General features: G+C 45.4%; 3 protein-coding genes and 1 pseudogene across 3 annotated transcripts; all 4 read right to left on the bottom strand.

Annotated features, from left to right (window-relative positions):
- The window catches only part of LOC123408104, a 1,447-nt pseudogene extending 1,306 nt beyond the window's left edge, over positions 1-141 (bottom strand).
- Positions 142-2,699: 2,558 nt separating this feature from the next.
- LOC123413470 (wall-associated receptor kinase 3-like) lies at positions 2,700-5,979 on the bottom strand. The gene is made up of 3 exons (XM_045106408.1): positions 4,939-5,979; positions 4,651-4,821; positions 2,700-4,477 (listed from the first exon to the last, which is right to left on the bottom strand). The coding sequence occupies exons 1-3, from the start codon at positions 5,942-5,944 to the stop codon at positions 3,285-3,287; spliced, it is 2,370 nt and encodes a 789-aa protein (XP_044962343.1). The 5' UTR covers positions 5,945-5,979; the 3' UTR covers positions 2,700-3,284.
- A 6,495-nt stretch (positions 5,980-12,474) lies between these two features.
- Positions 12,475-18,581, bottom strand: LOC123413471 (wall-associated receptor kinase 3-like). Its single transcript, XM_045106410.1, has 5 exons — positions 18,477-18,581; positions 14,408-15,316; positions 14,120-14,290; positions 12,793-13,973; positions 12,475-12,750 (listed from the first exon to the last, which is right to left on the bottom strand). The coding sequence occupies exons 1-5, from the start codon at positions 18,502-18,504 to the stop codon at positions 12,739-12,741; spliced, it is 2,301 nt and encodes a 766-aa protein (XP_044962345.1). The 5' UTR covers positions 18,505-18,581; the 3' UTR covers positions 12,475-12,738.
- A 4,904-nt stretch (positions 18,582-23,485) lies between these two features.
- LOC123408105 (wall-associated receptor kinase 2-like) lies at positions 23,486-27,508 on the bottom strand. Its single transcript, XM_045101297.1, has 4 exons — positions 27,247-27,508; positions 25,556-26,467; positions 25,260-25,430; positions 23,486-24,876 (listed from the first exon to the last, which is right to left on the bottom strand). Exons 1-4 carry the CDS (start codon positions 27,506-27,508, stop codon positions 23,690-23,692), a joined length of 2,532 nt encoding a protein of 843 aa, XP_044957232.1. The 3' UTR covers positions 23,486-23,689.
- Between the last annotated feature and the right edge of the window lie 44,581 nt (positions 27,509-72,089).

A 72,089-nucleotide genomic window follows, 5' to 3' on the forward strand; every position in this document is an offset into this window, starting at 1 on the left:
GCCGCCGTCGGACACGATCATGGAGGACCTGCTGGCGCTCGGCCACGCGCGCGCGCGCGGCGGCGGGCCGTTCCGGCTGCCGTCGGCCGGGAGGGCGGCCTCGTCGGCGTCGGTGCTCAGCAAATACGACTCGTTCGCCATGTCCTACCTGTCGGGGAGATAGCGCTCCTTAACTGCCTGTCTGCATGCATATGTGCCTGACTTGTGCTGATTTGTCATCGGGATACGTCATCGATACGACGAGCATATATAAATGATTAATAAAATATTATGGAAAACTTTATCGTTCAACCGGCGGATCTGCGCGATCCATCCACCACCTGCTCGTCAGATCCCGCCATCGCAATCGTCTTGACTTTTTTCTGAAACTGGAGCGTTGTTTCGGAAAACTACCCAGTCCATGCCTCGGCCTCGGCCCGACAACCCTCGCCGTCGCCGGCCTGCTACGGCTCGCCGCCCTCCGCCGTCGGCCTCCGGCGTCGGCCTGCCCGCGGCCTCGCGTGCCCTCCGTCGCCGCCCCTGCATCGGCTCCGCCTCGGCTCCGGCGACCTCGCCCGCCGCCTGCTTGTTGCCGCTCAGCCTCGCCGGAGCTGCCGCCGTTGCCATGGCCTTCCCCGCCCTGCTCCCGGCCCAGTCGGCGAGCTCCCGCGACCACGGGGCAGCCGCCTCGCCTCACGCGGCCAGGGCCAGCCGCCGTCGCCCACACCGCCGGAGTGCTGCGGCGTCCCAGCCCGCTCTCGGCTCCGCCGTAGCCCCTCGGCCACGCCGGCGAGCTCCCGCAACCAGGGGGCTAGACGCCTCGCCGCCCGTCGCCCCGCACCGCCGTAGCGCGGCCCCATCCCAGCCCGCTGCAAAAAATTCCTGAAACATGACCTTTGTTGCAAAAAATTCTTCCGCAACAGCACCCATGTTTTGCAGAAAGACGAACATTTTTTTTCCTGAAACAAGCAATTGTTTCTGAAACTCGACCGTTGTTTCAGGATTTAATGGATCCAAAGTTTATTTTTTGCAACAAAGCGATTGTTTCTGGAACTCGAACGTCGTTTCAGGAATTAAATCAGGAGCGGATCGGACGGCTATGGACGAGATCGAACGGCTGTGGAGGTGATGGATTTTTAGTAAATATCCACCAGTGGATTGGTAGCAGCCCCAAATATTATGCAATAAAGATTAAAAAAAACATTGTTTGGATCGAAATGCTGCTTCGTTTGTTGCCTCTGCGCCTTTTCTCAAGTCTATGAGCCCACGTATCAAAATGCTGCCTCGTTTGTTTCCAGGATGCACACAATCAAAAATAATAGAAAAAGGACCATGCCAATGACAATCAATCGTCCACAGTAGCAACACCCTAACCATCATCAAAGACATCATCCAAACTAGAAAGAAGGTTCTTCAAAAACAACGCCTTCAGAAAAGAAACAATGCACAATCGTTATTGTTGCCCGATCAAATATCATAGGAAGAAATACCACGTTCCCAAAACAATGTTGAAGATCAGTACCATGCAAAACAAATAAAAGCCAGACCTTGGATTTTTACTCTGGAAATCACGCCTCTATACACAAAGGAGCATCAACAACAAAGAAGTCCTACAATACTGTCGCCCCACTCGCCGAGGCTACTACTACAAGTCATGTACCACCAGACTCACAGAAACTTAATTATTGTTTTTTTAGAGAAAAGTATGTTTTTGGTCCCTCAAGTTCCCAAAAAGTATAGACTTGGTCCCTCAAAAAAATTTGGTATACATTTGGTCCCTCAAGTCTAAAAAACGGATAAGTTTGGTCCTAAACCAGATTTTGAGCCCGTTGATCGGGTTTGACCATCACAAACCCCCCACGTAAACAGTACTCCGAAGAAAAATAAAAAAAAAATCTGAATTTTTTTGGGGTCCAATATGCTTACATGCGCAAGGTGCGACCAAAATTTCTGGCTCTTTCAATACTCGAGGAGCGTCTGGCAAAAAAAATCTGTCTGATGAATAATAATCCAACAAAATCTTGAGGGACCAAGTCTAAACTTTTTGGAAACTTGAGGGACCAAAAACATACTTTTTTTTTAATAGATCACAATGAACAGGGCGGCCCGAGAGCTCTTGGTTCCATGGATAACAACGCAACCAGAAAGTAACAAGCTCAAGGCCAGACCATAGTAGTCTGAAGGTTCCAGCAAAAAAGAAAAGACCATACAGATCAATCTCCACATTGAAGTCAAAAACTCAAAACAGTTCTAAAAGAACAACACTAAACTAGCTTAGCAGAAGGGAACCCCATAACACGCACACTTGATTACAAGACCACAAGCCTTGATTTTTACATCACCACAAGCCTAAAGGGGATCTCGGCACCATCAGGTGTGAGCAGAACTCTTCCAAACGACTCTTCAGTTTTCTGGGCACGGAATTGACCAGTTTTCGATAGTTTTCAGGATCCTCTACCAAACCTGTTTGATGTCAATTAATTGAACGTTATCAAAAATCATGTCGTTTCTATATTTCCAGATACACCAAAGCACAGCTGAGCAAACCAAATTAATTAAAAGACATTCTTATTGGCTATCAAATATCTGGTTATAGATTCAGAAGAACCACCAGTAAGAACATCAATGAAACTAGCTATGACATGCCAGAGCTCTTCAGCAACCACACAATCAAAGGAAAGGTGCTGGACAGATTCATGCTCTTTACAACACAAACAGTATTCAGACTTTTCTAGTTTCCTGTTCTTTTTATTATCCATGGCCATGAGCTTGTTGCTTGCAAGCAGCCGTAACAAAATATGAATCCTAGGGGGAACACATAATTGCCAAACAGCAGGGATATATACTAACTACTGTATTTTTTCCTTCACACTAACACTGAATTCTCATACGGGAAACAAGGGAACTGAATTTTATGCCCCTTCACACTAACACTGCAAACTCCACACTGAAACAGACAGCAAACTCCAACAAGAAGCAGAGAGGAACAACAAGCCCCGCCGCTGCACTGTGCCTCGTCCGCGCAAAGCTAACCTCACCGCCAAAAAGAATTCTCATGCGTAGTTGAACAATATTGCAAACTTGGTAGTACCTTTATCTAATATACTCTGTCTGTAAAGAAATATAAGAGCATTTAGATCACTAAAGTAGTGATCTAAACGCTCCTATATTTCTTTAGGGAGGGGGTACAGTACAACTACATATACATTTCTGTTGGACAGTATAAATCCTGAAGCTTTAAGCCTCTAAGGGACACACTTTCTCCTGGCACTGCTGCTCAAAAGGAAGGTTCAGATGGAACTCTATCATCTGGGTGCCTCTATGCCAATTCCGGACATGTACGGCGCCGTCGAGGGTGCACCCGACGACGATGACGCGAGATCCCCAGGCATCGGAGCAGTTGTAGGTGGCATGTGCACGACCATATGTTCCGTTACCGCACGGTCCAGCACAAGCTCTTCCCTCCAGGTGCTCCGCAGAACCTTCAGCCTGTCGGCCACCTCGGTCATGGAAGGCCTCTCTTCGCCCCTGGCGCCCAAGCACATCCTCCCCAGCTCGACCACTTCCCCCAGCAGCGTCTCCGTCCCCGCACGCACGATGCTCGGGTCCAGGATGTCCTTGAGGCTGTCCTCTTTCACTGCAAGCAGGAAGGACCAGACGAGGCTCTTGCCTTCCTTGGGCCCGTCGTTGTAGATGGCTGCCTTCCCCGTGATCAGCTCCAGCAGCACAACCCCGAAACTGTAGACATCGCTCTTCTCCGTCAGTTGCCGCTCCTGCAGGTACTCAGGGTCCAGGTAACCCAGGGTGCCCTGCACCATCGTCATAAACTGGGCCACATCCTTGGGGAGTGTCCTTGATGCGCCAAAGTCGGTCACCTTCGCCATGTAGTTCTCGTCCAAGAGAATGTTCATAGACTTGACATCCCCATGCACTATAGGGTGGTTCATGGACAGATGCAGATACGCCAGTGCTTCGGCGGATTCTTGAGCAACCCTGAGACGGGTGTCCAACGACGGGGGTGGACTCCCGTAGCTATGATGGATGAACTCAAACAGAGTGCCGTTTGGAATAAATTCATAGACCAGTATGGGGACTTCCACCTCTAAGCAGCATCCCAGAAGCCTGACCACATTGCGGTGGTTGGTCTGTGAAAGAATAATAATCTCCTGCACGAATTCATCAGTTTCGGCCATGTTCATTATCTTTGAGCGTTTCACGGCCACTACCCTGTTATCCTTCAGAATGCCCTTGTAGACAGTGCCATGACCACCCCTGCCAAGTTCTCTGCTCTTGTCAAAATCGTTTGTAGCCTTCTTCAGATCTTCTTCAGTGAATATCTTCAATGTGTCGACTTGTTTTGACATAATTTGGCGATATAATATCTGACCACCATTCTGATCAAAGAATTTGTCCTTCTCTTTCGCAAGCTTCCTTTTCTGATACTCAGCACGTAGAGCAAAGATACAAACCATGAGGAAGATGATACTGAAGGATATGCCTGGAAATCATGACAGCTAATTACCATCAGTTCAACTAGCAGCAGGTGCCCACATTTTGCTAAAAAAACAGTGCAACATATTGCCCATTGCTTTGCCATATGACATGTATATAAACTGTACTTGCATTTGTATAATTGATACAAAATATTCTGATTGCAAACAATCACATTACCTAGGACCACCTTCAGAGCTTTCTTTGGGTCAGCTGGAACGCAGGGTATGTTCTTTGGATCATCGCTCCTGAATCCTGATGGGCAGAAACAGGCGTAGTTTCCAAGGGTATTTCTGCATTTACCTTGGCAAGGATACAAGGACTGGTTTGGAGGTTCACACTCGTTGATGTCTGTCATTTCAAGGAAGTAAGGAGAATGTCAACATGGATAAACAGAATATTCCATTCCATAAATAAAGCTGATAGAACAGAGAGAGTAGGTTGATTCTGCGAGACGCATATACGTACCTTGGCACCCTCCTTGTAGGTAGGGATTTCCCTCATAACCTTGAGTGCAGTTGCAGCGGTAACCAGGGCCATTGGGCACATCGACACATTTACTGTTCATGGCTTTGCAGGCATACTGTGATCCCATCTTGGTGGCTTCCGAACAACTTTCATTACCAACAACCCAATCGAGTACCAAAGGGACCCTATCTGTATATTTACTTGCGAAATTTGTAGAGCTGACATATGAATGATTGAACTTGAACCAGTCCTTCTCAGCAACAAACGAGTAGCTGCACGGGCTGAAAGGCTGGGTGCTAGAGTTGTATATTCTTAATGGTCCAGACCCGGTGTAGAAGGAGCTGATGTTTCCTGGAAAGGAGGTTTGGCAGCAACCAATGCCAACGCACTCTGTGCTACCATCCATGCTACTTGCATCAGTGCAGAATGAAAAACATGAGTTAACAATGGGGAATGAAAGCTGGTTCTCGCCCTTGGTGAATCCTAAGATGAATCCAATTGTAGCACAACCGATCGATATCAACTTGTTCTTTGTGTAGGAAAGCTTATGAAAAGGACCAAGGATTAAGCCATCGGAATCACTGCTATTGGTGCCGTCGGTGTAGTTGCATTCCCATGCTATACGTGGGTTCAGAACACGAACCTCACCAAGAATAAGATTGATCTCTAGTACCCTAACTTGGGTTGAGGCCAGATATGCCCCGGTCTCATTGCATATGACATTAAAGTGTTCTTGAAAGCAGCCTTTTCCGGTGCCAAACGGGTACGGGATGCTGACTTTACCACACTTGTCTGGGCAGTCAGGCCGCGCCATGAGGATGCTCCCAGAGGACTCAGACCCATAAGCAGTATTACTATGTTGCAGGGTTAGGGTGGCGGTGAAAAATAGTAAGAGCTTCTGTCCTGTAAGGCAACGACCAAGTAATTGATATGATTCATTTGGCCCCGCATAAAATATAATAAATTCCAAATATTTGCTTTCTTCTAGAATATGGTGTTTGGTCATTCCTCCGAACACAAATAATAGGGGATACTCCCTATAAGCCCTGATTGTTTGACATATATCAGTAGCTAGTTAGGAGTTTAGTCCACTATTGCAAACGCTTTGACCCAACAATCTTGGAATCAGATTTAGAGAGCAAAGGTATAGCCCATGTTTGAAAGTAAAACATGAACTTTGAATATCTATCTATGGTTCTCTCTGATTTCACGTCCATATTAACCACAAAAGAATTGAAGCTCAAAATTAACCTAGGGACGAAGAAAGAAAGAGTACTGAAAAACATGACAAAGTATGCATCTATGCTGGGTGTAGATAAAAAGGAAGCCGCCATTCAGTATTTACTGCAGACTCCATTTTTCTTCAGTTCTCATTCCAGAACTTGTTACGGTAAATTCCCCAAAAAATAGAACTTTTTATGGTAGCTTGTTTCTAGTGATTGTTTCAGTTTGCACATCCTTACATTTTGGGTCTTTATATGCAACTTTTCGGATGAAATATCTCTATCAGTTGCTTATCCTTTGCGATGTTAAAAACTTGAATACACAATGAATATGAACAGAATATATTTTTAATAGATATATTAGTCGCCTGTTTGTGGCTCTATACGCATAAAGCTAAATTGATACTACATTGGATGCCTGGGGGTAGCACCATCACATTCCTGATGACTGCTTGTGCTTATACACCACATTCCTGATGACATCGGAAACAAAGAATTGTGAGAAATCAGCTTCTATGTGGTAATATATTTTCCTGTCATTTGCCATCGGAAAACAGCCTATTTCTTCCACGCCGCCACTCCATGAATTTGATTCCTACATGCCATCACAGTGAAACCTCCATCCCACTTGACTTGCCCCCCTGATTTCACATGTAAGGCAGTGAAGTGAAAATCCCCTCTATGCAACTGAATGTTTTGTAGTTCCGGCAATGCAGGAGACGACAAACTATCTATATATCTTGGGTTCTTGCTTACATCTCTGCTCCTAATTCCTAATTCCTCCTAATATAATCTCCTAAGGCTTCGAGTCCACATTACATCCAAGGTACAGGACAAAGACAAACTCCAGCAACAGCCAACAGGGGGGTAGGGTTCGCCATACCTTACAGGGCATGATTGGTAGACCTGAGCACAGCACGGCGCGACTGCGGAACGCGGCTGCGGGGGAGGCGGGTAGAGTCAGATGCCCGGATCCGACGTGCCGGCGCCGGCGCCAGTAGGAGGGGACAGAACTCCGGCCACGGAAACTCGCCGGAAGGGGAGGTTCCGTACTGATGGTGGTGCGCAGATGGAGCAGGGACCTGCATCGGCGGCGACAGGCATGTCGCCGGCGAGGCGACAATGGCGGCTGGAGGTCACTTCGCACTCTCTCTTTTTTTTTTTTGAGTGGTAGGGATCACTTCGCAGCATGGGCCCGAAACTTGGTTATATGGGCCGTATTTGTAAGGCCGAGCCTTACCAGCCCGGTACGGCTTTTTCTAAGCTTGCCTAAAAAATGCCTTCTTAAGCTGAAAAGGGTAAATAATACGGTTTTTTCCTTCCGTCAGAGGCAGGACCATGCCTCTTGCGTTTTGTTTTCTGTGCGAGTGGCACAGATTTGCTATCCATGAAAGCACGAATTTACTTTCACAAGAGATACAGTCGTATCTTTTTCATATGTTTTTTTTTCACAAGAGGACGGATTTGCTTCCGCGAGATGGTGAAAGTGACATTTGCACACAGAAACAAATGTGCTTATGGTTCGGGCTTTCTATTCCGGTTTTTCATGAAAAAAAAGTTCATCAGCATTGGATCTAGTTATTAAGATCTCAACGCGAGGAATCCAACACCGAAAATGATTTAAGATTTAGATACACAGTTTGGAAGATAATTTTTTCGAATACACAAATCTATAAAAAAAAGGAAAAACTTTCAGGTTACGACAAGTGACGCACATGAAGACTTCAGTGTAACACTTGTCATAATTTGAGATAGTGAAAGTGGAGCTTGCGGAGATTGTTCCATAACTAATGATTTGCTATTTGGGTTATATTTTGACATTTTTTAGTGCTCTTTACGCCTTCATAATAAGATGTGCCGGCCTATAGACGTGTCATGACAGGCCGCCCTTTTTAAGTCACGTGTCAGGCCAATACCCGAGCTGAGGCCTTCCAGCCAGCATGTCACGACCCTTTTATAAAAAGGATGGACATGGGTCCTGTCGTGCTAGGTTTTTTAAGGTAAGTTGTGATGTGCCGACCTACATGGGCCCATATGGATCATAGGGAACATCATATTTTTCTGTATGCAAAATATTCTACTGTTACAATAAAACAAGGGAGTACCTATGGGTCATGCGACTAATAACTATTTTCGTTTTAGTCTATCTACACTCCCTTCCTCTCAAGTATATGATTCAAACCCTCATGTTCTTGTTCTTGTTTTTCTTTTCATCCAAGCGACATGGTTTGTCTTCCTCACCCAACTTATGATTTCAACCCTTCCTCCCCCAGCCTACCCCCTACCTCACGTCCGACGAGTTCCCCATCTCGAGCTCGAGCACTATCTAATCCTACCCACCTCGGGTGAGGTCATGGCTCACCCTCGTCGACGACAATTCTGCGACCTTCACGGTTTGGTTGGGGCTACGCTCCACTTTCCGGCAAAGTAATTTTTACATCCATGCAATTGATAAGTAACTAGCATTGGATAGAAATAAACGCATGTTTATTCAGCATTTTTGTCGAGACGGGGTGATCGATGTCGGCGAGGCCATCCATGAGGAGTTTCATGCGGCGGGCATACTCCGAAACGGGAAGGTCACCCTGTTTGAGATTGTGATACTGGCGGTTGAGGATCATGAAACGCGCGGCGTGATTGAAGAGGAAGTAGTCCTGGATCTTCTTCCAGATGGCGAAGGAGGTGGTGGCACCAACGACATGATCTACCATGGAGTCGGCGAGGGTGGCGTAGAGCCATAAGGCGACGTGGGCGTCGAGCTCAAGGTACTGAGCGTCGGCGTTGGGTGGAGGAGGGTGATCAAGGAGATAGGTGACGCCGTAGCGGACGAGAACCATGAGGAAGAACGACTTCCACTTGTGATAGTTGTGATCTGCAGGATTGAGGAGAAACTTGATGTGGTTGGTGATATGGTCATTGAAAATGGGATGCCGCGGTGGTGGAGGGGCCGCCGGAGGTGTGGAGGAGAAGAGGGGTGCGAAGGTGGACCGAGGGGCGACGGAGCCAGATGCCGGTGAGGAGGCGTTCGTCTGGAAGACAAAGGGGTGGGAGGCGGCGGCGACGGAAGTCGCGGAGGAGGCCGCAGAGGCGGCCGAGGTGACGGGGGCGGCCGGGGTGGTGAAGAGCAGAGGGGCCGGAGAAGAGCCGTCGGTGGTGGCGGCACCGAGCGCAGGGGAGGAAGCGGGCGCGTCCATGAGAGAGGTGCCTGGTATCTGGCATGCAGGCAGGCCATGATCCTACAATTGTGGATCTATACATCTATGGACATACATGCGTACAAGTATTCTAACAGTTGTGTCCCACTACTCAGGTTTGCATTTAGCATTTCCCCTTCTACAAGGTCGTCCAAGATAGTAGGAACAAGAAGAAAAAGATCATGACACCCCTCTCAACTCAAGTCAAGGCAAGCTTTAATTTAGGAAAGAGGAAAAATTCTCAAGACAAGGTTTGAGGCCTCGTTGCTTGTTGGCTCCCTCCCGGCCGGTGATGAAAATCGGACAGCAACGACGACGATCAGAAGCAAACACCATGGCAAAACTTTTGAAAAGGGAAAGAAACTATACATGCATATATACACAGACGAAAAGAAAACCAACATGCCAGAAAAGAGATTCTTCTCACCCGCAGTCAGCGAGCAGTCCATGATCTTGTTGGAGCCGTCGCGCGCGAGTGAGGGGCACCAGCTGGGAGATGACGAGATGAAGCAAGCAGCCTGATCCGCTCGGAAGGGGGAAAATGACTCAACTGCAGCAGGCCATCGGCTCACTCTTGTTTTCTAGTATTAGTACTAGTATGATTAACGATGCTTTTTGAGAAGACACGAGTTCCCATCATGCTATTTAAGCTCAATCAATGGTGACGCTGTTGTGACTGAATAGTCCCCTTCAGCAGGACCCCTTGCCCAGGACCCGGTTCTGCATGCGTCCAGGAGACCCGCTCTCCCCTACCCCTCCTCCTAGCTGGCTATTGATCCCTGGAAGTTTCAGATTTTTCCCCTTTTTTTTTAGGAATTTGCTGTTTATGACCACTGAATATGTTACACCTTTCTTCTCAAATAAACACAGATAGAGATAGTTAAAGTGAAACTATTTTCTACCGGTGCCAGTTTACTATATCTGATAGGTCGTTTTTGTTCATCATGGCTTGGAATGTCGCTTCTCTCGGGCGGCTCGGGTGGAAACTCTAACCACCCGCTGCAACCCCCCCTTGTCGGTGTCACGAGGTATTGTGAGGCGGATTCAATGTTATTGCATTTCATATAAGTTTCATCATGAATTAATAACTTGAATTGAAAACTTATCAATATGTGTCTAAGATGGATCTTGTTTTAGATAGTACTCCCCCTGTCCCAAAATAAGTGTCTTAAGCTTAGTATAATTTTGTATTAAAGTTAGTATAAAGTTGAGACAATTATTTTGAAACTGAGGGAGTAGTATTAAGCAGTAGGAACACTAATATACTAACGGATCATAATTCAGATCAATAGTTCAAAGGATATAAATGATACAAACTTTAAAATCCAACTAAAAATGATCGGTGGATAGATGAGTCCACGTTTAAATAAATAATAGAGTACAAAAAAGTGTTGTCCTCAAATAGTGGGTTAGTCCCAGAGAGGATTTTGGGAACACGGGTGTATTGGAGGACTTTACTTTAAACACTATAAAACTCACATTTAAAGTTTCAAAAAATCGCAAAAAGAATTCTACGTGATCATATGGATGTATATTACATATGTGTAGAATTTGATGATGAAATAAGTAAACATGTAAGATATACAAAAATGACAAAATGGTGATTTCCAAATGGTGAATAGTACATTCACTATTCATCTTTCCAAAATCACGATTTTGTCATTTTTGTATAACTCACATGGCTACTTATTTCAACTTCAAAATTTGCACATGTGTAATATACTTCCATATAAACATGTTGATTTATTTTCAGATCTTTTTAAAACTTCAAAATAGCATTTTGGAACTATTCAAAATACAAGGTTCCAATGCACTCGTCCTCCAAAGTGACTTTTTGCAGCTATAAGGGAATAACAGAGAAATAAGTGAAAGGGCCCAAATACATCATACTGTATAAGTAAAATAACATGACTGTGGTAGAAACCGCGCCACCAGAAAATCCTTTCTCAGTAGTTCAAATAATGGCCAAAGTTTAACAAAAATACAATTCCGGTTAGACAGGTAGTTACCAACCGTAGGTAGGCCTGAGGTACCTTTCGTTCTTGAAGCCTGGACTACTCTAGTTATTTGCTTGCAAGCATATGCATTTGTGGCATGTTGATTGCACTGAAACCGTTGTTGAGAAAGAAAAATATCTATGCATCAAGTTATCAGAAAGACGCCGATGACTGCACGAAAAGTATGAAAATGGTGATGGGAAAGAAGGTGATGTGCTGCATTTTCGACAGGACCGCTACCGATGTTGAGTATGACAGAAAGAAAGAAAGAAGGAAACCTCAGATTTGACACGATTCAAAGTCAAATCCTACATCATGGACACAAAATCCAACTACTCCCTCCGTTTCTAAATATAAGTCTTTTAAGCGATTTCACTAAGAGTCTACATACGAAGCAAAATGATTGAATCTATACTCTAAAGTATGTCTATATACATCCGTATGTAGTCCACTAGTGAAATCTCTATAAAGACTTATGTTTAGGAACGGAGGGAGTAGTTAGACATGCATAGTTGTAAAAATGATGCATCATTTTTTTTTTGTCGTTGTTCCATAAAAACACTTTGCTTCTATTGCCAAAATGACACGCCTTTAACCATCCCTTTGACAAAATACCCGACCTGTAGGACCCTCCAATCATATTTTCTTGCGGACGATTTTGCCCCTGCGATGGTTTGCCCTGACCCTCTGCTATCGGTCGAACTTAACCGGGATCGATCAGTGTCAGAGGCGCCTCCTCATGCACGGCTCACTCAGCATTTTTTCACTTTTTCAGGACCAACTGAACTTAACAATGTGCAGCCAGTACCTTTTATGCGTTGCCAAGATAAAAAATACAGATTTCTGAAGATAAAAAATACAGATTCCTGCCAAGATAACAATGTGGAGTATTTTCTTGCAGTAAACTTGCTGGAGTAACAGTGTTCAGTGCACAGGAGTATCTTTTCAAGCAGAGGAGTAACAGTGTTCACTTAATCAAACAGGGAGTATCTGCAGGAGCACAATTTCTAGGAGACTGCAGTATAATTGCCATCTTTGACTGCAGTTTATGATTACTCCAGTTCAAAATTATGATTACTGCAGTGCCGGCCGAGCTAACCTCGCTGCCAAAACGAATTCTAATGAGTAGTTGAACAACACTGCATGCGAATTCTCATACTGGAAAGGAACACAGAAACTGGCAAGTCAAATGTCATGGAAAACTCCACACAGGAACACACAACACGCAACAAATTCCAACTTCTACGTACATACTTGGTACCTCCAACACAGCACAGCTACCTGCACATTTCTGCTGGACGGTATAAACCCTGAAGCTCTAAGCCTCTAAGGCACACACTTTCTCCTGGCAATACTGCTCCAAAGGAAGGTTCAGATGAAACTTCATCATCTGGGCACCTCTATGCCCATTCCAGACATGAAACTTCATCATCTGGGCACCTCTATGCCCATTCCAGACATGTACGGCACCGTCGAGGGGGCACCCGAGGACGACGACGCGAGATCCCAAGGCATCGGAGCATCCACAGGTGGCATGTGCACGACCATATGCTCCGTCACGGCACGGTCCAGCACAAGCTCTTCCCTCCAGGTGCTCCGCAGGGCCTTCAGCCTGTCGGCCACCTGGGTCATGGAAGGCCTCTCTTCGCCCCTGGCGCCCAAGCACATCCTCCCCAGCTCGGCCACTTCTCTCAGCAGCGTCTCCGTCCCCACGCGCACGATGCTCGGGTCCAGGATGTCCTCGAGGGTCTCCTCCTTCATGGCGAGTAGGAAGGACCACACGAGGCTCTTGCCTTCCTTGGGCCCGTCGTTGTAGATGGCCGTCTTCCCCGTGATCAGCTCCAGCAGCACAACCCCGAAACTGTACACGTCGCTCTTCTCAGTCAGTTGCCGCTCCTGCAAGTACTCGGGGTCCAGGTAACCCAGGGTGCCCTGCACCAATGTCATGAACTGGGCCGCGTCCTTGGGGAGTGTCCTTGATGCCCCAAAGTCAGTCACCTTCGCCATGTAGTTCTCGTCCAAGAGAATGTTCATAGACTTGACATCCCCGTGCACTATAGGGTGGTTCATGGACAGATGAAGATACGCCAGTGCTTCAGCGGATTCTTGAGCGACCCTGAGACGAGTGTCCAAAGACGGAGGCGGACTCCCATAGCTACGATGGATGAACTCAAATAGAGTGCCGTTTGGAATGAATTCATAGACCAGTATGGGGACTTCTACCTCCAAGCAGCACCCCAGAAGCCTGACCACATTGCGGTGGTTGGTCTGTGAAAGAATAATAATCTCCTGCACGAATTCATCAGTTTCGGCCACATTCATTATCTTTGAGCGTTTCACGGCCACTACCCTGTTATCCTTCAGAATGCCCTTGTAGACAGTGCCATGACCACCCCTGCCAAGTTCTCTGCTCTTGTCAAAATCGTTTGTAGCCTTCTTCAGATCTTCTTCAGTGAATATCTTCAATGTGTCGACTTGTTTTGACATAATTTGGCGATACAATATTTGACCACCATTCTGATCAAAGAATTTGTCCTTCTCTTTGGCAAGCTTCCTTTTCTGATACTCAGCCCGTAGAGCAAAGATACAAACCATCAGGAATATGGTACTGAAGGATATGCCTGGAAATCATGACAGCTAATTACCATCAGTTCAACCAGATGCAGTGCAACATATAGCCCATTGCTTGGCCATATTCATGTATATAAACTGTTCTTGAACTTGTATAATTGGTTCAAAATATTATGATTGCTAACAATCTAATTACCTAAGACCACCTTCAGAGCTTTCTTCGGGTCAGCTGGAACACAGGGTATGCTCTTTGGATCATCACTCCTGAATCCTGATGGGCAGAAACAGGTGTAGTTTCCAATGGTATTGCTGCATTTACCTTGGCAAGGATACAAGGACTGGTTTGGAGGTTCACACTCGTTGATGTCTGTCATTTCAAGGAAGTGAGGAGAATGTCAACATGGATAAACAGAATATTCCATTCCATAAATAAAGCTGATAGAACAGAGAGAGTAGGTTTATTCTGCAAGACGCATATATGTACCTTGGCACCCTCCTTGTAGGTAGGGATTGCCCTCATAACCTTGAGAGCAGTTGCACCGGTAACCAGGGCCGTTGGACACATCAACACATTTACTGTTCATGTCTTTGCAGGCATACCGTGATCCCATTTTGGTGGCTTCCGAACAACTTTCATTACCAACAACCCAATCAAGTACCAAATGGACCCCATCTGTATATTTACTTGCGAAATTTGTAGATCTGACATATGAACGATCGAACTTGAACCAGTCCTCCTCAGCGACAAATGAGTAGCTGCACGGGCTGAAAGGCTGGCTTTTAGAGTTTGTAAATGTTAATGATGAAGATATGGTGCTGAAGGAGCTGATGTTTCCTGGCAAGGGAGTTTGGCAGCAACCCATGCCAACACACTTTGTGCTATCATCCACGCTATTTGCGTCAGTGCAGACTGAATAGCATGTGTTAACAATGGGGAACTCAAGCTGGTTCTTGCCCTTGGTGAGTCCTAAGATCAATCCAAGTGTAGCACAACCAATCGATATCAACTTGTTCTTGGTGTTGGAAACCTTATAAAAAGCATCAAGGCTTAAGCCATCCGAACCGTTGCCACTGGTGCCGTTGGTGTAGTTGCATTCCCATGATATGTGTGGGTTCAGAACACGAATCTCACCTATGGTAAGATTGATATCCAGTACCCTAACTTCCGATTCGGTTGAGGCCAGATACGCCCCGGTCTGATTGCATGTGACATTAAAGGGTTCTTGAAAGCAGCCTTTTCCGGTGCCAAACGGGTACGGGATGCTGATGTTGCCACACTTATCTGGGCAGCCAGGCTGTGCCATGCTGATGCCCCCAGAGGACCCTGCCCCATTAGCCGTAGTACTATGATGTAGGACTAGGGTGGCAGCAACAAGTAGTAAGAGCTTCTGACCTGTAGGCAATGACCAAGAGATGTCATAATGTCATATACATACCGATCTATGTGGGCTGGATGCATGTTATAATTAGTGATATGTCCCCCAGAAAACAAAAGATCCATAATACATCATACAAGTAGATAACAAATATTTAATTTCTTTCAAAATATGTCAAAGCCATTCCCCCACTCCAAACATCATTTAAGGAAAATCCCTTACAACTCCAATCATAGAGGACAGCTGAGTAGTCAATTAAGTTTGATCCCACAACTACAAATATTTTGACCCGGCAATATCTGAACTAGATGAAGAAAATAGAATTCATATTTTGTCATCACGAAAGAATTCATATTCAAATTTGGTATAGATAAAAAGAAACACGAATAACAATTCAGATTCCATGTTTCTTTATGTTCTCATTCTAGAAACTGTAGGGAAAGTACTACCTCTGATTTGTATTTATTTGTCATTTGGGCTTTGTATTCATCTATCATTTGGGTTTTCAGATTAGACTTTTCAGACAGAGTACCTCCAATAACTATTTATGGACAGCCATTTTAAAATCGCAAGTACATACTTGATATGGAAAAAAACATTAGAAAAATAATAATATAATCCTGTTTTGTTGCTCTATTTTTATAAAGCTAAAATGGCACAATTGGTGGGTGGAGATAGAGTCACCACATTCTTGCCCAGTACAATACATCGTTTTAAGCGATTTATATTGGATGTTTTTCCTGTTCTCCCCCTTTTCATGTTTCCGTTCTATTTTACATCTTGAATCACACTTCTTTTTTTGAGAAATAACTTTCCATATATAACAGAATAACACGCTAAGCCCTATTTCCCGCCGTCGTAAACAGCCTATTTCTCCACATCACTGCTCCGTGATCGATTCCTTACATGATATTACTCTGAAGCCCCCATCTCAGCTCAACCATTAAGCGCATAAAACAGGTTTCTCCCCCAGTTTCGCGCAAGTGTATCTGAGGTACTCCATCAGTCCCGTAATATAAGAGCGTTTTTACCTTATTTTACGGACCGAGGGAGTAGTAACTAAAACATCACTCACACAGCAAGTTGATTTTATTCTTGTTCAAGCAATGCAAAATGTACAGGTTATCTGTCTTTGTGCGCTTGTATTGTGCTCCAATTTTCTTGTAAAACAAATAGAGCTTCAGATTGGAGGAGCTACAGTTCTTCTTCAACCTCGGAGTCTGAAGCAGGTCAACGGCACAAGACGAATTCTCCGGCCAAAAACAAAAAATAAATCGCCTAGGGTTCGCCGTACCTTACAGGGAGCGTCTGGTGACCCTGAGCGTAGAACAGCGCGTCGGCCGAATACGGCCGCGGAGGAGCAGCGGGGCGGAGGAGCAGTGACGCCGGAGGAGGCGGGGCCCGAGGGTATGCAGCGTCGAATACTCGGATCCGCCGTGGCGGCGCTGGCTGCCGGAATTCTCCAGAGGCGGAGCAGAGCCCTGAGGTGTTGTGGGGCGGAGGTGGAGCCGGCCTCCCCGTCGGCGGCGCCAGGCATCTCGCCGGCGAGGCGGCAAAGAAGGGTTGGGTTGGGGGTTGTCACTTCGGTCAGGTCGGGTGGAGGTGCCGGGTGTTTAGTAGCCTTCGGGGTATATTGGTCATTTCCAAAGCTACATTTTGGAAAAGGAAAACGTTTAGAATCAACCGGCTGATGAGCCGGGTCTTATGCACGCCACGCGTCGTGGTCCACGCACCACGCGAGACATCCACATGCTGCCTCTCATTTTTTTTTTACTCTCAACCTTATCTCTTCCCCTCCTAGAGCCAGATTCATTTCTATTTCGTCTTGTACCTTCATCCCCATGCTTCGCCTCTCCTCATCACCCCCGCCCTCGTCGGACCAGCTCGCAGGGCGGCTTTTGCAGCACCCGGTGCCAAGCTCACACTCCGGTGACGGGCTTTTGCAACGACGACCGCGACGAGGGCCGACGTGGGCGCTGCAACTCCGGTGATGTTGCCTTCAAGCTATTGGGAGCATCGCCTTAGCTGCAATGGAGCAACGCCGGGCTGCAATGAAGACTCGACGGAGTTGTAATGGAGCTTCGTCGGACACGCCTTGTTGCATTGAAGCTACGCCGCAATTGCAATGAAGCTTTTCGCGGACGCGCCTATGCTGCGTTGAAGCTCCGCCGGAGTTGTAATGGAGCTTCGCCGGAGCATCGGTGCTGTGTTGGAGCTCCACCGGCTGCAATGGAGTTTTTCGAAGTTGCAATGGAGCTCGTCGGACGCTGTCGGTGCTGCATTGGAGCACCATGCGGCCTCTGTTCCATGTCGGGAATTTAATCTGACGATGAGGGCTCGTTCAATCGGACGGCTACCTAGGAGGATTACGACTGGTACAAATAGCAGCCGCCTTTGGAAAATGGTCACAACTCGTGTCCGAAAAAATATTACTTAAAGCATCTACAAAGGCAACTTGTAAATTCGTTCTATCAAATGTATGCAGACACGCCTAAACTTAGATGTACTGTTCCTTCATTTTAAAATATGTCTTTTTAAAAGATTTCAATGAAAACTACATGTGGATGTAGATAGTAGAGTGTAGATTTATTTATTTTGCTTCACATGTAATTTATATTAAAATCTGTAAAAAAGACTTATAGTATTTAGGAACGAAGAAAGTAATCGGTTAGCCCGACATAAAGTTGTTAATAATATACTCCCTTCGTCTAAAAAATAAGTGACTCAACTTTACACTAACTTTAGTATATAAATTAAATTATTTTTGAGTCATTTGTTTTAAAACGAAAGGAGTAATACTCATCTACTCTCTCCGTAAACTAATATAAGAGTGTTTAGATTACTATTTTAATTATCTAAATACTCTTATACTTCATCCGTCTTAAAATTCTTGTCTTAGCTTTTATCTAGAAATGAATGTATCTAAATATTAAAACGTGACTAGATACATTCATATCTTGATAAATTTAAAACAAGAATTCTAAGACGGATGGAGTATTAGTTTAGGGAGGGAGTAGTAGGGAAAGATTATATCTTGTAAGAAATTAGTATATCTTTGGTGAGGAAATTGGAACACAAGGTTGCATGCAACGTGCCTGGCTGGCTGGACGGGAGAAGACAGAAGAGCTCTGTAACAAGAGAAGAAAGAAGAGAAGCAAGGAAGGTGGCTCTTGTTACCGGCGATCAGTGGCCGGTCCAACTCCATGGCCGGAGCTTCCGCCGGCGGCTTCGTCGGCCTCGGACTCCACCCACCACCGGTGCCTGTGCCGGTGCGACCGCGCGTCCGAGAGAGAGAGAGAGAGAGAGAGGGACCGTGCTTATATATATGTATGTAGGAGATGAAGCGAGACTCAGTCAAGCAGTCTCTCCCCTCGATGGGACTGCTACAGATCGAAACCGCGTGCGGTGGGCAGGTGGAAGGGGGAGCTGACCGCAGTCCGCAGGTCATCGCCTGACCACTGTTTTGTACCACCACTAACATAACACTGTAAACCAGCGTTGCTCTCTCGGCTTTATTGCACAACAGCAAGTTGCCATCGCGTCATCTAAGTGAGCTCGACCAAGCCGGCGTCGTGGCAGAATCCGGTGCTCGCTTGACCGGACCCGCTCCCCGCGCGCGCGTGCCTTTCCTCCCAGTAGCTCGTATTTGACCCGCTCCTAATGATCGTTTCTCTCTCTCTCTCTCCCTTTTGATTTCTTTTTTCTGCGGTAGCATGCATGACAATCCGTCCTGCCGTAGGCAGAATATATTCGTGGACGCACTCCACGCACGTGGCAAATACTACTCCCTTCGTTCTTAAATATAAAACATTTTAAAAATCTCACTATAAACTACATGCATACGGAGTAAAATGAACGATATATATCCGTTTGCAGTTTCTAATGAAATTTCTAAAAGGTATTAATATTTAGGAACGGAGGGAGTAGTTGGTAACCATGGCGAATTTCTCTTTTATTCCGTGGCAAAACCTTTTCTTCTGGCACATGAATTCTCCTATGCTGCCATGCCAATTTCCTAAAACATGCATGTGGGTAATTTCTCTCTCTTCTACTCCCTTCGTTTCTAAATATAAGTTTTCATATGTTTCATTACAAGCTGCAAACGGATGTATATATACATATTTTAGGATGTAGAGTCATTCATTTTGCTTCATAACTAGTTCCTAGTGAAATCTTTGAAAAGACTTATATTTAGGAACGGATGGACTATATACCATGGAAATTCCTGCATGACAAATCATGACCATGTCACAAACTTATACGACCTCCTTCCGTATCATGGAAATATTCTCTGCTGCGGGATTTGTCATGTTCTACTACTAGCTTTTATAGCATGACAAACCCTGGACATATCACAAACTCCCCTGTTGCATGCAGCATGACAAATTTTTTCTACTGAGAACAATGTCAAAACATGACAATCCTTTAACAATGTTGGGAGGGGGGTGGCCCTGCCTTGATGAGAAGGGCGCATACATCATTCGTGCACGGCTGGCTACCAGCGCGAACATCACCGTTCACTCGCGAGAACCTCACAAAGCAAATAATCGTCCATACCAGACGGACTAAGGAGAACACGTTTCCTTCCTATTGCCGTTCTTTCTTCCGGCTGTCCTTTTTACCCCATGTCTAAGACGGGCTGTTCACTCCCATTCTCTTTTTTTCTCTGTAACAGAAGTTAGAGCAACTTTAAGACGCATTATCAAACATATGAAGTCATCAAACTGTCTCACTAACTATCGATGGGAATCTTGTCTCCTACTGTAAAAATATTCCATCTAAATATATAACCCCAATAAGCTTATTGCGTCAAAGTAAAAGAATGCCATAAATTTTGACCGGATGCCATAAGTTGAGACGTCATATTTGGATTTACTTCACAGTTTTGACCGAATCAACGATTTCTTAAGGAGATATCTCATTCAATTAAGTTAATCAATTCTGAATTTGATTCACGACTTTGACTGGTTCAACGATTTCTCAAATTAATTGGCAGCAACCATCTAAATCTCACGCATCCTCTCATCGCCTAGGAAAAAAAAAGCAACAACATGTGAAACTGTAGCGCCCTACATTCGGCAGTGCAAGAAACTTTCACACTGTCAAAAAGCCCACCGCCGCAACACCGCATTATAAAAAATCACCATCTTCCCCATGCACCAACCATTTTCGTTTGCTCGATTGAATCCCTCCCCGGGAAACGATTCGTTCGCACGCTCCTAGCTCCCTTCTCGGCAGATGTTCACCCACGTGTTCGGGTCCTTATTTGTAAAACATGGGCCCATGTGAAACACATCGAATATCGTACTTCCTTCCATCCCAAAACATAGTGCATACTGGATAGTGCTCCTTCTGTTCCGAATTACTAAGAAGTGGTTGTATCCAGACGTACGTATTTTAAATTTTGGATACGTCTTCATTTCTACGGCAAGTAATTAAGGATGGAGGGGTGTTCAAGAAAAAAAGGGCGTAGGGGTTATTTTTAAAGCCAATCTTTAAGCGTAGTTTTCCTCTATCAATTTCTGAAATGAACATAGAATTCTCCCAACTTTACAAGAATAGATGATGTGGCCATTAATAGCGGGTCTCACCAATAGATATTATTCCCTATTTTAGCATCTCGCCTTGTGCTCTCCGGTAGTATTTTGTTAGAACACCACATTCTACTAGTTCTTAGAAGATTTATTTATGCCAAATGGCACTGTAATCACAAATAGGAAGTCCTCTCAACCACCACGGGCAACGCAAAGAAGGAAAAAGTTGGAAAAGAAGAAGGAATTCCCCAAAGACAAGGGTTCATGTACGAGCCTGCAAGTATAAGAGAGCTAGAGTTGCGAAACTTGAAAAAGTAAGACTGCGTATGTACATTGAGCCACCGTAGGCGAAAGGGAAAGAAACAGAAGTTGTCCCCAGGCCAAATGAGAAGAGATTCTTCTTACCGGCCGCAATGAGCGACCGATCCATGATCGGAGCGCCGCTCGTCGCCGACCCTCCCTCCCTCCACCGGGGTTTCAGTTTATATATACGAGCAGTGTGTGGGCGCGCGAGGGAGAAGCAGCAAGGGAGATGGCGTTTATATATGATGAGACGAACTAGGGAGACGCAGTCTAGCAGCCTCCCCTCGGAAGGAGCAGTGATCAAAACCGTGTGTGTGCGCTTTTGGCTAATCCTTTTTTTAAGCACCGTGGTCCGTGTATGCTTTTTCAGGTGGCAGGTTCCGGTCATCTTCATCTTCTTCTTCTTTGATTGATTGATGGGAGGGTGGAGTTCCCATCACGTCATTCAAACTCTGTATCGGTGGTGACGTTGGTGTGGTTGAACATGGACATATGGCGCTGCTGCTCGAGCTCCATGGTTGGCTTCGCTCATGAATCATGACGCAGGGCTCTTTTTTTTTTTATGTCGAGGAGACCCGCTCTCCCACGCACGTGCCCCTCGTCCTAGCTGATCATTCACTGCTCAGTCCTCTTCACGCAGCTCATATACGACTGCTAGGAGGAGACCAGGACGATACGAGTCTTACCTCTCCCCTAATAATAAAGCGCGCAGCGCTTCTGGCGTCCGTCGTCGGTCATTTTGCAGAAAAGCCTCACAGTTTCAGGTAATTAACCAGCAGTTCAATTTTTAAGTCAGAACGAACCGTTTTTTTGTCATTTTACAGAAAAGTCCTCACAATTTTAAATAATCAACCCGCGGTCCATCTTTTAGTCATAGCCGAACCGTTTTTTTTTGCATTTTTCAGAAAAATCCCTGATGTTTCAGGTAATCAACCCGACGTTCCTATTTAAGTCAGCCAAAACATTTTTTTATTTTAACAAAAAGAAACCCTGACTTTTTAGTTAATCAATCCATATTTTACCTAAAACAAAATTATCCATATCTTTTAAACCGTAACTTCGATTTTAACATGTTATATATGAAATTTGATTGAAAAAATGTGTAGAATCTAAATAGGATGTTATTTTTAGCTGTTGAATACTTCTTAAATATTATTTTTGGTGCAAACTTAATCTGTAGTGCACGGTCTTTTTTTCCTCTCTTTCCGGCGAACATACGAATTGCAATAAATATCCATTAAATTAAAACCAAATTGACAGGAAAGAAAACATCGTTAACCACACATGCACACCTTTAAAAAATCTCGTGGGAAGAAACAACATATTTCTCGTCTTAAGTTATAAGAAACGTTTCAAACAGGAAAATCTCCTGACTGGGCAGGCCCATGTAGGCATCTCCTATATTACGCTCTGGACGTTGGAAAAAGATGCAACACACCTGTTTGGACCGGCCCATGCCTGGGCGCCTGTTTTTCTAGTTTATTTTTTTATTTTTCTTTTCAGTTCCATTTTTTTTTCTACTTTAAATAATTTAGAACTTCGAACAACTTTTCTTAATTTTAAAAAACTGAGAATTTCGAAATAAAATATTAAAAAAACATATTTTTTTTAGAATTCAAGAACTACTCAGGAGTTTTGAAAAATGTTTGCATATAAAAAAATGTTTTAACTTTGAGAAAATGTCCATAAAATAAAAAATTCAACGATTTTAAACAAAAATCCGTGTAAAAATCTTAAAAACAGTTCGTGCCTCTGTTTTTAGTCTCGTTTTTTATTTTCATTTTTCTGTTCCATTTTTTAGTTTAAATAATTTAGAACTTTGAAAAACTTTTGCAATTTATAAAATTGGGAATTTTGAAATAAAAGTTTGAAGAAAATATAAAATGTTTGTGAATTCAAAAAATGCTCAGGATTTTTGTAAAAATATTCGCATATTCAAAAAATGTTGATAATTTTGAGAACAATGTTGGTGAAAACAATAAAAGTCCATGATTTTGAAAAAAAGTTTGTGTGTTATTTTTTGAGTGCAATTGAAGAAATGTTTGCTAATTCAAAAAATGTTCATGCATTTCAAGAAATGTTTTAAAATTTTAAAGACATAATATGATCAGCATTATTGAAGATTATAATTGTTTTTCTCCCATTGCAACGCACGGGTCTTTTGCTAGTATTTATAAACATGTATAGAGATCCTTAGTTAAATCCGCGGCCAAAATTAAGTTTTCAACCTAAAATACGATCGATGGTGTCGCCCAAACCAGGAACACAAAATTCAGTTAGGCGTATGCACATGCATGGCTGAGCAACATTGCAGGCTGAAACCGGGCCGTCCATGCGCGAATTCTCATATACTGAAAACTGAATTTTGTGTCTCTTCACACCGAGGCTGAAAGCTCAGATGCCGCATAGTCAGACTGTACTGTCATGGCAAAACTCCACGACGAAACACAAAACACACTCGAATCCCATGACAACATTTACTTGGATACTCTATACTTCTACCAGTACGGTAAATTAGTTGGGCATTCTGGTGGAAGGTTCAAATGTAACTGATCATCGGGGCGTCTCTATGCCTATTCCAGACATGTACAGCTCGCCCGAGGAGGATCCCGGAGACGGAGGATACCAAGGCGCCAGAGCAGCGGCGGGCGACGAGCACACGACCAGACACTCTGTTTTGGCATGCCAAACCGCCAGCTTTTCCCTCCAGGCGCTTCGCAGGGCCTTCAGCTTGTCGGCCACCTCGGTCATGGACGGCCTATCCTCGCCCCTGGAGCCCAAGCACATCCGCGCAAGCTCGGCCACCTCTCGCAGCAGCGTCTCCATCCCCCCGCGCGCGATGCTCGGGTCCAGGATGTCGTCGAGTCTCTCGTTCTTCATCGCGAGCAGGAAGGACGACACGAGGCTCTTGCCTCCCTTCAGGCCGTCGCGGTAGATGGCCTTCTTCCCCGTGATCAGCTCCAGCAGCACCACCCCGAAGCTGTAGACGTCGCTCTTCTCTGTGAGCTGCCGCTCCTGCAGGTACTCGGGGTCTAGGTATCCCAGGGTGCCCTTCACCAGCGTCATGAACTGGGCCTCGTCCTTGGGGAGCATCCTCGACGCCCCAAAGTCCGTCACCTTCGCCATGTACTTGTCGTCCAAGAGGATGTTCATGGACTTGACGTCTCCGTGGACTATATGGTGGTTAGCGGACAGATGCAGATAGGCCAGTGCTTCGGCTGATTCTTGCGCGACCCTGAGACGGGTGTCCAGCGAAGGAGGCGGACTTCCGTGGTTACCGTGGATGAACTCAAAGAGAGTGCCGTTCGAGATGAACTCGTAGACCAGTATGGGGACCTCCACCTCTAAGCAGCACCCTAGAAGCCTGACCACATTCCGGTGGTTGGTCTGTGAAAGTATAATGATCTCCTGCACGAACTCGTCGGTCTGCGCCACGTTCATGATCTTCGAGCGTTTCACAGCGACTACCCTGTTATCCTTGAGAACGCCCTTGTAGACAGTGCCGTGACCCCCTTTACCCAGTTCCCTGCTCTCGTCAAAATCATTCGTAGCTTTTTTCAGATCTTCTTGCGTGAATATCCTCAAAGTATCAACTTGTTTTGACATAATTTGCTGATATAATATCTGACCGCCATTCTGATCGAAGAATCTTTCCTTCTCTTTTGTCAGCTTCCTTTTCTGATACTCAGCCCATAGAGCGACGATACAAACCATGAGGAAGACAGCACTGATGGAAAAGCCTGAAAACAATGACGGGTAAATATTGTCAGGTCAACCAGTAGACATTGACCACATTTGACTAAAACCCAATGCAACATTTTGTGCTATACACACCCATTAATTTTCTGCATGGTATGAATGCAGACTGATAATGGACTTACATAAATGGCATAAGAAGTGCAAAGGAGATTTCAAAATACTATACTAAGCAGTGCACAACACAACAGGTGTGCAAAATAATTCAACCATTAACAATCCCAACTTCTGAGCTCTGTACAAACTGTACTCTAGTTGGACTTATATGGCTCGCATAAAAAAGTACAGAGAAGCTTTCTGCTAATGATCAAGCAGTGTGTGAACAATTGGTGTGCAAACATATTTTGATTGCTTATAATCCCATTACCTAAGACCACCTTCAGTGCTTTGTTTGGGTCAGCTCGAACACAGGGTATGGTCTTTGGATCATCGCTCCTGAATCCTGGTGGGCATGAACAGGTGTAGCTCCCATCGGTGTTTCTGCAATTACCTTTGCAAGGATACAAGGACTGGTTTGGAGGTTCACACTCATTGATGTCTGTCAATTCCAATTCAAGGACGTGAGGGAAATTTCAACATGAATAAACAGAAATTGCATTCCATGGACAATAAAGATGACAGAAAGAAGAGCATAGGTGGACTTTTGGCGATGCATATGCATACCTTGGCACCCTCCTTGTAGATAGGGATTGCCCTCGTAACCTTGAGAGCAGTTGCAGCGGTAACCGGGTCCATTGGACACATCAATGCACTCGCTGTTCATGGCTTTGCAAGCATACTGTGATCCCATCTTGCTGGTTTCAGAGCAACTTCCATTACCAGCAACCCAATCGAGTACCAGAGGAACTCCATCTGCATATTTACTTGCGAAATCGGTAGAGCTGGCATATGAAGGATCGAACTTGAACCACTCCTCCTCGACAACGAAAGAATAGCTGCACGGGCTGAAAGACTGGATGGTATAGTCATATATATCTTCTATTGGTAAGGATGTGGTTTTAACGGAACTGATGTTTGCTGGAAAGGAGGACTGGCAGCAACCCATACCAGCGCACCCAGAGCTAGCATCCACATCACTTGCGTCAGTGCAATACGAAAAGCATGAGTTGACAGTGGGGTATTCAAGCTGGTTCTTGCCCTTGGTGGCTCCTACGGCCATTGCGAGCACAGCACAACCGACCGATGTCAACTTGTTCTTGGTGTAGGAAAGCTTATGAAAATGATCAAGACATAATCCTTCCAAATCACCACTAGTACTATAGGTGCCATTCGTGTAGTTGCATTGCCATGTTATGTATGGGTTCTGAACACGAATCTCACCTAGAGTAAGATTGATGTCCAGTATCCTTACTTTGGTGGTGGCCAGATATGGCTTGCCCTCATCGCACGTGACATTAAAGGGTTCTTGGAAGCATCCATTTCCGGTGCCGAATGGGTACGGGATGCTGACGTTGCCGCACTTGCTTAGGCAGCCGTGCCGTGCCATGCTGATGCCCCCAAAGTACCCAGCCCCATAGGCGGTAGTGCTATATTGCAGGGTCAGCGCGGCAACGACAAGTAGTAAGAGCTTCCGACCTGTAGGCAAGGGCAAACAGATGTATCATGTGCATATTTATCTATCTTCTCTGGATGCATGTTTATACTGTCGCTATGGGGCATTTGGCCCCACTAAAATGCAAAGAATCCTAATATAGGAAATGAGTAGATAATAAATATTTATTTTCTTTCAGAATGTGTCAAAGCCGCCCCTCCAATCGGAACCCCATTTAGGAGGAATTTTCATAGAACCCCATTCATAAGGAATGAGGAATACATCAGTGGTTAGTTGAGAGTTTGATCACTAGTACAAACGTTTTGACCCAACAATATCTGAATGAGATGAAGAGAATAAATTTAATGCTCGTCTTATGTAACAAAGCATCAATTCTGTATGTCACTCTTAGTTATTATTCTCTGATTCCATCTCAGCCCAACTAATGATGGTTTTGCTACTGATTTCACATGTATGGTAAGCTAAAATTCAGTAACTCACATCACACTGACCTGTAAAATGGTTTTCTCCAGCAATACTACAAAATGTAACCCCGCATTACCTATGTTGTGTGGTGGCCATGCGCGCTCTGGGAGAAAAAATTTAGGCAATTCCGAACTAGATATAAGCTCCTAATTCCCCCAGAGGCTCGAGGCTTGCAGTGCACCACAGTACACACACGAGGTAAATTCCCCAGCAGAAAACGGATAAAATCGCGTCACAGGCCCGGCCGATGCGCCGTACTCGGTACCCGCATCACACGCGCCAGCTCCGACAAGCAAAATACGATTGCGTCGTACGGCTAGGGTTTCCCGTACCTCACAGGGCCCGGTATCCCGGCGCCCCGGAACGACGGCGGGTACTCGGATTCCGCGTGTCGGCGACTGCTGGAGGAACCATGGCGAGAGGCGGAGGAGGACCCGGAGGTCCCGCACTGGCGGTGGTGCGGCGGGCGGAGCATCTCGCCGGCCCGGCGGCGTACTGGGTGGTGCCGTGGTGGTGCCGTGGGTGGGTGATTGGGACGAGGGTGAGAGACGTAAATTTGCACTTCTCTCGGACGGCCCGGATTGACCATTGAAATCCATTTGGATCACAAGAATTTATTTATCCATTGAAATCCTATAGAATTTGTTTGATTGTATCACAAGAAAACCATTGGATTTTCTTCGAGAGGTTAGCGTGGACGCCATATTTTTTTTTTAATGAAATGTGGTACACATGATTTCTTAGGAGAAATTCCTATAGGATTCAATCCTACCGACGAAATGACCAGCGCAAGGAAAACTCTCGAGGTTTATAATCCTTAACAATTCCTATGAAAATCCTGTGAGCAAAGGCGGCCTTTGAGATCCAAGTGAATTATATAAAAAAATGTTTCTCCCAAACCAAGCAAAAAAAAAACCTCTGGTTTTTCTTCGAACACAACTAACAAATGTGCCACCAAAATAAAATTTACTATTGCTATGGTATTCTCCACTTTTTTCTACGAACCAGAGAGAATTGAAAGTGTTCAGAAAAATATGATTCATTTAAAGAGATTGCACACAAACCCTTTTGCAATCTTTGATCTCTAGCTTATCTTATAGCAAAATTCACTCTCGTCGGCTTGTTCTTGGCGTTGAGGAAGCGCGAAATTGCAGTGTGGACGTCCAAATATATCGTTGCAACTAAACTAAAGCTATTGTATTTTTATCTATTTTATTAGGCTCAATATAATCAAAGTTGAAGTTATGTTTTCAAATGCTTGTTTATTATGATTTTTTTATTTCATCGCTTTTAATGCTAGATTACTTTTTCCCTAGACTTTCAAGGCTAAATTACAGAAGCATGTTAAGGGGTCGTTTGGGTAGGAGCGGGCCCCAATCCAAACAGCCTCTAAGATATCAGCCCGTTAATAACGGGACATGAAAAGAAAAGATTGGCAGCTATTGTTTGGATAGAAAAGACCTAAGCAATTTAGATTACGAAGCCACCCTTAGAAAATAAAAATAAAAATCATGGGTGTTCATGGTGCTGGTCTATACATATTTGGAAATTATGGTTTTAAGAGAAATGACTCAGTGTGCCACACCAAACATAAGCAACTTACTACAGTACCAAATTAATCTGCCACTATTTGTAGTGTGTAAAAACTACAGTTTTACTTGCCAAAACATGTCGCAAGCACATCGAAAACTGCTTTAAACAGGCAGTAACCATAGTGAATGTACATTTGGAGCTACTCCTTTTGTAACGAAATGTAAAAGCGTTTAGATTATGACTGCGGCGTTTCGGTGTCCAGACTCATCTGCATTCGTTTAGTAAAAAATTCAAAACAATTACTAAAAAAATTCAAAGAATTCCAACTTTTTTGGGATGATAGATAATTTGGTGCGTGAAGTGCGCTCCAATTTTTGTATCATTTGAATATCTGAGCAGCTCTCGACAAAAAAGATAAATCGAATCAAAACGGTGCATGTATAGTAAACTTTTTTAGAGATCCTGAATTTGTCATTTTTGCCGAGAGCTGCTCAGATGTTCAAATTATACAAACTTTGGAGCGAACCTCACGCATCAAATTATCTATCATTGAAAAAAAAAGAATTATTTTAGTATTTGTTTTGATTTTTTTACTCAGTAGGGTGCAGATGAGCCCGAGCTCAGAAACGAATTTTCATTAGATTACTACTTAATTCGAAGGTATGTAAAAGATTCTTACCAGTAACCGTAGGGAGTGACCAAGCCATGCCTCGCCTGCCTACTTGCAGCTGGTTGGGCTGCCTCGGCAGTTCAGACTTCAGAGTGTTTGTAGTGCAATCAGTCGTCTCCTTCTTCCGCCGCCCAAACCTTCAAGTAAACGGAAATGAGAGCCTAGAGCTGAGAGCCGGGAGCTAATTTGAAGACAGACTGCAGAAAACATGCAAGCATTGAAAATTCATCTGAAAGGATGGTCTGCGTTGTTTCCTGGAGAAGAGCCAACACCGGGCGTGCATATATACGTGCACCATTGCACCAAGATCGATCGATAGCGCGTTGGGAACGAGTCAAGAAACGGCGGCATTGTACATGCCGGGCTTCGTTCTCTCCGTCCAAAAAAATTGACAGATGTGGCGACATCAACCCTTTGTAAGGGCTCCTTTGATTCAAAGGAATTCTATACGATTTTTAAAGGATTGAAATTTTTAGGAATTTTTCCTACATTGGTCCTTTGATTCATAGGATTGGATCCATAGGATTTTTTTTCTATGAAATCTTTTGTACTACATTTCATAGAAAATCTAACATCCATTTCAACCTCTTTTTACAATTCTTTTGTTTTTCCTATGGCATCAAACACTCCTTGTTAATCATATAGGATTCAAATGGACATGTCACTCCAACCCTCTACCTTTTCTATTCCCGTGTTTTCAAAATCCTGCGAATCAAAGAGGCCCTAAATCGTAATGAGATACTTCCTCTGTTCTTAAATATAAATCTTTTTATAGATTTCATAACGGACTACATGCTGATGTATGTCGATATATTTTAGAATATAGATTCATCTGTTTTGTTTCGCATGTACGTCTCTAGTGAAATCTTCAAAAAAAAATATACTTCATTCGTCCTAAAATAAGTGTTTTAACTTTATATTAGCTTTAGTATAAAATTATACTAAGCTTGAAACATTTATTTTAAAAACGAAGAAAGTACTTAGAAACGGAGCGTATAGAAGTAGAAAAGAAACACATGCATGCCATCACGCGGAGGCACAACTGCGTACATGACGTCCACAAAACACTGGGTTTACGGAGCTTTCAGGATTGGCAAGGCATCAAATGTTTGTCTCACCCGTATGCGATAGGGAGGGCTTCCCCGTCGCACCCGTCGGCCCCCCTCTCCCCTGCCCTCCTCCCTCGCCGCCGCCAGAAGACATGGCCGGGCAATGCTTGGCTCGTGTCGACGACGGCGGGACCCTTTTTCTCCTCGCTCGTGGGAGCTACGGCGGGGCGGCATCCTTGCACCAGGGCGGCGCATCAGCGTGGGGCGCGTTAAGGACGATGGTGCTCAGTGCCCCTGCGGCGACGAGGCATGGGTGGGCGGCGGCCTCGGGCCTGGAGTACCTCACGGTGAAGGGCGTGCCTGCACCGCTGCCGATCTGGATCAGAATCTGGCCCTATTTGGATCCAAGGGGATGCAAACGACGCGGGCGATAGTCAGGGCGGCGCCCCTTCTGCGCAACAGTGATTGGAGTCTCCACGACCGGCGGTGTGGCGACTGCGTGTACACGGTTGGCTTCGATGGCCGTGGATCTGGCGTCCTGTCCAGATCCATCTTGGTTTGGCCTTGGCCAACCGGTAATGCGAGGAGGACCTGTGAGGGGCAGTCGGAGGCTCCCTGCCGGCATGCCGACGACAGCCCTCGCCTCTGCGACGACGCTCCGTTCGGTTCCACCCAGCTGCGAGTTCAGGGCAACACGACTTTCAATGAAAATCACGTTGACTTCGGTCATGGTGGACGATGGCGGCGTCTATGACGTCGTTCCCTTCTCGAGGCTTCGTTGTTGTAGGTCGTGGCCCCCAACTCGGATGATACTCCGGGGGAAACCCTAGATCTAGATTTGCCGGATCGAACGATGGTGGCACGTTCAATGTCGTTGTCCCTTCTGGGGGCATCGTTTTGGAGCAAATGCTGGTTGGACGGGACAAGCGAAGGAGCGGTGTCGCATTCACCTCAAGGCCGATGGCGGATCTCGGTGGCATGGCGATGCGGAGGTTTGGCAACGGGAGCATGTGGATGAATACGTACATGATGATGGAGTTGTTTGGCACCGTGATGGCGTCGACGGCAGGCCAGGAAAAACCGATGCGTCAGTTTCTGCTCTGGAGATGGACCGGCGAAAGATGACGGTGGCAGCCTCTAAGAGTGCGCTAGACCGGTATGAACCCAGTCCCGGAGTGTAGCTGGGCTAGAGCATCCGGCTATAGATGTTAGGTTTTGGTGCGATGCATGTTTGGTATTCGGTCCGGATATTCGACACACCTTCATCAAGGGGATAGGAGTATCCACAAGTGTTGTCTAGATGGTGGCTTTAGACTGAAAGATGTATTACTTTATATGATTTTTAAAATAATTAATAAATAACTGCATGCATCGTTGAGATGCAGAGGCCGAAAGTTTATCCTCCTTTTCAAAAAAATAAAATAAAATCAGATGTTTGTCTCATGCTAAAACTATAAAAGAACACGAGGTGCCGAATCCGGGGTTTAATTCCTTGGGGCCAGAGATTCAACCATCCCGCTAGACACCCAACCGATAGCTGGTTCTTGTAATTTATTCCGTGAATACATAAAGCGATAATCGATAATCACCGTATTCCAGATAGTTTCCTAAAATTTAACCGTCACTAAAAAACAAACCTTTCGTCCGCATCTTTAGTCCCGATTTTGACGGCTAGGAGCGGTCGATGGTACGGACATCTTTAATCCCGGTTTGTTTTGTACCTATAGTCCCGCAAGACAAACCGGGACTAAAGATGTGGTGGCAGACGGGCGTCAGGTTAGGGCCCCACGAGCCCATTTAGTGCCGGTTTGTATCACAAAACGGGATTAGAGGGAGCCATTTAGTACCGGTTGGTTATACAGACAGGGACTAAAGATCTCCTTATATAAGCCCTTCGTCCAGACCGAGCCAATTTCTCTGTTTTCTCCATTCCTCTCTCTGTTCTTCCTCTTAACTTGAGCTCATCCTCCATTTTTTGTCAAGATTTGAGGTACCCCATCTTTCCAAGTGTTCACAAAGGTTAGCAACTTTGTTCTTTCATTTCTTATTGATAGATTAGCTCGTGTAATGTTCTATAAGTATATTGATTTGTGGTTTTTAGTTTGGGGAGTAATTTTGTGGCAGCTTATTTGATTCACATGCAATTTGAGCTCAAATTAACTTCTTATTTGCATATATGTAGGTGTGGTTTACTTAGTTCCTTCCCGTCCCCGCCCTAACCAACATCGGTCGCCCGCACCGTCCCGTCGTCGGCACCACCTTGGTGATCCTCTTGTTCTTATCCTTTTTATATAAGAAAAATCTTATTTGTATGATTTAGATAGTTTTCTTACCTGTATGATTGTTTGTTATACATAGTGCCATGGTCTTGATATCCGTTCCCGTCGGCTCTTGTCTGGTTTATGATTCGGATGTGGTATATTCTCTTTTATAACGATTTGTTGCATTTCTCATTTATGACAATTATGTCCATAAAAGTGACATAGATATTTTTATCTAGGAGGTATGTGAACCGTAAATTGCAACCGACCCTCTTGTCGAGAAGTTACATTTAGTTGAAAGAAAACGAGTATTTGAAAGAAAAATTGAAAAGTATTGAAGAAGAGAAGATGAAATTGGAGTTTTATGTCGCCGATGTCGTTGATGAACACAAGATTAAGATGGATGCAATGCGTTTCAAGATTAGAAAGATTAGAAATATGCCATTAATAAAAAGGCTTGATATCATTATGATGTTGGATCAACTGTTATCTTAATTGCGATCTTGATCGCATTTGTTGTTGCATTTAAATGCTTTCACTAGGTACTCTTGTATGTTGTTTTATGAAAATAAGTGTGTATAAACTTTATGTATGAACTAGTGTTAATTTGATCTTTTCGGTCTTGTGTAATGAACATGAATCGGCAATGGATGTACGATGACCCACGCAAAAATATGTAGGTGTGGATTTATCATTATTTAATAACGATAATCAAAAAACAAATTTAAAAAACTTATAAGTGCAAAAATATGTAACAACAAACATATTTTTCACGTTTAGAAAAACCCAACAAGGTCAAATTAAAATAACAGAACACTTCAAAAAGTTTACAAAATAGATTTTCATTTTACAGTATATTGCTTAGTGTGAAGTTGATTACAGCCTCGTTTATTTAATAGTTGTAAAAATTTATTAAATAGTATGAATTTAAATAGTTGTAGAATTTGTTCTCGACGTCGATGATGCCCGGCCCGCATCCTCGTCGTCAACTCGATGGCGATGACCTACTTGAGAGGCGCCATGTTCGGGACTGGGCTCCACCGAGCTGGCACTGGGAGGTGCTACCTTCCGGGCGCGCATCTTGGTGAAGAACTAGGTTCCCGTCGTCGACCGAGAACTTCTTTGGTGGCGGTCACATGGACGACTTTAGGTGCGGAGGCAGCCGGCCCCCGAGGAGGAGGTACATCGCCGTGTCAGGGAGGAGGACGAACACGTCCATCGCTACATTGAGGCGTTTGGCGTCAGGTTCTCTGATACCTGGCAGGTTCTTCAGGGATCTCACCCGAGCTATGATCCTCTGATGGTTCCTTCTCTTTGGGTGTCCATCGTCCGCGCCTCAGTACATCGATAGCTCTTTGGGTGGTCTGTTTAATAATATTCGAGATATGTATTAGTGATAATACTCGAGATGTATTCGACAAAATATTCTGTGATGCATTAAGTGGATTATTTGATGTATTACTGATATTATATATGATGATCTTGCTAGCTAAAGTGAATACTAGATTGTTTTATCTTTCTTCTTGATTAGTTAAGCTATGGACGGTAGAGACAGAGACCATGATCAAGAGTATGTCTTGTTCGACATGATATGCTCCGGAAACAAAAAGAATTAAGAAGCAGATGATGGCTCACAATATCTTAACCTATCCAGTGAGGGAATAGAGGAAGAACAACCAAGAGACGAAGGGGAACCTGACAATGTATTAATTGATTTACACACACACACACACACACACACACACACACACACATATATATATATATATATATATATATATATATATATATATATATATATATATATATATATATATATATATATAACGAATCTCTTCTTTTAGCCCTCCGGATCGAGCAAACCTTCTACAAGAAGGGCAATACGAGGCCCGGCCAAAAAGTTGCCCGAGGGCACAAGGTACAACATCGACGAGATAACATTAGGGGGTGAACCAAATGCCCCCAAAAAGAATATGGACAAATTTGTTCGTCAATGCAGAGTTATTGTTAGGGACCAAATCCCGATCTCCATTCAACCAACCGGTCTTGAGATTAAGGTAGTCAGTCTAAACACCTCATTATCGACGGAAACGAATATTCTGTTGGATCTGTATGCAAGAAGGAAACACAGTTGGATTGGGAGGCAGGGAAAACAACATCTTCTGTAGTACATAGATTTATTTCATAGACACCTTTGCATCGGATCGGTAGGAGATTGACGGTAGTGCAGAGTAGGAGATGGGGATTACCTTCTCCCTGGCTCGAAGAGCTCGCCCCAGAGGCCATGGTAGTGGGGCGTCGGTGATGACGACTGAGAACGATGTGGTGGCGGTGGTGCTTCCCGTGAGCACTACGCTAGTCCTAGTTTGGAAGGGTTTGTCGGTGGGGTGTGTGGTGGCGGCGAATCTCATAGTCCGTGCCCCAGCCCCCCACCTCTGTTAATATAGCGCGGATCACAGGGGCCCACCAACCATAATGGGTGTGGCGCCCCCGATCAGGGCGCATGTATCAAGGGTTCGGTGGGCCGTTGGGCCCATGCGAGAGAGATCAACCTAACATTCTCCCCCTTGATCTCAACTTTTACTTTTACTTTACACTTTCTAGTTTATTTGTTCCATCACATATTGATACATAGAGCATGCCTCATTGTCACAGCTTAATTGCCGATAGAATCATACAACTACAACATACGTTTTGATCAGAAACAAATTCTATTCCTTTTGGGCCTCTTATGATCCAAGAATCATAGGCTTTCCATTAACCCCATGCCGGCTAAGTGTTCCTTGAACACATTGGGTGGTAAGCCTTTCGTTATCGGATCCGCAAGCATATCCTTTGTCCTTATATGCTCGAGACTTATAGTGTGATTCTGGATTTTATCTTTCACAACATAATACTTTATATCTATTGTCTTGGTAGCATTACTCGACTTGTTGTTGTGAGCATAAAATACTGCAGGCTGGTTGTCACAGTACATCTCTAGTGGTTTGTGAATACAATCTACCACTTTCAAGTCGGGTATAAATTTATTTAACCATATCACATGTCCGGTGTTTTCAAAACATGCTATAAACTCTGCTTACATTGTGGACGATGCAACTACGGTCTGTTTGGAGCTTTTCCACGAAATAGCCCCTCCAGCGAGAGTGAACACGTATCCTGACGTGGATTTTCTGTCATCTCTATCTCCCGCAAAATCTGTGTCTGAATACCCTTTTATCTCTAGGGAATCAGATCTTTTGTATGTTAGCATGATATCCTTTGTGCCTCGCGCATAACGCAATGCTTTCTTTACCATCTTCCAATGCTCTAGGCTTGGATTCTCTTGATATCTACCGAGTACCCCGGTGATAAAAGCTAAGTGAGGGCGGGTGCACACTTGTGCATACTGTAAACTTCCAACAGCCGAAGTATATGACACTGCTTTCATCTGATCGAGCTCATACTGGTTCTTGGGACATTGGAATTTCCAAAACTGTCGCCCTTGACTATAGGAGCAGGTGTGGCCTTACTCGCATGCATATTGTACTTTTTGAGAACCTTCTCTAACTATGCTTTCTACGATAGTCCTAAGAATCCATTTTTCCTATCTCGGTGCATATGAAGCATCACCAAGATCTTTCATATCAAAGTTTGAGGATAAAAACATCTTTGTTTCTTGTAGTAGACTAACACCATTGCTTGCAAGCAAGATATCATCCACATACAAGATTAGGAAAATGTATTTCCGATTTTTGAACTTTGCATAAACGCAATTATCCTCAACATTTTCTTTAAATCCAAATATTTTAATTGTATCGTTAAACTTTAGTTACCAATGTCTAGAGGCTTGCCTTGGTCCATAAATGGATTTCTTCAGGCGGCATCTCATATCTTCCTTGCCTTTCATGATAAAACCCTTGGGTTGTTTCATGTAGACATTTTCTTCTAAATCTCCATTTAGAAATGTTGTCTTTACATCCATTTGATGCAACTCTAAATCAAAATGTGCAACGAATTCCATTATGATTCTGAAGGAATCCTTACATGAGATTGGGGAAATAGTCTCATTATAGTCTATCCCTTCTCTTTGTGTAAATCCTTTTGCCACGAGTCGTGCTTTATACTTTTCCATATTCCCATTAGAGTCATACTTAATTTTGTAGACCCATTTACAACCTACTGTTTTGGCTCCTTTGGGAATAATCTCTAAGTCCCAAACATCATTGGAACTCATCGAGTTCATCTCGTCTTCCATTGCCTCCAGCCAATTCGACGAGTGAGGGCTTCTCATGGCGTGCGGTCTTATTCTAGTGCAGGTAGGCCGGCTGCCAAATTTTGTCGCAATCGGAATTCGTTTAATATCCGAACGGTCGACCGTAGCGGCACCTTCTTCGGTTTATCATCGGACGTTTTCGGTTTATAAAACCGTGTCACGGGCCGCATGATCCGCGCAATCTTTGGCGTTAGCTAGACGAATGCTTATAACAACAAACCTTCTCCTGCAACGGCACCAGAAGAATGCTGATAGCACTCCCCGGCAATGAAACTAGAAGAATGTTGTTGAAGGCCCACCAGCGCGTGGGTTCGCAGCAGTTTTCGAGGGTAGAGTATTCGACCCAAATTTATAGGTCGCCTCAGGAGGTGAGAGTATACTCTCAAGTATTAGCCGCTGAATTTGTCAGGTTCAACCACACCTGAAAGATTAGTATCTGCAAGCACAATAGTAACACCAAAGTAACGAGTAACGGCAGTGTAACGAGCAATAGCAGTGGCAAGGAACAACAGTAGTGACAGCATTAGCAAGTAGCAACAGTAGCAAGCGACAATAGTAGCAGTAGCAACAGAGCAAAACAAGTAACAACAGTAGCAACAATAGTAGCAGCAGCACAGCAAGACAAGTAACAACAGTAGCAACAGTAGTAGCAGCAGCAGAGCAAGACAAGTAACAGCAGTAGTAGGACAAATTCATAGGCAATGGGTCGGTGATTTGTTTGGATGATATTCATCATGCAACAGCTATAACACGGAGAGATATGTGGCTAGCTCCCGTTCGTCAATGTGATGTAGGCATGCATTCCGTGTGTCGTCATACGTGCTTAGGGAAAAGAACTTGCATGACATCTATTGTCCATCCCTCCCGTGGCAGCGGGGTCCAAAAGGAAACTACGGGGTATTAAGGTTCTCCTTTTAATAAAGAACCGGACCAACACATTAGCACTTGGTGAACACATGAACTCCTCAAACTATGGTCATCACCGGGAGTGGTTCCGGTTATTGTCACTCCGGGGTTGCCGGATCATAACACATAGTAGGTAACTACAACTTGCAAGATCGGATCTAAAACACACATATATTGGTGTCAACATAATAATTTCAGATCTGAAATCATGGCACTCGGGCCCTAGTGACAAGCATTAAGCATGGCAAAGTAGTAGCAACATCAATCTCAGAACATAGTGGATACTAGGGATCAATCCCCATCAAAACTAACTCGATTACATGATAGATCTCATCCTACTCATCACCACCCAGCAAGCCTACGAATAGATTACTCACGAACGACGAAGAGCTTCATGGAATTGGAGAGGGAAGAAGGTTGATGATGACGATGGCGACGATTTCCCCTCTCCGGAGCCCAAGACGGACTCCAGATCTGCCCTTTAGATGAAGAACAGGTGGTGGCGGCGCCTCCGTATCGAAAACGCGACGAGAAGTTCTCTTTTTATTTTTTCTGGGACGAAAGACAACTTATAGAGCTGGAGTTGGGGGCGGCATGTGCCTGTGGGCCCCACAAGCCTGCCCACCGCCACCAGGGGGGTGGTGGCGGAGCAGGGGCTTGTGGCCCACTGGCCCACCCCCTGAGGTGGAACTTGGCACAGATATTTTTAATATTTTCCAAAACTGCTCCCCGTAAATTTTCAGGACGTTTGGAGAACTTTGATTTCTGCACAAAAATAACACCAAGGCAATTCTGCTGAAAACAGCGTCAGTCCAGGTTAGTTCCATTCAAATCATGCAAATGATAGTCCAAAACAAGGGCAAAAGAGTTTGGAAAAGTAGATACGTTGGAGACGTATCAACTCCTCAAGCTTAAAACCTTGCTTGTCCTCAAGCAACTCAGTTGACAAACTGAGAGAGAAAGAAATTTTTTGATAAACTCTGTTTGATCTTGTTGTTGCAACTATGTCTAACTCATAACCAGAATTTCAGCAAGATCACAAGTTAACCACAAAAGCAAATGACACAAAGGTCTCACGGTAAACTAATAGCAATGGCATAATCAGCTAACGAGCAAATAATAATGAGTTTCAAATACCAACACTTCAATCAAAACAAGCATGAAGCAATATGAATAGGTGGTATCTTGCCAGCTCTTTCTGAGACCGCAAAACATAAATGCAGATCACTTTCAAACATCAAGGGCTGACTAAACATTGTAATTCATAACAACAAAGATCCAGTCATAGTCATACTCAATATCAATCAAAAGAAAAGCATAAAAATGACAGAGGTGCTCTCTAATTGGTGCTTATAAAAGAGGAGGATGACTCGACAGGAAAATAAATAGACAGGTCGCAGAGGGAAGCATTGATTTGCAGAGGTGCTAGAGCTCAAGCTTTTAAAAACAGAGATAATAATTTTGGGTGGCATGCTTTCATTGTCAAAGCAGTGACCAAGATTTCTCAATATCTTCCATGCTACTCATGCTATAGGCAGTTCCCAAACAGAAAAGTAAAGTTTTAACTCCCCCACCACCAATCAATCACACTCCATGGCTAGCCGAATCCTCGGGTACCGTTCATACTAACATCAATCCTGTTGGGTAACGTAGCATAAATTCAAAAAAATTCCTACGCATGTTCAGATCTTCCTATGGAGAGACCAGCAACGAGAGAGGGGTGAGTGCATCTTCATACCTTTGAAGATCGCTAAGCGGAAGCGTTACTAGAACGCGGTTGATGGAGTCGTACTCGCGGCGATTCAGATCGCCGTGTGATTCCGATCTAGTGCCGAACTATGGCACCTCCGCGTTCAACACACGTGCAGCCCGGTGACGTCTCCCGCACCTTGATCCAGCAAGGAGGAGGGAGAGGTTGGGGAAGAACTCCATCAGCACGACGGCGTGGTGTTGATGGAGAGACGAGGTCTCCCGGCAGGGCCTCGCCAAGCACCGGCAGAGAGGAGGAGAAAGAAAGGCAGGGCTGCACCGAGGGAGAGCGAAAAGTGTATCTCCAAAAGCCCAAAAGTGCCCACTATATATAGGAGGAGGGGAGGGGGGTGCCACCCCTAGGGTTCTTACCCTAGGTCGTGCGGAAGCCCCCCCAGATGGGAGGTGCGGCAGCCAGGGCGGGGAGGAGGGGTGGCGCACCCCTCTGGTGGGCCTTAGGCCCACCTGCGCTAGGGTCCCCCCCTCTCCCCTTCTTCCTGCGCCATGGGCTGAGTGGGGGCGCACCAGCCGACCTAGGGGCTGCTGCCCTTCCCCACTTGGCCCATCTAGCCTCCCGGGGTCGTTGCCCCCCTTCGATGGACCCCCGGGGCCACCTCCGATGGTCCCGATACGTTACCGGTGATGCCCGAAACACGTCTCGTGTCTGAAACCATCCGTCCTATATATCAATCTTTACCTCCGGACCATTCCGGACCGTCCTATATATACGTTACGGGATCTCATTCGAGACTCCGAACAACTTTTGATAACCTCGTATAACAATTCCCTATAACCCTAACGTCATCGAACCTTAAGTGTGTAGACCCTACGGGTTCGGGAGACAGGCAAACATGACCGAGACACCTCTCCAGCCAATAACCATCAGCGGGGTCTGGATACCCATGGTGGCTCCCACTTGCTCCAGGATGATCTCATCGGATGAACCACGATGTCAAGGATTCAATCAATCCCGTATACAATTCCCTTTGTCTGTCGGTATAGAACTTGCGCGAGATTCGATCGTCGGTATACCTATACCTTGTTCAATCTCGTTACCTGTAAGTCTCTTTACTCGTTCCGTAGCACGTCATTGTGTGACTAACTCCTTAGTCACATTGAGCTCATGATGATGTTCTACCGAGTGGGCCCATAGATACCTCTCCGTCACACGGAGTGACAAATCCCGATCTCGATTCGTACCAACCCAACAGACACTTTCGGAGGTACCCGTAGTGCACCTTTATAGTCACCCAGTTATGTTGTGACGTTTGATACACCCAAAGCACTCCTACGGTATCCGGGAGTTGCACAATCTCACGGTCAAAGGAAAAGACACTTGACATTAGAAAAGCTTTAGCATACGAACAATACGATCTAGTGCTATGCTTAGGATTGGGTCTTGTCCATCACATCATTCTCCCAATGATGTGATCCCGTTATCAATGACATCTAATGCCCATGATCAGGAAACCATGATCATCTATTGACTAACGAGCTAACCAACTAGAGGCTTGCTAGGGACACATTGTGATCTATTTATTCACACATGTATTACTGTTTCCTGTTAATACAATTATTGCATGAACAATAGACGATTATCATGAACAAGGAAATATAATAATAACCATTTTATTATTGCCTCTAGGGCATATTTCCAACAGTCTCCCACTTGCACTAGAGTCAATAATCTAGTAACATTGTGATGTATCGAACACCCATAGCATTATGGTGTTGATCATGTTTTGCTCGTGGAAGAGGCTTAGTCAACGGGTCTACAATATTCAGATCCGTGTGTACTTTGAAAATATCTATTACTCCACTCTGGACATGGTCCTGGATGGAGTTGTAGCGGCGTTTGATGTGCTTGGTCTTCCGGTGAAACCTGGGCTCCTTAGCAATGGCAATGGCTCCTGTGTTATCACAGAAGAGTGTCATTGGACCCGACGTGCTTGGAACCACTCCAAGGTCGGTGATGAGCTCCTTCATCCAAATTCCTTCATGAGCCGCTTCTGAAGCAGCTATGTACTCCGCTTCACATGTAGACGCTGCCACGACTTCTTGCTTGCTGCTGCACCACCTCACTGCCCCACCATTCAACACATATACGTATCCGGTTTGTGACTTAGAGTCATCCGAATCTGTGTCGAAGCTTGCGTCGACGTAACCCTTTACAACGAGCTCTTCGTCACCTCCATAAACGAGAAACATTTCCTTAGTCCTTTTCAGGTACTTAAGGATATTCTTGACCGCTGTCCAGTGTTCCGCACCGGGATTACTTTGGTACCTCCCTACTAAGCTTATCGCAAGGTTTATATCAGGTCTGGTACACAGCATGGCATACATAAGAGAGCCTACCCGCTGAAGCGTAGCGGACAGAACTCATCTTCTCTCTATCTGTTGCCGTGGTCAGCGACTGAGTCTTACTCAATCTCATACCTTGCAAAACTGGCAAGAACCCTTTCTTTGAGTTTTCCATATTGAACTTCTTCAATATCTTGTCAAGGTATGTACTTTGCGAAAGACCTATGAGGCGTCTCGATCTATGTCTATAGATCTTGATGCCTAATATTTATGCAGCTTCTCCAAGGTCCTTCATTGAAAAACTCTTGTTCAAATAGGCCTTTATGCTCTCCAACATTTCTGTATTGTTCCCCATCAATAATATGTCATCCACATACAGTATGAGGAAAGCTACAGAGCTCCCACTCACTTTCTTGTACAGACAGGCTTCTCCGTTAACCTGTATGAACCCAAATGCTTTAATCACCTCATTAAAGCGAATTTTCCAACTCTGAGATGCTTGCACCAGCCCATAGATGGAGCGCTGGAGCTTGCACACTTTGTTAGCACCCTTAGGGTCGACAAAACCTTCTGGTTGCATCATATACAACTCTTCCTTAAAGTTCCCGTTAAGGAACGCTGTTTTGACGTCCATTTGCCAAATTTCATAATCATAAAAGGCGGCAATTGCTAACATGATTCAGACTGATTCCAACTTCGCTACGGGAGAGAAAGTCTCTTCGTAGTCAACTCCTTGAATTTGTCGAAAACCCTTTGCGACAAGTCGAGCTTTGTAAATGGTTACATTACCGTTTGCATCAGTCTTCTTCTTGAAGATCCATTTATTTTCTATGGCTCGCCGGTCATCGGGCAAGTCCACCAAAGTCCATACTTTGTTCTCATACATGGATCCTATCTCGGATTTCATAGCTTCAAGCCATTTGTTGGAATCCGGCCCTGCCATCGCTTCTTCATAGTTCGAAGGTTCACGTTGTCTAACAACATGATTTCCATCACAGGGTTGCCGTACCACGCTGGTGCGGAGCGTGCCCTCATGGACCTTCGCGGTTCAGTAGTAACTTGATCCGAAGCTTCATGATCATTATCATTAACTTCCTCTTGAGTTGGTGTAGGTGCCACAGGAACAACTTCCCGCGCTGCACTACTATCCTGTTCGAGAGGGGGTGTAATTACCTCATCAAGTTCTACCTTCCTCCCACTTACTTCTTTCGAGAGAAACTCTTTCTCTAGAAAGGATCCGTTCTTGGCAACAAAGGTTTTACCTTCGGATCTAAGATAGAAGGTATACCCAATAGTTTCCTTAGGGTAACCTATGAATACGCATTTCTCCGCTTTAGGTTCGAGCTTTTCTGTTTGAAGTTTCTTCACATAAGCATCGCAGCCCCAAACTTTAAGAAAATACAACTTAGGTTTCTTGCCAAACCATAGTTCATACGGTGTAGTCTCAACGGATTTAGACGGTACCCTATTTAAAGTGAATGCTGCAGTTTCTAATGCGTATCCCCAAAATGATAGCGGTAAGTCGGTAAGAGACATCATAGATCGTACCATATCTAATAAAGTGTGAGTACGACGTTCAGACACTCCGTTGTGTTGGGGTGTGCCAGGCGGCGTCAGTTGTGACACGATTCCACACTTCCTTACGTGTGTGCCAAACTCGTGACTCAAATATTCTCCTCCACGATCATATCGTAGACACTTAATTTTTCTGTCACGTTGATTCTCGACCTCACTCTGAAATTCCTTGAACTTTTCAAACGTCTCAGATTTGTGCTTCATCAAGTAGATATACCCATACCTACTCAATTCATCGGTGAGAGTGAGAACATAACGATAGCCACCGCGAGCTTCAACGTTCATTGGACCACACACATCAGTATGTATTATTTCCAATAAGTCGGTTGCTCTCTCCATTATTCTTGAGAATGGAGTCTTAGTCATCTTGCCCATGAGGCACGGTTCGCATGTGTCAAATGATTCAAAATCAAGAGACTCTAATAGTCCATCAGTATGGAGCTTCTTCATGCGCTTAATGCCGATATGACCAAGGCGACAGTGCCACAAGTACGTGGGACTATCATTATCAACTTTACATCTTTTGGTACTCACACTATGAATATGCGTAACATCACGATCGAGATTCATCAAGAATAGACCATTCACCAGCGGAGCATGACCATAAAACATATCACTCATATAAATAGAACAACCATTATTCTCTGACTTAAATGAGTAGCCATCTCGCATTAAGCAAGACCCTGATACAATGTTCATGCTTAAACTGGTACTAAATAACAATTATTAAGGTTTAAAACTAAACCCGACGGTAGATGTAGAGGTAGCGTGCCGACGGCGATCACATCGACCTTGGAGCCATTCCCGACGCGCATCGTCACCTCGTCCTTTGCCAGTCTCCGCTTATTCCGTAGTTCCTGCTTTGAGTTGCAAATGTGAGCAACAACACCGGTATCAAATACCCAGGAGCTACTACGAGCGCTTGTAAGGTACACATCAATAACATGTATTTCACATATACCTTTAACGTTGCCGGCCTTCTTGTCCGCTAAGTATTTGGGGCAGTTCCGTTTCCAGTGACCCTTTCCCTTGCAATAGAAGCACTCAGTCTCAGGCTTGAGTCCATTCTTTTTCTTCTTCCCGGCATTTGGCTTACCGGGCGCAGCAACGGCTTTGCCGTCTTTCTTGAAGTTTTTCTTACCCTTGCCCTTCTTGAAACTAGTGGTCTTGTTGACCATCAACACTTGATGCTGTTTCTTGATTTCTACTTCTGCAGACTTGAGCATCGAGTACAACTCGGGAATGGTCTTCTCCATCCCTTGCATGTTGTAGTTAAGCACAAAGCCTTTGTAGCTTGGTGGGAGAGACTGGAGGATTCTGTCAATTATAGCATCATCCGGAAGTTCGACTCCAAGTGAAGTCAGACGACCGTGTAACCCAGACATTTTGAGTATGTGCTCGCTGACAGAACTGTTCTCCTCCATCTTACAGCTAAAGAATTGTCGGAGACTTCATATCTCTCGACACGGGCATGAGCTTGAAAAACTAGCTTCAGCTCTTGGAACATCTCATATGCACCGTGTTGCTCAAAACGCCTTTGGAGCCCCGTTTCTAAACTGTATAACATGCCACACCTAACCACAGAGTAGTCATCACTCCGCGTTTGCCAAACGTTCAGAATGTCCTGGGTTGCTGCGGGAGCGGGAGGGTCACCTAGCGGCGCATCAAGGACATAAGCCTTTTTAGCTGCTTCAAGGATGAGCTTCAAGTTGCGAACCCAGTCCGCATAGTTGCTACCATCATCTTTCAGCTTGTTTTTCTCTAGGAATGCGTTGAAATTGAGGTTGACGTTGGCCATCTACAATATTTATAAAGACAACTTTTAGACTAAGTTCATGACACTTAAGTTCATTTAATCAAATTAAGTATGAACTCCCACTTAAATCGACATCCCTCTAGTCATCTAAGTGATACATGATCCATGTTGACTAACCCGTGTCCGATCATCACGTGAGACAGACTAGTCACCATGGTGAGCAACTTCATGCTGATCGTATTCAACCATACGACTCATGTTCGACCTTTCGGTCTCTTGTATTCGAGGTCATGTCTGTACATGCTAAGCTTGTCGAGTCAACCTAGGTGTTTCGCGTGTGTAAATCTGGCTTACACCCGTTGTATGCGAACGTTAGAATCTATCACACCCGATCATCACGTGGTGCTTCGAGACAACGATCCTTCGCAACGGTGCACACTTAGGGGAATACGTTCTCGAAATTTTAAGAGGGATCATCTTATTATTCTACCGTCGTTCTAAGCAATAAGATGAAAAACATGATAAACATCACAATGCAATCATATAGTGACATGATATGGCCATTATCATCTTTGCTCTTTTGATCTCCATCTTCAGGCATCGCATGATCATCATCGTCACCGGTGTGACACCATGATCTCCATCAACGTGTCTCCGTGAAGTCGTCACGCCAACTACCACTATCACTACTACTATAGCTAACCGTTAGCAATGAAGTAAAAGTAGTAAGCACATGGCGTTGCATCTCATACAATAAATTAAGACAACTCCTATGGCTCCTGTCGGTTGTCATACTCATCGACATGCAAGTCGTGAAACCTATTACAATAACATGATCATCTCATACATCATACATGCAACATCACAACTTTGGCCATACCACATCACATGTCAAACCCTGCAAAAACAAGTAAGACGTCCTCTAATTGTTGTTGCAAGTTTTACGTGGCTGATTTGGGTTTCTAGCAAGAATGCTTTCTTACCTACGTGACAGCCACAACGATGATATGCCAAAGCTATTTACCCTTCATAAGGACCCTTTTCATCAAATCCAATCCGACTAGAGTAGGAGAGACAAACACCCGCTAGCCACCTTTATGCACGGTGTGCATGTCTGTCGGTGGAACCAGTCTCACGTAAGCATACGAGAAGGTCGGTCTGGACCGTTTCATCCCACAATACCGCCGGAAAAGAATAAGACTAGCAGCGGCAAGCAATTGACAAATCATCGCCCACAACCTTTTGTGTTCTACTCGTGCATAGAATCTACGCATAGAAAACCTGGCTCGGATGCCACCGTTGGGTAACGTAGAATAAATTCAAAAAAATTCCTCCGCATATTCAGATCTTCCTATGGAGAGACCAGCAACGAGAGAGGGGTGAGTGCATCTTCATACCTTTGAAGATCGCTAAGCGGAAGCGTTACTAGAACGCGGTTGGTGGAGTCGTACTCGCGGTGATTCAGATCACGGTGTGATTACGATCTAGTGTCGAACAACGGCACCTCCGCGTTCAACACACGTGTAGCCCGGTGACGTCTCCCGCACCTTGAACCAGCAAGGAGGAGGGAGAGGTTGGGGAAGAACTCCAGCAGCACGACGGTGTGGTGTCGATGGAGAGACGAGGTCTCCTGGCAGGGCTTCGCCAAGCACCGGCACAGAGGAGGAGAAAGAAAGGCACGACTGCGCCGAGGGAGAGGGTAAAGTGTATCCCCAAAAGCCCAAAAGTGCCCACTATAAATAGGAGGAGGGGAGGGGGGGTGCCACCCCTAGGGTTCCTACCCTAGGTGGTGCGGCAGCCCCCCCCAGATGGGAGGTGCGGCGGCCAGGGCAGGGAGGGGGTGGCGCACCCCTCTGGTGGGCCTTAGGCCCACCTGCGCTAGGGTTCCCCCCTCTCCCCTTCTTCCTGCGCCATGGGCTGAGTGGGGGGGCGCACCAGCCCACCTAGGGGCTTGTTCCCTTCCCCACTTGGCCCATCTAGCCTCCCGGGGTCGTTGCCCCCTTCGGTGGACCCCCGGGGCCACCTTCAATGGTCCCGGTGGTCCCGGTACGTTACCGGTGATGCCAGAAACACTTCCGGTGTCCGAAACCATCCGTCCTATAGATCAATCTTTACCTCTGACCATTCCGGAGCTCCTCGTGACGTCCGGGATCTCATCTGGGACTCCGAACAACTTTTGATAACCTCGTATAACAATTCCCTATAACCCTAGCGTCATCAAACCTTAAGTGTGTAGACCCTACGGGTTCGGGAGACAGGCACACATGACCGAGACACCTCTCCGGCCAATAACCATCAGCGGGGTCTGGATACCCATTGTGGCTCCCACTTGCTCCATGATGATCTCATCGGATGAACCACGATGTCAAGGATTCAATCAATCCCGTATACTATTCCCTTTGTCTGTCGGTATAGAACTTGCGCGAGATTCGATCGTCGGTATACCTATACCTTGTTCAATCTCGTTACCTGTAAGTCTCTTTAGTCGTTCCATAGCACGTCATCGTGTGACTAACTCCTTAGTCACATTGAGCTCATGATGATGTTCTACCGAGTGGGCTCGGAGATACCTCTCCGTCACACGGAGTGACAAATCCCGATCTTGATTCGTACCAACCCAACAGACACTTTCGGAGGTACCCGTAGTGCACCTTTATAGTCACCCAGTTACGTTGTGACGTTTGATACACCCAAAGCACTCCTACGGTATCCGGGAGTTGCACAATCTCACGGTCTAAGGAAAAGACACTTGACATTAGAAAATCTTTAGCATACGAACAATACGATCTAGTGCTATGCTTAGGATTGGGTCTTGTCCATCACATCATTCTCCCAATGATGTGATCCCGTTATCAATGACATCTAATGCCCATGATCAGGAAACCATGATCATCTATTGAGTAACGAGCTAGCCAACTAGAGGCTTGCTAGGGACACATTGTGATCTATTTATTCACACATGTATTACTGTTTCCTGTTAATAGAATTATAGCATGAACAATAGACGATTATCATGAACAAGGAAATATGATAATAACCATTTTATTATTGCCTCTAGGGCATATTTCCAACAGTCTCCCACTTGCACTAGAGTCAATAATCTAGTTACATTGTGATGTATCGAACAACCATAGCATTATGGTGTTGATCATGTTTTGCTCGTGGAAGAGGTTTAGTCAATGGGTGTGCAATATTCAGATCCGTGTGTACTTTACAAATATCTATTACTCAACTCTGGACATGGTCCTGGATGGAGTTGTAGCGGCGTTTGATGTGCTTGGTCTTCCGGTGAAACCTGGGCTCCTTGGCAATGGAATGGCCTCAGTGTTATCACAGAAGAGTGTCATTGGACCCGACGCGCTTGGAACCACTCCAAGGTCGGTGATGAGCTCCTTCATCCAAATTCCTTCATGAGCCGCTTCTGAAGCAGCTATGTACTCCGCTTCACATGTAGACGCTGCCACGACTTCTTGCTTGCTGCTGCACCAGCTCACTGTCCCCACCATTCAAAACATATACGTATCCGGTCTGTGAATTAGAGTCATCCGGATCTGTGTCGAAGCTAGCGTCGACATAACCCTTTACGACGAGCTCTTCGTCACCTCCATAAACGAGAAACATTTCCTTAGTCCTTTTCAAGTACTTAAGGATATTCTTGACCGCTGTCCAGTGTTCCATACCGGGATCACTTTGGTACCTCCCTACCAAACTTATGGCAAGGTCTATATAAGGTCTGGTACACAACATGGCATACATAAGAGAACCTACGACTGAAGCGTAGGGGACAGAACTCATCTTCTCTCTATCTGTTGCCGTGGTCAGCGACTGAGTCTTACGCAATCTCATACCTTGCAAAACTAGCAAGAACCCTTTCTTTGAGTTTTCCATATTGAACTTCTTCAATATCTTGTCAAGGTATGTACTTTGCGAAAGACCTATAAGGCGTATCGATCTATCTCTATATATCTTGATGCCTAATATGTATGCAGCTTCTCCAAGGTCCTTCATTGAAAAACTCTTGTTCAAATAGGCCTTTATGCTCTCCAACATTTTTGTATTGTTCCCCATCAATAATATGTCATCCACATAGAGTATGAGGAAAGCTACAGAGCTCCCACTCACTTTCTTGTACAGACAGGCTTCTCCGTAAACCTGTATGAAGCCAAATGCTTTAATCACCTCATTAAAGCGAATGTTCCAACTCCGAGATGCTTGCACCAGCCCATAGATGGAGCGCTGGAGCTTGCACACTTTGTTAGCACCCTTAGGGTCGACAAAACCTTCTGGTTGCATCATATACAACTCTTCCTTAAGGTTCCCGTTAAGGAGCGCTATTTTGACGTCCATTTGCCAAATTTCGTAATCATAAAAGGCGGCAATTGCTAACTTGATTCAGACTAATTTCAGCTTCGCAACGGGAGAGAAAGTCTCTTCGTAGTCAACTCCTTGAATTTGTCGAAAACCCTTTGCGACAAGTCGAGCTTTGTAAACGGTTACATTACCGTTTGCATCAGTCTTCTTCTTGAAGATCCATTTGTTTTCTATGGCTCACCGGTCATCGGTCAAGTCCACCAAAGTCCATACTTTGTTCTCATACATGGATCCTATCTCGGATTTCATAGCTTCAAGCCATTTGTTGGAATCCGGGCCCGCCATCGCTTCTTCATAGTTCGAAGGTTCACCGTTGTCTAACAACATGATTTCCATCACAGGGTTGCCGTACCACTCTGGTGCGGAGCGTGCCCTCGTGGACCTTCGCGGTTCAGTAGTGACTTGATCCGAAGCTTCATGATCATTATCATTAACTTCCTCTTCAGTTGGTGTAGGCGCCACAGGAACAACTTCCCGCGCTGCACTACTATCCTGTTCGAGAGGGGGTGTAATTACCTCATCAAGTTCTACCTTCCTCCCACTTACTTCTTTCGAGAGAAACTCTTTCTCTAGAAAGGATCCGTTCTTGGCAACAAAGGTTTTACCTTCGGATCTAAGATAGAAGGTATACTCAATAGTTTCCTTAGGGTAACCTATGAATACGCATTTCTCCGCTTTAGGTTCGAGCTTTTCTGTTTGAAGTTTCTTCACATAAGCATCGCAGCCCCAAACTTTAAGAAAATACAACTTAGGTTTCTTGCCAAACCATAGTTCATACGGTGTAGTCTCAACGGATTTAGACGGTACCCTATTTAAAGTGAATGCTGCAGTTTCTAATGCGTATCCCCAAAATGATAGCGGTAAGTCGGTAAGAGACATCATAGATCGTACCATATCTAATAAAGTGTGATTACGACGTTCAGACACTCCGTTGTGTTGGGGTGTGCCAGGCGGCGTCAGTTGTGACACGATTCCACACTTCCTTACGTGTGTGCCAAACTCGTGACTCAAATATTCTCCTCCACGATCATATCGTAGACACTTAATTTTTCTGTCACGTTGATTCTCGACCTCACTCTGAAATTCCTTGAACTTTTCAAACGTCTCAGATTTGTGCTTCATCAAGTAGATATACCCATACCTACTCAATTCATCGGTGAGAGTGAGAACATAACGATAGCCACCGCGAGCTTCAACGTTCATTGGACCACACACATCAGTATGTATTATTTCCAATAAGTCGGTTGCTCTCTCCATTATTGCTGAGAATGGAGTCTTAGTCATCTTGCCCATGAGGCACGGTTCACATGTGTCAAATGATTCAAAATCAAGAGACTCTAATAGTCCATCAGTATGGAGCTTCTCCATGCGCTTAACGCCGATATGACCAAGGCGGCAGTGCCACAAGTATGTGGGACTATCATTATCAACTTTACATCTTTTGGTACTCACACTATGAATATGCGTAACATCACGGTTGAGATTCATCAAGAATAAACCATTCAGCAGCGGAGCATGACCATAAAACATATCACTCATATAAATAGAACAACCATTATTCTCTGACTTAAATGAGTAGTCGTCTCGCATTAAGCAAGACCCTGATACAATGTTCATGCTTAAAGCAGGTACTAAATAACAATTATTAAGGTTTAATACTAAACCCGACGGTAGATGTAGAGGTAGCGTGCCGACGGCGATCACATCGACCTTGGAGCCATTCCCGACGCGCATCATCACCTCGTCCTTTGCCAGTCTCCGCTTATTCCGCAGTTCCTGCTTTGAGTTGCAAATGTGAGCAACAACACCGGTATCAAATACCCAGGAGCTACTACGAGCGCTGGTAAGGTACACATCAATAATATGTATATCACATATACCTTTAACGTTGCCGGCCTTCTTGTCCGCTAAGTATTTGGGGCATTTCCGTTTCCAGTGACCCTTTCCCTTGCAATAGAAGCACTCAGTCTCAGGCTTGAGTCCATTCTGTTTCTTCTTCCCGGCATCTGGCTTACCGGGCGGGGCAACGACGTTGCCGTCTTTCTTGAAGTTTTTCTTACCCGTGCCCTTCTTGAAACTAGTGGTCTTGTTGACCATCAACACTTGATGCTCTTTCTTGATTTCTACTTCTGCATACTTGAGCATCAAGTACAACTCGGGAATGGTCTTCTCCATCCCTTGCATGTTGTAGTTAAGCACAAAGCCTTTGTAGCTTGGTGGGAGAGACTGGAGGATTCTGTCAATTATAGCATCATCCGGAAGTTCGACTCCAAGTGAAGTCAGACGACCGTGTAACCCAGACATTTTGAGTATGTGCTCGCTCACAAAACTGTTCTCCTCCATCTTACAGCTAAAGAACTTGTCGGAGACTTCATATCTTTCGACACAGGCATGAGCTTGAAAAACTAGCTTTAGCTCTTGGAACATATCATATGCACCGTGTTGCTCAAAACGCCTTTGGAGCCCCGTTTCTAAACTGTATAACATGCCACATGTCACGCCCAAGATGCGACTCTATCCTCAATTTGGCACGAAGGCCTCGTCAGGGATAGAAGCGCATCTCGTCGTGTCGCAAGAATGGATATCGTTACAAGTACATGTACTGAAAAGATGAGATATATATATATAGGATTGGCTTACACTCGCCACAAGCTACATCAGAGTCACATTAGTACATTACATAACATCAAGAGTAAGAGCAGGATCCGTCTACGGACGAAAATAAACGACAAAAGAAGAACGACGTCCATCCTTGCTATCCCAGGCTGCCGGCCTGGAACCCATCCTAGATCGATGAAGAAGAAGAAGAAGAAGCAACTCCAAATGATCAATCAACGCGCTCGCGTCAAGTACCCTTTACCTGTACCTGCAACTGGTGTTGTAGTGATCTGTGAGCCACAGGGGACTCAGCAATCTCATTTCCAAGGGTATCAAGACTAGCAAAGCTTAATGGGTGAGGCATGGTTAAGTGGTGAGGTTGCAACAACGGCTAAGCATATGTTTGGTGGCTAAACTTACGAGTACAAGAAATGAGAGGGGGAAGATCTACGCATAGCGGACGTGATCTACGGATGATCAAATGAATGATCCTGAACACCTACCTACGTCAGGCATAACCCCACCGTGTCCTCGATCGGAGAAGGAACTCACGAAAGAGACAGTCACGGTTACGCACACAGTTGGCAAGTTTTAATTAAGTTAACATCAAGTTATCTAGAACCAGTGTTAAACAAAGTTTCCACGTTGCCACATAACCGCGGGCATGGCTTTCCGAAAGATTTAACCCTGCAGGGGTGCTCCAACTAGTCCATCACAAATTACCACAAGCCGCATAGAAATCCTCAATCACGAAGCTCGCGATCTCGTCGGATTCCCTAGTGGAAAACCTCAACTCTGAGATTACCCAAAGCATCACCGGAATCCCGATGCACAAGATATCTCGTCAAAGGTAAACCTAATTCAGCAAGGCCGCCCGACGTGTCGACGTACCCGATAGGAGCCGCGTATCTCGTTCTCAGGACACGACGGATGGAACTAGCTACGAGTGCCAAACCTCGAGTTTCCTCGCGGTGGCCCCGCAGGCAGACCGTTTGGGACCAACACCATCAGCACTGGCCCCCCTGTTTATGAAAAATTACTCCTCGGATAGCGCTAACTCCCTATGCATTTCAAATTAACAGAATTATATGTGGGGCAAATGTAGAACCAAAGTTGGGCCTTGCTAGACCAGCTTTAATCTAATACGAATTATCAAGGGGGTCCCCATAACAACCCCGATCGTGTTAGGAGCGCTCGTTTATGGAACATAATACCGGTAGCCGAAAACTAAGGGGGCAAAGGTGGAACAAAACACCAGGCTAGAAAGGCCGAGCCTTCCACCTTTTACCAAGTATATAGGTGCATTAAATTAAATAGCATTAATATAAGGTGATATGACAAGGAACCCATGTTATCACCTGGAAGCATCTGCACCTGCAACTAGCAACGCTAATACAGGGTTAAGCAAGCGGTAACATAGCCAATCAGTGGTTTGCTAGGTTGAACATGTGGAAGGTTTTCATGGCATTGTTGAGAGGCTGATATTTAACATGTGGTAGGCAACGAGACATAAACGGTAGAAGCGGTAAAACTAACATGGCAATGATAGTAATGGTATCTGGGGAAATGATCATCTTGCCTGAGATCCCGCTTGGAAGAAGAATGCCTCCGTGAAGCAGACGAACCGACGTAGTCGAACGGTCCTCACATCCGACACGCTTGCGGAACTCTATCGAGGCGGAGCAAACCAGAAACAAGCATCAACACACGATATTCACCACACGATGCACAACACATATGATGCATGAGCTACTGAATACATGCAAGTCACGGCATGACAAATCACACAATCAGACACTACACATTAAGTGAAGTTCAATATGCAACGAGTTGCATATTGACGAAACTCCACATATGAATTATTTAGTTCACTCCCGGTTAGTTACACGGCAATATTAAAGTTGTCAAACATGCAAGAGGTGAAGCGGAAATTAAACTACCTATCTAGACATTTTAAATGAGGTCGGAGATGACATATAGCACCTCCGAAACGACCTCACATGTTAATTTACAATTCTGTCCAGATCTGAATTAATGCATTTAATTAGTTGTTAAACAGCAAAACAAATAGGTTCACGTGATTCTACGCGTCAAGGCAAGCAATCTATACATAAAGAATATCTCCAACGGAGCTACGGATCAAAAGTTACGAGCACCGCAAGATATGATGGCATGAATGCAAAATGTGTGCAACGGCGGCTACGAGCACTTCAACACATACAAACAGCAAGAGAAAATGAAACTACACGAGATTCTAAGCAAGTTTCATGTAGGAGACGATCAAAACGGAGCTACGGTTCGAAAACTACGAGCAAAACAAGAAATCACTACAATCTGCTAAAATCAGCCACATAGCATATCCTACACCCCACAACTACGAACTACACAACTCCGATAAACTCAAGCAAGGCATGTCATGAAAGAGGGCAAGACGCACTACTACAAACAATTAACAGCAACTAGCATGGCAGCACGGATCACTAGAGAAAGAAGTCACAAAATGGCATCTCACTCACTATTTCAGACTTAGTGAAAATTACGCCTCATGAAAGTGCAGTTTTCAGCCTGAAGCAATATTGACAGCAGCAAAACCTATAGCTACAGGTCTCCAAATAGCATGAAACTTAACAGCATGCTAGAGAAACACAAGGGGTACAACTAACTCCACTGGACCAACCTCAAAAGAGCTACAGATCACAAGATACAAGCAAGACAAGACAGCAACAAAATATAACAGATTCCAGACTTAGAAATATTTCAGCTCCTCCAAATCAGCACTATTTCTAACAACTTGAGAGCAAGCAAACAACACCTAAACATGCATTTCTATTGCAACCAAAAATACCAGGGGCTAAACAAAACATCCAAGATCAACTCCCTAGTTGACAACTCCGTCAAACAACGCATGGATTAAACTCTACGAATTAAACAAAAGGGCATCACGGTAAAATATCTCGCGAACTAACTTCCTCAAAATCTAAAACTAATTGCACAGAAAAATCCATGGGAATTTTCTACCCCGGAACCATATAAAATATGTGGGGTTTGCAACACAATATGATGCCACACAATAAAGCGGGAGAATAACCTATATACGGGAAAAACAACTACCGGCAATCCCCTACATGTAAAAATACAATTGGCCCCTCTAAAATACATGCAAAAATAATCCCTAAAACACGAGCATTTCTATCATGGCGTTCGAGTGTTACAACACGCGTGGAAATAACTACGGGCAACAAACCTATCGGAACAACACGTAAAACTAGGCATTTGGCGCGTTAAACTAGCTCAAATAATTATGCAAGTTTTATAAACGGGTCCTACGCGAAAAGTTACACGAAAAGCATATAAAAAACATTGCGATCCGACACACGGATCAAAAGATACATGCGTTTGAAATCTAGTCTTTTTCTGGAATTTTATTATATTCCGAAAGATCCTAATTGTCTAACGGGCCTAATCTTTAACTGATGGGCTGCAGGGTCAAGCGCAGTATAAATAAAACACGCACGGGCGCCGAATAGAGGCTCAGGAGAAACATCACCTCAGGCCTGGCCCGGTGGAAGAGGAGGCGGACTGGCCTTGGGGAGGCGCTGGGCCGAGGCGGCTGATGCGGGCCAAACTGCGCCGGCTCGGGGGCCCAGCAGGCGGTTGGTGGCGGCCTACGTGCGGTCAACGGGGCTTGCGCGAGGAGGAGCCCCGATCGGATCTGGAGCCCGCGGTGGCGCGCGACGAGCACGACGGAGGAGCCACAGGCTCCGGCTGCGAGTGGTACCGACAGGGGACCGGCTCGGTGGTTGGATCCGGCCAGGTTCCACCCGTTCCCGGCGGCGGCGGCTGACGAGGCACATGACGGCCGGCGGCGAGCACAAGGTGGTATGGCAAGCAGGCGGCGAGATCGGCCAGGGGCGTGCGGGGACGGGCATGGCAAGGCAGGGAGGTCAGGCGGAGGCGAGGCCCCGGCGGCTCCGGCCGGCACCCGGAGGGAGGCGGCGGCGATGACCCAGGCAGGCGGCTGGAGGCGTGGTTCACCGGCGCAAGCGGCGGGGACCCGGGCAAGGAGAGGAGCCGGCGGCGGCGGGGCGATGGGCTCGGCCGGGCCCGAGATGGGCCTGGCGGGCCCGCGAGGCTGGCAGGGGAGAGAGAGGAGAGGCTGTGGGGCGGCTAGGGTTTCGGGCGCGGAAAACGAGGCAAGATTAGGGGGAGGCTGTCTAAATGTGATGGTGGGGTATATATAGACAAACGGGGGGCTCGGTTAACCGGAATCGCGCTCCAGATCCAACCGCGGGGTCGGATTCGGACGATTCCAAACGCGGGTAAGGGTACGCGGCCGTGTAGAGGGGTTTACCGGAGACGGGGGGAGAGCGGGCGGCGCGGCACGAATTTAAAGACACCGACAGACGTCCGACGGTAGCCCGAATACGGTGCCGCTACGGGCGACGGTTCGGGTACCAGACGGTCTCCGATCGCGACAAAATTCGACAGGCGGCCTAGCTATATCTAATCGCGACCACGTGCCAAGTTTCACCTCGATCAGAGAGAGTTTTACACGCACTTTAAAAACAGGGTTTCGACGGTGCCGCGGGCGCGTGCGACTGCAGTCGGGCTCAGAACGGACAACGGCGCGAACCAGCAACTAACAACGGATGCAAGTTTTGAAAACGGGCGGCAACGGGGTGCCGATGCAATGCTGATGATGCGCATGATGCGATGATGACGCGACAAATTAATCAAGTCACACGACGAAAACGGAAAGAAAAGGGGAAGCTTCTGGAACGTCGGCATCGGGCTGTCACACCACACCTAACCAGAGAGTAGTCATCACTCCGCGTTTGCCAGACGTTCAGAATGTCCTGGGATGCTGCGGGAGCGGGAGGGTCACCTAGCGGCGCATCAAGGACATAAGCCTTTTTAGCTGCTTCAAGGATGAGCTTCAAGTTGCGAACCTAGTCCGCATAGTTGCTACCATCATCTTTCAGCTTGTTTTTCTCTAGGAATGCGTTGAAATTGAGGTTGACGTTGGCCATCTACAATATTTATAAAGACAACTTTTAGACTAAGTTCATGACAATTAAGTTCATTTAATCAAATTAAGTATGAACTCCCACTTAAATCGACATCCCTCTAGTCATCTAAGTGATACATGATCCATGATGACTAACCCGTGTCCGATTATCACGTGAGACAGACTAGTCACCATGGTGAGCAACTTCATGCTGATCGTATTCAACCATACGACTCATGTTCGACCTTTCGGTCTCTTGTATTCGAGGTCATGTCTGTATATGCTAAGCTCGTCGAGTCAACCTAGGTGTTTCGCGTGTGTAAATCTGGCTTACACCCGTTGTATGCGGACGTTAGAACCTATCACACCTGATCATCACGTGTTGCTTCGAGACAACGATCCTTCGCAACGGTGCACACTTAGGGGAATACGTTCTCGAAATTTTAAGAGGGATCATCTTATTATTCTACCGTCGTTCTAAGCAATAAGATGAAAAACATGATAAACATCACAATGCAATCATATAGTGACATGATATGGCCATTATCATCTTAGCTCTTTTGATCTCCATCTTCAGGCATCGCATGATCATCATCGTCACCGGCGTGACACCATGATCTCCATCATCATGATCTCCATCAACGTGTCTCTGTGAAGTCGTCACGCCAACTACTACTATCACTACTACTATAGCTAACCGTTAGCAATGAAGTAAAAGTAGTAAGCACATGGCGTTGCATCTCATACAATAAATTTAGACAACTCCTATGGCTCCTGCCGGTTGTCATACTCATCGACATGCAAGTCGTGAAACCTATTACAATAACATGATCATCTCATACATCATACATGCAACATCACAACTTTGGCCATATCACATCACATGTCAAACCCTGCAAAAGCAAGTTAGACGTCCTCTAATTGTTGTTGCAAGTTTTACGTGGCTGATTTGGGTTTCTAGGAAGAACGCTTTCTTACCTACGTGACAGCCACAACGATGATATGCCAAAGCTATTTACCCTTCATAAGGACCCTTTTCATCAAATCCAATCCGACTAGAGTAGAAGATACAGACACTCGCTAGCCACCATTATGCACGGTGTGCATGTCTGTCGGTGGAACTAGTCTCACTTAAGCGTACGTGTAAGGTCGGTCCGGACCGCTTCATCCCACAATACCGCCGGAAAAGAATAAGACTAGTAGCGGCAAGCAATTGACAAATCATCACGCACAACCTTTTGTGTTCTACTCATGCATAGAATCTACGCATAGAAAACCTGGCTCGGATGCCACTGTTGGGTAACGTAGCATAAATTCAAAAAAATTCCTACGCATATTCAGATCTTCCTATGGAGAGACCAGCAACGAGAGAGGGATGAGTCCATATTCATACCTTTGAAGATCGCTAAGCGGAAGCGCTACTAGAACGCGGTTGATGGAGTCGTACTCGCGGCGATTCAGATCGCGGTGTGATTCCGATCTAGTGTCGAACTACGACACCTCTGCGTTCAACACACGTGCAGCCCGATGACATCTCCCGCACCTTGATCCAGCAAGGAGGAGGGAGAGGTTGGGGGAATAACTCCAGCAGCACGACGGCGTGGTGTCGATGGAGAGATGAGGTCTCCTGGCAGGGCTTCGCCAAGCACCGGCAGAGAGGGGGAGAAAGAAAGGCAGGGCTGCATCGAGGGAGAGGGAAAAGTGTATCTCCAAAAGCCCAAAAGTGTCCACTATATATAGGAGGAGGGGAGGGGGGTGCCACCCCTAGGGTTCCTACCCTAGGTGGTGCGGAAACCCCCCGAGATGGGAGGTGCAGCGGCCAGGGCAGGGAGGAGGGCTGGCGCACCCCTCCGGTGGGCCTTAGGCCCACCTGCGCTAGGGTTCCCCCCTCTCCCCTTCTTCCTGCGCCATGGGCTGAGTGGGGGGGGGGGGGGGGCGCACCAGCCCACCCCGGGGCTGGTTCCCTTCCCCACTTGGCCCATCTAGCCTCCCGGGGTCGTTGCCCCCCTTCGGTGGACCCCCGGGGTCACCTTCGGTGGTCCCGGTACGTTACCGGTGATGCCCGAAACACTTCCGATGTCCGAAACCATCTGTCCTATATATCAATCCTTCCCTCCGGACCATTCCGGAGCTCCTCGTGACTTCTGGGGTCTCATCCGGGACTCCGAACAACTTTTGATAACCTCGTATAACAATTCCCTATAACCCTAGCGTCATCGAACCTTAAGTGTGTAGACCCTACGGGTTCGGGAGACAGGCACACATGACCGAGACACCTCTGCGGCCAATAACCATCATCGGGGTCTGGATACCCATGGTGGCTCCCACTTGATCCACGATGATCTCATCGGATGAACCACGATGTCAAGGATTCAATCAATCCCGTATACAATTCCCTTTGTCTGTCGGTATAGAACTTGCCCGAGATTCGATCGTCGGTATACCTATACCTTGTTCAATCTCGTTACCGGTAAGTCTCTTTACTCGTTCCGTAGCACATCATCGTGTGACTAACTCCTTAGTCACATTGAGCTCATGATGATGTTCTACCGAGTGGGCCCAGAGATACCTCTCCGTCACATGGAGTGACAAATCCCGATCTCGATTCGTACCAACCCAACAGACACTTTCGGAGGTACCTGTAGTGCACCTTTATAGTCACCCAGTTACGTTGTGACGTTTGATACACCCAAAGCATCCCTACGGTATCCGGGAGTTGCACAATCTAACGGTCGAAGAAAAAGACACTTGACATTAGAAAAGCTTTAGCATACGAACAATACGATCTAGTGCTATGCTTAGGATTGGGTCTTGTCCATCACATCATTCTCCCAATGATGTGATCCCGTTATCAATGACATCTAATGCCCATGATCAGGAAACCATGATCATCTATTGACTAACGAGCTAGTCAACTAGAGGCTTGCTAGGAACACATTGTGATCTATTTATTCACACATGTATTACTGTTTCCTGTTAATACAATTATAGCATGAAAAATAGACGATTATCATGAACAAGGAAATCTGATAATAACAATTTTATTATTGCCTCTAGGGCATATTTCCAACAAATCCGGGGGAGTCTTGTTTTACAGTTATGTTTTTGATTTAAGCATGGAACTGGGCATCCCAAATACCGGCCCCTTTTTCGTGAATGAGTGTGAATAAACACATGTTGAGGATAACACTCCTAGCATGGAAGATACCAATAGCCCTCTGTCACCACATGAGCGGTTCGGGCATGCAAAACAGATTTATTTCTTGAAGGTTTAGAGAGTGGCACATGCAAATTTACTTGGAACGGCAGGTAGATACCGCAAATAGGTAGGTATGGTGGACTCTCATGGAAAAACTTTTGGGTTTATGGGAGTGGATGCACAAGCAGTATTCCTGCTTAGTACAAGTGAAGGCTAGCAAAAGACTAGGAAGCGACCAACTAGAGAGCGACAACAGTCATCAAGATGCAATGAGTTTGACTAACATTGAATGCAAGCATGAACAGGATATAAATCACCATGAACACGAACATCATAGAGGCTATGTTGATTTTGTTTCAACTACATGCATGAACATGCACCAAGTCAAGCCACTTGAAACATTCAAAGGAGAATACCATCCTATCATACTACATCACAGTCATCTCAAAATCTATGTTGGCAATCAAGACAAACCATTATAAGCTCTCAGCTAAATAAGCATGGCATCAGAAACTATGATCTCTAAGTTGTCATTGCAAACATGGTTCTCTCACAGCAAAGCTAAATCTGGGTCGACAAGCTAGTCATATTTACAAAAACAAAATAGATAGAGTTCAATCTCAGTCACTTCATCATATATCATCATTGTTGCCTTTCATTTGCACGATCGAATGATGAAAATGATAATAAGCGCATTGGACTAAGCTGAATCTGCAGGCAAACACAAAGGAGAAGACAAAATAATATGGCTCTTTGAAAGCTAAATAGGTAAGCATGTAAGAACCACTAAACATTGTAACCAATATCTTCTACCTTGACACAAAGAAAAGGAAAGCTATTTACACGGGAAAGCTCCCAACAAGCAAAAGAAGAAAGAAAAATATTTTTGGGTTTTATCAAAAGGACACAAAACAAGAAAACAAGAAAACGAAAAGAAACTAGCATGGATAATACAGTGGCAAAGTGTAAACACCGGCTAACAAAGTGAAAGCATAAGCATGAATGTAAAGTCAGTGAGAACACGTACTCCCCCAAGCTTAGGCTTTTGGCCTAGCTTGTTCTACTCCCATGGTGGGAAATAACCAGCTCCAGGATACTCCGGAGCAGACTGTGGATGCCACTGCTGTGTGAGCTCCTCTGTCTCCCACTGATAAACTGGCGTCTGGTACTCGACTAGCGGCTCCGGCACGGGCGCCTGTGGTTGGGCCAAGCCCCAATATGCGTAGATATTCGCGGGCATAATAGTGTACCTACCTGCATGAAGATCAAACAAAGAAGGAGCAGGCAAAGTAATAGTCTCTCGAGTACCTTGACTAAACACCAGGTTATAAATCATCCGTCTACTAGCATCTCTATCTAGAAAATCATGGCGAACCATGCTATCATAATCCAGATATCTCTCAGGGAGGAGCATCTCTCCTTCCTCTCCCAGTCTAATGGGTATCTCAAACTGTTTGGCAAGACGGGTAGCATAGATACCTCCATAGACAACACCTTTAGAACGGTTCAGGTTCAACCGTTGAGCTACTATAGCGCCCAGGCTATAATTCTTATCATTATAAAGGCCTTCGCGCAAAACCGCAAGGTCTGAAGAACTAAGTGATCCATCCTCCCCACGGCCAATCAAACATTTTCCCACAAATAGTGAGAAGTACCGAAGCACAGGAAAATGTATGCTAGCAATTCTAGCGCGAGACACTCCTCTCTCCTCTCTAACAGCAATAGAACCAATGAAATCCTCCAAGTCCCGTGGACGAGGGTCACGGATATCGCCAACATAAGGTAATTTGCATACATTGCAAAAATCCTGCAGCGTCATGCACTGGGGGACATCGTATATCATGAACTCAACCATGGGAGGATTCTTCCTCGGATAAAAGTTGAAGCTTTGAACAAAAATATTGGTGAGGAGGAGATATTGTGGGCACTTATCTTCAACGAACGCAGTAAGACCTGCGTTCTCCACCAAGTAATAGAAGTCTTCATAAAGTCCGACAGCGCGCAAAAATTCATCACTAGGCCACTCGCACGCTCGAACTTCTGTGACTCGAGGGACTACGTACTTGGGGTGATTCTTCTCATCCTCCTTGTGGTTACGGCTTGAAGAGCCTCTCAAGAACCTCCTCATCTTTTCCTTTTTCTAGCTCTGAAAAATTCTGAAAATTTTAGAGACTTCGAAAGAAAAGTGAATAAGGATTAACCCAACTTGTAGCAACTACTCCTACTAGTGCCTAGAGACCGTATCACGCGCTAAAACTACTTGGGACCAATTAAAATCAACATTTCTAGCTCAAGAACAGGGTCACCAAGGTAGCAAGAATTCGCGAAGGATAAAGCACTAGAGCAAAAACTAATTGGACCAATGGAGGAGTCACTTACCAAGGAGTAATTTCCCCAAAACGGTTCGGAGAATGGTGCTTTGATCAAAGAGATCGATAATTACAGCCAAATGAGCAAGAACACGGGTTTGAGCTGCGAAACAATTTTTTCTGGAGGTGGAAGAAGAGGCTGGGAGCTGGAATGAGTGGAGGGGGTGCCTGTGGGCCCCACAAGCTTGCACCCCACCACCAGGGGGGTAGGTGGTGGGGGGGGGCTTGTGGCCCACTGGTCAGGCCCCCTGGCCAGCTCTCAGGCCTAGAAATTTTCAAAAATTCCAGAAAAAATCATACTAAATTTTCAGGACCATCGGAGAACTTCTATTTTCGAGGTATTTTTCTCCGGGATGCTAAAACAGAAAGCAGGAAAAACTAAACTAATTCTATCATTTTTCTTCTAAGCAACAGAAAAGGAAAACTCAAAACAGAGGTATGTGACTCTCTGATTCATCCGTTTCATGGTTATCGGAAGAAATTCGTCAATGGGGTTGATCAAATCCTTATGACAAAACCTTCTCGAATCGCAAGAGAGAACGGAGAATTTTCGAATAGCCACTAAGTCACCTCAATGGGGATATGGATCTCCCCAACAAGCAAATCATACTTCATCTTGACACGAGGAATAGGGTATTCAAAGCTCCCAATGAGAATCGATGAAGTCTTTTCGATAGCATTGATGCAATGTAATGGATATCGTTTCTTCGGAAAGTGCACTGTGTGCTCATTACCGTTGACATGGAAAGTGACATTGCCTTTGTTGCAATCTATAACAGCCCCTGCAGTGTTTAAAAAGGGTCTTCCGAGGATAATAGCCATGGCATCGTCCTCGGGAATATCCAAGATAACAAAGTATGTTAAGATAGTGGTATTAGCAACCACAACAGGCACATCCTCGCAAACGCCGATAGGGAAAGCAGTTGATTTGTCGGTCATTTGCAGAGAAATTTCAGTGGGCGTCAACTTATCCAACTCAAGTCTACGATAAAGAGAGAGTGGCATAACACTAACATCGGCTCCAAGGTCACATATGGCAGTTCTTACGTAGTTTCCTTTAATGGAGCAAGGTATAGTGGGCACTCCGGGATCACCAAGTTTCTTAGGAGTTCCACCTTTAAAAGTGTAGTTGGCAAGCATGGTGGAGATCTCAAGATCTGGTATCTTCCGTTTATTAGTCACGATATCTTTCATGTACTTGGCATACGGAGACATCTTGAGCATATCAGTTAACCGCATCTGCAGAAAGACGGGTCTTATCATCTCAACGAAGCGCTCAAAATCCTCATCATCCTTTTTCTTGGATGGCTTAGGAGGAAAGGGCATAGGTCTCTAAACCCATGGCTCTCTTTCTTTACCATGCTTCCTAGCAGTGAAGTTATTCTTGTCGTATCTCTTAGGTTGTGGATTATCAGGATTAACCATAGGTTCAATCTCCATATCCTCATCATGGCTAGGTTGAGCACTATTATGAACATCACTGTCCATATTGTCACCAGGTTCATGTTCATCACCTGATTGTGTTTCCGCATCAGACACAGAAATATCATTAGGTTCTTCAGGTGTGACAATATTTGGTGAACTGGCGTGCAGGTTTCTATCATCCTTCTTCTTCTCCTTAGGATGACTAGGTGTATCAGCATTGATTCCTTGAGAATCTTGATCAATTCTCTTAGGATGACCTTCAGGATACAAAGGTTCCTGAGTCATTTTGCCTCCTCTAGTAATGACTTTGATAGAGTTGTCATTTAGTTCATTGAGCAGGTCATTCTGAGCTTTAAGTACTTGTTCTACCTGAGTAGTAATCATAGAGGCATGTTTACTCAGAAGCTTCAGAGCATTGACATTTCTGTCTACACAAGCACTTAGATGGCTAAGCATACGAGCACTTTGTTCCAAATGTCTGCTAACATAATCATTGTAACTCTGTTGTTTGGCAACAAAGTTGCCAAATTCATCAAAGCATAGGCTAGCAGGTTTATCAAAAGGAATATCACTCTCATCAAACCTACGCAGAGAATTCACTTCTACTACCTGTACCGGGTTATCGAGACCATGGGTCTCTTCGATAGGTGGTAGATTTTTGACATCTTCAGATCTAATGCCTTTCTCTTGCATAGATTTCTTGGCTTCTTGCATATCTTCGGGACTGAGGAAATAGAATACCGCTTTTCTTAGGAGTTGGCTCAGGAGGTGGTTCGGGAATAGTCCAAGCATTATCGTTGATCAAGAGGTTATTCAGTAGAGTCTCAGCTTGTTCTACAGTTCGTTCCCTAAAAACACAACCGGCACAACTATCTAGGTAGTCTCTAGAGGCATCGGTAAGTCCGTTATAGAGGATATCAAGTATCTCGTTCTTCTTAAGAGGGTGATCAGGCAAAGCATTCTATAGCTGGACTAGCCTCCCCCAAGCTTGTGGAAGACTCTCTTCTTGGAGTTGAGCAAAGTTGTATATTTCCTGCAAGGCAGCTTGGTTCTTATGGGCAGGGAAATATTTCTCACAGAAGTAATAGACCATCTCCTGGGGACTACGCACACATCCAAGAGCAAGAGAGGTGAACCAGGCTTTAGCGTCATCCTTTAGTGAGAAAGGAAACAACTTAAGGATATAGTAGTGGCGGGTCTTCTCCTCATTAGTGAAAAGGTTGGCTATTTCGGATAGTTTGGCAAGATGGGCTATGACCGTCTCAGACTCATAACCATGAAAAGGATCAGATTCGACTAGAGAGATTATCTCAGGGTCGACAGAGAATTCATAATCCTTATCGGTGACAAAGATAGGCGAAGTGGCAAACTTCGGGTCATTTTTCATCCTAGCTTCACGAGATTTTTCCTTCCACTTGAGTTAATTTCTCAGCGTCATAGGCATCCTTACACGCAAGAAAATCCTCAGCTATCTCTCCCTCCATAATGTAACCCTTAGGTATAACAGGCAATTCATATCTAGGAGAGCTAGATCTAGCAGGAGCAAAAGCAGGTTCTATCTCAATAGTATCGGCAGTATCAGAAGCATCACGAGCATTGGCAGTAACTCTAGCAATATGAGCATCAAGGAACACTCCTAGTGGAACATCAGGCAAAGGAGTATCTCTAGCAGTATCAAGCATAGCATCATCAGGCAAGATAGCATCTCTAGCATCATCAGGCAAAGCAGTATCAGGCATACATCTCTAGCAGTATCAGGCATAGCATCTCTAGCAGTGTCAAGCATAGCATCTCTAGCAGTATCAGGCATAGTATCAAGCATAACATCATCAGGCATAGTATCAAGCATAGCATCTCTAGCAGTAGTATCACAAGCATCATCAAGCACACACGCCATATCAAGATTTCTAGCAGGAGGTGATGTCGCAAACTTACTCATAACTGAAGGTGAATCAAGTGCAAAGCTAGATGGCAATTCCTTACCTCCCCTCGTAGTTGAGGGCAAGACTTTGGTCTTCGGATCCTTCAGATTCTTCATACTGATCAGCAGATATAAATCCCAAGTGACTCAGAGAATGTAGCAATACCTCCCCAGCAACGGCGCCAGAAAAATGCTGATCTGCGCAATCTCTGGTGTTAGCTAGACGAATGCTTATAACAACAAAACTTCTCCTGCAACGGCACCAGAAGAATGCTGATAGCACTCCCCAACAATGAAACTGGAAGAATGTTGTTGAAGGCCCACCAACGCGTGGGTTCGCAGCAGTTTTCGAGGGTAGAGTATTCGACCCAAATTTGTAGATCGCCTCAGGAGGTGAGAGTATATTCTCAAGTATTAGCAGCTGAATTTGTCAGATTCAACCACACCTGAAAGATTAATATCTGCAAGCACAATAGTAACACCAAAGTAACGAGTAACGGCAGTGTAACGAGCAATAGCAGTGGCAAGGAACAACAGTAGTGACAGCAGTAGCAAGTAGCAACAGTAGCAAGCAACAGTAGTAGCAGTAGCAGCAGAGCAAAACAAGTAACAACGGTAGCAACAATAGTAGCAGCAGCAGAGCAAGACAAGTAACAGCAGTAGCAACAGTAGTAGCAGCAGCAGAGCAAGACAAGTAACAACAGTAGTAGGACAAACTCGTAGGCAATGGGTCGGTGATTTGTTTGGATGATATTCATCATGCAACAGCTATAACACGGAGAGATATGTGGCTAGCTCCCGTTCGTTAATGTGATGTAGGCATGCATTCCGTGTGTCGTCATACGTGCTTAGGGAACAGAACTTGCATGACATCTATTGTCCATCCCTCCCGTGGCAGCGGGGTCCAAAAGGAAACTACGGGATATTAAGGTTCTCCTTTTAATAAAGAACCGGACCAGCACATTACCACTTGGTGAACACATGAACTCCTCAAACTATGGTCATCACCGGGAGTGGTTCCGGTTATTGTCACTCCGGGGTTGCCGGATCATAACACATAGTAGGTAACTACAACTTGGAAGATCGGATCTAAAACACACATATATTGGTGACAACATAATAATTTCAGATCTGAAATCATGGCACTCGGGCCCTAGTGACAAGCATTAAGCCTGGCAAAGTAGTAGCAACATCAATCTCAAAACATAGTGGATACTAGGGATCAATCCCCATCAAAACTAACTCGATTACATGATAGATCTCATCCTACTCATCACCACCCAGCGAGCCTACGAATAGATTACTCACGAACGACGAAGAGCTTCATGGAATTGGAGAGGGAAGAAGGTTGATGATGATGATGGCGACGATTTCCCCTCTCCGGAGCCCAAGACGGATTCCAGATCTGCCCTCCAGATGAAAAACAGGTGGTGGCGGCGCCTCCGTATCGAAAACGCGACGAAAACTTCTCTTTTTATTTTTTCTGGGACGAAAGACAACTTATAGAGCTGGAGCTGGGGGCGGCAGGTGTGTGTGGGCCCCACAAGCCTGCCCACCGCCACCAGGGGGTGGTGGCGGAGCAGGGGCTTGTGGCCCACTGGCCCACCCCCTGAGGTGGAACTTGGCGCAGATATTTTTGATATTTTTCAAAACTGCTCCCCGTAAATTTTCAGGACGTTTGGAGAACTTTGATTTCTGCACAAAAATAACACCAAGGCAATTATGCTGAAAACAGCGTCAGTCTAGGTTAGTTCCATTCAAATCATGCAAATGATAGTCCAAAACAAGGGCAAAAGAGTTTGGAAAAGTAGATACGTTGGAGACGTATCACCGCACCATTTCCCTCTCATCCCTACATAGCCCAACTACACGACCCATTAGACCCATCTAGCCACTTCTCCGTTCGTGGTCATCAGATCGCGATCGAACGGACGAGGTCCAACCCACCATAGACCAAACCCTATATAATAACCATCCCACACTACTAGGAAAAACCTTATAGGCAGGACCTGAGTAGTAGCCCTGGAAAACATTAAACGATGCTACTAATTAGCAGTAGCGCGGATCCGGTCAAGCGCTACTACTAAAACCTTAGCATTAGCGCTGGATATATACCCAACGCTACTGTTAAAGGAGGCCCAACGAGGTGCACAGTCGGTTGCGTTAGTAGCAGCGCCGCTTGTGTAAAGCGCTACTGATAAGTTGAATAGCAGTAGCGGTTGCCTTAAACGAGAGCTACTGATACGTATATCTTCTCCACCTTATCCAACCGGCCGCCCCTCCTACTCCCCTCTCCACTCCAATTCACTCTCCCCCCGCACCCCCCGTCGCCCGCCGGCGGTGTTCCCGTCGCCCATCGTCCGCCGCCGCCACCGTTCCCGTCGTCCGTCGTCCGCCGCCGCCATTCCCGTCGCCGTCGTCCGCCGCCGCCGTCGTTCCCGTCGCCCGCCGCCCGCCGACGCCGCTCCTGGTTCTCCTCCTCCCTCCTCCCTCCTCCTCCTCTCTCCTCCCTCCTCCCACCCCCCATCGCTCGAGTTCATCAATGTTGTATATTTTTCTTGTATATGTGAAATCAGTATGAATGTTGAATATAGTAATCTTGATTACATTGATGAACTTGCACTAAATTTTGTTGATATCTTTTTATGCGAAATAACATTGTTGCTACCTTGCAACTCTATTTACATTGCTTATGGATCCTAGGCTTATACGATAGGTCTATGTGAGCTTTCTGTTTTATTCTAATATTAAAATTTACGAAGATACATTTCAAAACAAAAAATGAACCAAAATAAGTGTCGTTAAGAATCATATTAATGTTCATTTTGCGAGGTTTCTCAATGTAATATTATAAAAAAGTATCCTTGAGATTACAACTTACGAGCATATTTGTTGGTCTTTGTGAAAACATGTTGAGCTCTTTTTCTCTAATGATGAAAGGATCCAATATAACATATCTGTTTGCTAGTTTTTCTTGTATATTCATTCGTGTGTTGCTCAAGTAGGTACTAGTTCCTCAAGTTTATCAGGTTCTCGTGAATGGGTGGATGATGAATTAATACATATATCTAGCAATGCTTCACTTTTTAGCCACAAGTAGTTTACTTCCTTGTGCTACATTATATTTCAATATAAGTATAATGTAGTTTTTTTATTTTTTTTAGTAAGTGTTTAATAGAAATGGTTTATTTAATAAGTGTTTAATAGAAATAGTTTAATCGATGAGGGAGTGTCCACCATATATGGGAGAAGAAGAATGCCGACTGTTGTCGTGGGGGTCGCTTCTCCTCCTTCGCCTTATGCTAGATATTTGTCATGCACTAGGGGAAGTAGGAGTAGCGACCATCATCGATGGTCGAAAAAACGGTGAGGGACTGTCCACCATATATGAGAGAAGAAGAATGTCGACTGTTGTCGTGGGGGTCGCTTCTCCTCCTTCTCCTTGTGCTAGATATTTGTTATGCACTAGGGGAAGTAGGAGTAGCAACCATCATCGACGGTCGAAAAATCGGTGAGGGAGTGTCCACCATATATGAGAGAAGAGTGTTCATCATATGTTGTTTATTTAAGTTCCTCAACCATATTTATTAACTAATTTATGTCGTTTATTTAAGTTCCTCAACCATATTTATTAAGTAACTTATTTTCATCCCCTCTCGGCGATTCTCATTCTCCTAGGGTTAGCTCCACCACCTCCGGCCACCTCCGATGTCGGCAGCGGCCACCTCCGACGTCGCCCCCGGCCACCTCCGACCCTGCCCCCACACGGTAATACCACGCTCTCGCTCCCCTCTAGTTCATACTACCTCATACTTGCAAACATGCACAATCATTATTTAAAGTTGATATAAAAAAGGTGGGCAAGTAGTACATTGCACTGTGTTGTTGACTAGAGGATCATGCTTATGCATCCATGAATCAAAAAGAAAATCTTGTGTTTAGGTTTGGGTTTGGGTTTGGGTTACCTACCTGAGCGTTGATCCCGTGAACATGAGCTAATTAGTTTTTGTCATATGAACTTGCTTAATTTGTCATATGATGTTGCTGTTGGGTAACGTAGCATAAATTCAAAATTTTCCTACGCTTATTCAGATCTTCCTATGGAGAGACCAGCAACGAGAGAGGGGTAAGAGCATCTTCGTACCTTTGAAGATCGCTAAGCGGAAGCGTTGCTAGAACGCGGTTGATGGAGTCGTACTCGCAGCGATTCCGATCTAGTGCCGAACAACGGCACCTCCGCGTTCAACACACGTGCAGCCCGGTGACGTCTCCCGCACCTTGATCCAGCAAGGAGGAGGGAGAGGTTGGGGAAGAAGACCAGCAACACGACGGCGTGGTGTTGGTGGAGAGACGAGGTCTCCCGGCAGCGCTTCGCCAAGCGCCGGCAGAGAGGAGGAGGAAGAAGTGCAGGGATGCGCCGAGGGAGAGGGAAAATTGTGTCCTCCAAAGGCCAAAAGTGCCCACTATATATAGGGGAAGGGGAGAGGGGGTGCCACCCCTAGGGTTCCCACCCTAGGGGGTGCGGCAGCCCTCCCAGATGGGGGGTGTGGCGGCCAGATGGGGAGGAGGGGGTGGCGCACCCCTCTGGTGGGCCTAAGGCCCACATAAGTTAGGGTTCCCCCCCTCTTTTTCTTTCCCCTGCGCCATGGGCTGATTGGGGAGGCGCACCAGCCCAACTAGGGGCTGGTTCCCACCCCCACTTAGCCCATCTTACCTCTTGGGGTCGCAGCCCCCCTTCGGTGGTCCCCCGGGACCACCTCCGGTGGTCCCGGTGGTCCCGGTACGTTACCGGTGATGCCCGAAACACTTCCGGTGTCCGAAACCATCCGTCCTATATATCAATCTTTACCTCCGGACCATTCCGGAGCTCCTCGTGACGTCCGGGATCTCATCCGGGACTCCGAACAACTTTCGGTAATCTCGTATAACAATTCCCTATAACCCTAGCGTCATCGAACCTTAAGTGTGTAGACCCTACGGGTTCGGGAGACAGGCAGACATGACCGAGACACCTCTCTGGCCAATAACCATCAGCGGGGTCTGGATACCCATGGTGGCTCCCACTAGCTCCACGATGATCTCATCGGATGAACCACGATGTCAAGGATTCAATCAATCCCGTATACGATTCCCTTTGTCTGTCGGTATAGAACTTGCCCGAGATTCGATCGTCGGTATACCTATACCTTGTTCAATCTCGTTACCGGTAAGTCTCTTTACTCGTTCCGTAGCACGTCATCGTGTGACTAACTCCTTAGTCACATTGAGCTCATGATGATGTTCTATCGAGTGGGCCCAGAGATACCTCTCCGTCACATGGAGTGACAAATCCCGATCTCGATTCGTGCCAACCCAACAGACACTTTCGGAGGTACCCGTAGTGCACCTTTATAGTCACCCAGTTACGTTGTGACGTTTGATACACCCAAAGCACTCCTACGGTATCCGGGAGTTGCACGATCTCACGGTCGAAGAAAAAGATACTTGACATTAGAAAAGCATTAGCATACGAACAATACGATCTAGTGCTAGGCTTAGGATTGGGTCTTGTCCACCACATCATTCTCCCAATGATGTGATCCCGTTATCAATGACATCCAATGTCCATGATCAGGAAACCATGATCATCTATTGACTAACGAGCTAGCTAACTAGAGGCTTGCTAGGGACACATTGTGATCTATTCATTCACACATGTATTAGTGTTTCCTGTTAATACAATTATAGCATGAACGATAGACGATTATCATGAACAAGGAAATATGATAATAACCATTTTATTATTGCCTCTAGGGCATATTTCCAACAGTCTCCCACTTGCACTAGAGTCAATAATCTAGTTACATTGTGATGTATCGAACACCCATAGCATTATGGTGCTGATCATGTTTTGCTCGTGGAAGAGGTTTAGTCAACGGGTCTGCAATATTCAGATCCGTGTGTACTTTACAAATATCTATCACTCCAGTTTGGACATGGTCCTGGATGGAGTTGTAGCGGCGCTTGATGTGCTTCGTCTTCCGGTGAAACCTGGGCTCCTTGGCTATGGCAATGGCTCCAGTGTTGTCACAGAAGAGTGTCATAGGACCCGACGCGCTTGGAACCACTCCAAGGTCGGTGATGAGCTCCTTCATCCAAATTCCTTCATGAGCCGCTTCTGAAGCAGCTATGTACTCCGCTTCACATGTAGATGCTGCCACGACTTCTTGCTTGCTGCTGCACCAGCTCACTGCC

The sequence above is a fragment of the Hordeum vulgare genome, chromosome 7H (genome assembly GCF_904849725.1).
Source record: "Hordeum vulgare subsp. vulgare chromosome 7H, MorexV3_pseudomolecules_assembly, whole genome shotgun sequence".
NCBI lineage: Eukaryota > Viridiplantae > Streptophyta > Magnoliopsida > Poales > Poaceae > Hordeum > Hordeum vulgare.

What these genes read in the sequence shown, in the direction of transcription:
- LOC123413470 (XM_045106408.1), bottom strand. Translation starts at nt 5,944, where the DNA reads ATGACCAAACACCATATTCTAGAAGAAAGCAAATATTTGGAATTTATT. An exon ending in CCTACAAGGAGGGTGCCAAG is followed by an intron (nt 4,822 to 4,938) that starts GTACGTATATGC and finishes TTGAAATGACAG; the next exon opens with ACATCAACGAGTGTGAACCT. An exon ending in AGCTCTGAAGGTGGTCCTAG is followed by an intron (nt 4,478 to 4,650) that starts GTAATGTGATTG and finishes CATGATTTCCAG; the next exon opens with GCATATCCTTCAGTATCATC.
- LOC123413471 (XM_045106410.1), bottom strand. Translation starts at nt 18,504, where the DNA reads ATGGAGTTGGACCGGCCACTGATCGCCG. An exon ending in GGACCGGCCACTGATCGCCG is followed by an intron (nt 15,317 to 18,476) that starts GTAACAAGAGCC and finishes CATTGCCTACAG; the next exon opens with GTCAGAAGCTCTTACTACTT. An exon ending in CCTACAAGGAGGGTGCCAAG is followed by an intron (nt 14,291 to 14,407) that starts GTACATATATGC and finishes TTGAAATGACAG; the next exon opens with ACATCAACGAGTGTGAACCT.
- LOC123408105 (XM_045101297.1), bottom strand. Translation starts at nt 27,508, where the DNA reads ATGGATTTCAATGGTCAATCCGGGCCGTCCGAGAGAAGTGCAAATTTA. An exon ending in TCTACAAGGAGGGTGCCAAG is followed by an intron (nt 25,431 to 25,555) that starts GTATGCATATGC and finishes TGGAATTGACAG; the next exon opens with ACATCAATGAGTGTGAACCT. An exon ending in AGCACTGAAGGTGGTCTTAG is followed by an intron (nt 24,877 to 25,259) that starts GTAATGGGATTA and finishes CATTGTTTTCAG; the next exon opens with GCTTTTCCATCAGTGCTGTC.